General features: G+C 37.9%; 1 long non-coding RNA gene across 1 annotated transcript; it reads left to right on the top strand.

The window, feature by feature from the left end:
* The first annotated feature begins 21,704 nt into the window (after positions 1-21,704).
* Positions 21,705-53,190, top strand: LOC126930094 (uncharacterized). Its single transcript, XR_007717446.1, has 4 exons — positions 21,705-21,862; positions 26,015-26,105; positions 49,823-50,246; positions 52,924-53,190. It is a non-coding gene; the product is annotated as an uncharacterized LOC126930094 (long non-coding RNA).
* Positions 53,191-72,089: the final 18,899 nt, after the last annotated feature.

Genomic DNA, 72,089 nt, shown 5'->3' with positions numbered 1-72,089 from the left:
TCCTACCCACCCCCACCCCTCACCACCCTACCCACAGAAAGATCTATTTTGGAAAGAAACACAACATTTCTGAGTTCATTAAGTTCTAAACCACTTATATTTTACCATTTAATTCTCATAATAATGCAGTGACATGGGTTTTGTTATCCTGATTCTTCAGATAAAAGAATTGAACCTGCTTTGTGTGCAGTGACTCTGTATCACACAATTAGTAGGGGGCAGAGCCAAGATTTGGTGTCTTTTTTTTTTTTTTTTTTTGACTCTGCAATTTATTTTTCGTGATGCTATATGCACAAATAACTGTAGTGCAAAAACAAACGATATAGAAAGTCTTTTTACAAAAGCTGGCCATCATTACAATTGGGTCATCTGTCTCTGCAGATGTCATCTGGTTCCACAGCACTGTGTCGGATTGGCTGAGAGTGCTTGTAAGATTGGAATTGGATTTCCTCTGTTATCTTCTGTGCTAGAAAGGACCAGAACTGTTAAGACTAATTCCCCTCTTTACACTCTTACTGCAGAATGAACTCTTGAACCTGTGACAATGACACAAGGGGCAGTTACTTGGATTGGGATATCTGTATCTTGGGGCAGGAAACTCTGTGGCTTCTCTCCCATTGGTCCCAAGCATCTTTGAAATACGCCATCTGCTTATTGTTGGACCTGATGACTCATCACTTCCTGGTTTTCTTTTTCTACTCTTTTTTTTTTTTATTGTTGTTGTTGAGACAGAGTCTTGCTCTGTCGCCCAGGCTGGAGTGCAGTGGTGCAATCTCAGCTCACTGCAACTCCTGATTAGCTGGGATTACAGGCACCCACCACCATGCCCTGTAATTTTTGTATTTTTAGTAGAGACAGGGTTGCACCATGTTGGCCAGGCTGGTCTCGAACCCCCAACCTCAAGCGATCCGCCTACCCTGGCCTCCCAAAGTGCTGGGATTACAGGCGTGAGCCACCGCACCCGGCCCTCTGCAACTTTTTATTGTGGACTCTACTTCCTAGGGCTTCTTGCACCTCAGTAATGGGCTGGGTTTTAATTGGCTAATATCTGTAAGTCTTTGAATGTCATAGGGGGAACAAAATGCTAAGTAAATTTAACACCTTACACAAATATTAATACTTCTCTAGGGAGTTAACAATTAAATGCAAAACTCTAATACAATAACTCGTGGAAATCTTTGCTCACTTATGTTAATAAATACAAAATTTCTATAGACTGTTAGCATCAACTTTGCAAACTCAGACCTAAAAGAAATTTAATATTTGTATTTCTGGTCTTTTTGTGTATATTTGTAAATCCAAAGTTACAGTGACTGAAATGTGAAGTTCTCAGTTGTAGTAATGTCTGGGTTAAAACTTCAGCGACTTTGAAGTTACCACTTGCTTGAGAGGAGTAAACTGGGAAGACAGTTGATGTTTCTGCTATTATAAAGGTGGGGCCTTTTTCAATAAGCCCCCCACAAGGATTGCTCTGCATAGATTAATATGAAGTGATTGTAGTATTTCTTGTTTAAATAATTTGGATGTGGATTTGGAACTGTAGCTCTGAGGCAACCAAGAGAATGGAGCATCCACTACCCCCACCCACACATATACATAATCCCACTGGAATATTGAGGACGTGGGGCTCATTAACTCAGTTAAGTGTGAGTGATGTAATACAAGTAATAACACTGACTTACATTTGCTGTTGCCAAATACTTCTCCAACATAACATCCCCATTACAATCTAGTCAGTCAGGAGAGTGGAGTTTAGTTTTAAAGGGCCAAATATTATCCTAAACTATAATCTACACACCCTGCCACCTCTCATTTGACTAACTTCTGAAGTTCGGAGATACACAGTCATGAGACAGGAAAATACAATAGTGCATTACACATATCACATACTCAATAAAAGTTTGTTGAGTTAAATTAAATTGAACTAAACAGTGACTAAACTAATCCAGATTAAGACGCTCTATCCTTTAGCAGTTCCATTTTTGTTGTTGTTGATTTTGGACTCACTTCAGAGAAAAAGAACAAAGTATCCTTTTAGAAACTTGTTTTTTTAGAAGTCCATTGGTTTCTTTCAAATCAAATGTGAAGCCTAGGGGAGTCTGAAATTATCCTTCTATTGCCTACAGCTCAACAAATGACAAATCACCTGATGAAAAATTTATCAAACCACCAAAAAGAAAAAAAACCCTCTTTTTGTTATGTTTCCTCTTTCCACATCTTTTTTCCTCACTGCAACGTATCATTTCTAGTCTTTATGGAAAAGATGTTTTTCTTTTGAGAAAATGTTGGTAGTTTTGGCTCCAATCTTAAGCAGCACTTAATATTTTCAGCATGGAGCACTTAATGTTTTCTAAGAAAATTATCTTAAAGGGATCAAAATGTAGTAGCCAACATTGCTGGAATTCATGCTGTCCTGCAGGATAAGAAATGAAACTATGAGCCTCAGTTTCCCCATCTGTAAAAAGAAACATTTCGGCTAAGATCCGTTCAAGCCTTAGCATTCAACGGAGTTCATTCAAGATCATGAAACCTCAAAATGTTGATGTTCAAAGGCCGTCCCCAGGAAAAGAATCCACAGGAAATGCCACTTGGTATCCAGGGCCACTGCACTCCTGAAAGGGAATTTGTTGGGGTATTGTTTATTATTGGAAAGAAGACTGTGGGACTTGAGAAATCTCAGAAATCTTAGGTCATATCTACACACACAGTTTTTGTGTGTGTTGGTCTTTTTAAAAATTGCAGAATAGGGCCTTTTGTTAGTATGGTTTTTGTGTACTGCCGTTAGTCTACTATGTAATAGCAAATCTATGGTTTGACTGAAATACTCACTTTTCAACTGATTAGGTGACATTATGTGGACATAACCTTAGACCTGGCTAATTTAGATTTGCTTTATGCGAACAACTGAACTTTTTAGCTTATCCTTCCACTTTATCATGTAAAAATCTTAGACTGCCGGAGTTGGAATGTACCACAGAGATTTACACCAATCTCATCATTTCCTAGTTGAGGAAACTGTCAAGAAAGAGAAATAGAACTTAAGTTTTCTTTCACACTAGTTTTATACTTGATTTTGTAGATGATTCTGGCAACACGCTTTAGGTTTATGTGGATATAATAGTGGGAAATTCTTATATCCTCGAAACTGTCATTTAAAAAAAAAATAAACATCCTGGCTTTGAAAAAAAATTAAACCCACCACAGTGAGCTATTTTAGTTGAAACTTACTAACATTTAATTCTAACAATTGAGTCTATCTATCCATCTGTCTGTCCATCTATTGATCTAACTATCTAAACCACACTTTGAAGATTAAATGAGATCACATATTTAAGGCATCTAGCTGGTAAATAGTAGGCACTCAATACATGTGAGTTTCCTCTTCCCTGCAGCCACCCATGCTCGCCCTGTCATGCACAAATGAGTGTGTTTCTTCACAACCCCCAGTTGAAAACACAGAGATCTTTTAGTTCTGAGCATTATCACAAAGACAGCAGAAAATGTTTAGGAGAACGCTTCAATGGCAACAGGCAGAGAAATGCACTTGTAAATGGATCCTATTTCTCAGATATCTTGGGGCTTCATTTTATCTTTTGTTAATGTGCAGTGATTGTGGTTTGAACAAAATTTAGCATATGATTTTTGATTCATGTGAAGCACAATAGTTAAAGAGTCTTAAAATTATCGAGGTATATTATATAATTCTATTTGCTCAAACACTGACTTTTACTATGCTATAGTGATTCCTCCTTTCTTATTTCTAAAGTAGTTAAACCGTAGCCCAAACCTGTTTTCTTTTGCCAGTTAAATACTTTTTTCCTTCCTCATTATAGGGTAGATTTGTGAATTAAGGAGTTTGAAGTGGGAAAGGAGGCAAGCTGTGGCACTGGATAACATCTCCCTCTCCCTCTTCAAAGTTTAGCTCCTTCAATTTGCATACAGTAAGCAGGAAGCAAGAAGGGAAGGAAATAACTACATTATAGTGTTCTATGAGGTTGACTGTCCATACCCTCCCATCATCTTCAGTCATTTTTAAAATACTGACTGCTGACTGTGGGGTAGGAGTTACGGTAGTGGTTGTTGGTAACAGGTTCAGTTATGTACTTTCTGATACAGCTGATTACAATTGTCAGAAGCTCATTGGTGGCCATCTCTGGACTGGGCACTTTGCACTATTACCCTGAGCTTTGAATCATAACTGTAATTCTGGACAACAGAAAAGTCCCTCCTACTCAACATCTATTATATCAGCCTAGTAATTCCTGAGACAAATTTATAAGTATACCTTGTGTGTTTGTAGCGAATTGCCTGTAGGATAAAACGATGTAACTGAGAACCTTTGATGAGACTGTCACTGAGGCCCACACTGCATAAGGAGGTAAAGTACAAGGTATGGATGTTCATTAGGTTTCCTGAACAGAGCACTTCTTATAGCTCTTAAGCTTTGATTCTCAATCTCTCTCTCTCTCTTTCTCTCTCTCTCTCTCTCTCTTTTTCTCCCTCTCTCTCTCTCTCACAGACACACATACAGTCCAATACTGTTCTTTCCTGGCTTTTCCCTTCTCGGGAAATGATGCCACTGTGCATTGTGAACTGCCACAGCCACAGGCTTTCAGAGACATAGGATAACAACAAGGTCATGGAACTGAAAGATTCTTGGGACCATATTTGACAACTGGCCACTCTTTCCACGATTTTGGTTGCTTAAACTAAGTCACTTTAGTATCATAGAGAAGAAAGTCCTAACATGGGGAATAATTTATGCCATCTCTTATCTTTGAATACATATTTGCACAAGAAATTCCTCATATATGGAATAATATGTGACGTCTCTCATCTTTGAATAGGTATTTACATTTTATAGTCAAAAAAGAGAGTACCAGGCATCAAATCCAGAACAGTGCTAAGTGAGCCTGTGATGACAAAATGTTACATATAGGCTCAAAGCAGCTACTGATTAAGGAAATTTTATGTTGATTTATTTTGGTAGAGCTAAACATGAAAAGAAAGTGTGTATTTAAGCGAGTTTGAACCTAGAACTCACATTAATGTGTCCTTCTCTCTAGAATCAGATTGAATTCAATTTGAATCAGCATATATTTACTAATGCCTACTATGTGCAACACGTTGTTCTTATATCTAGGGGAAAAAGTTAATGGATTTAAAGGATCACTTTATAGACTGTCTTTTTGGATTATCTGAAAGAAATATATTTTTGTTACAACTCAGTTACAGAAAGATAAGGTTTGTATGACAGATCTATAAACCTATTTCTTCTAGCAATATTTTCCAAAGTCTCAAGGCAATAATATTTTATTCCTACCCAGCTGGAAAAATGTTAAATCACTCACTTAGCAATTGTAATAATAGACTTAATTTCACAAAGTTTGAGCTATCTTAACTTTGTCAAGGCTTGGATTCTTGATATTAGTCTTTCAAATGAAAGCAACAAATGTTTGTGTCATTTTTCTTAAAATTAGACCTCTAGATTCTGCCAATTCTTAAAAAGTGGAGTTGAAGGTGATAAAAGATGTTTGAACTGTCCAAATTTACTATACAATTTGTCTTTAAAACCTGGTCCAGAGCACACAGTTGAGATGCAGCAGATCAGTCTCAATGACTCTTCCAGTCACTTTATATCCATGGTCGTTGGATGATCTCCAGGGATGTGGAAACAGTTTGTCTTTGATGACTACCCACTATCATCTTTGTTATGCCTTTTCTGGATATGTGTCTCTGGGGTGTCTTACAGTTGTACTGCATTCTGGCTGCTAAAATCAGGTGTGATAATGCAAGCTAAATATTATCTCAGTGTTACTCTTTTTTCCCCTTTTTGTTCTTCCTCCCTTCACTTACCCCTCTACAAGCACGTCAAACATCTTATTCTTTCTTGCTGATGATTCCAGTCAGATAGAGGGAGGGACTTGGTTCAATTATCTTGAGTTTTGAATGATCACTAGCCAACCTAGTGTATTCTTCTCCCAGGAGCATGTATATTTACAAGTCAATTTTTCTTTAACCTAAGAAGTGGAAGCTCAATGGTGGGGTCTCATGCAATAGAACAAGAAAAGCTTTAAACGTAACTCTGAGGGAAGAGCTATATTTCATTGTCATTTGCCCCTTGCCATTTTTCTTACCTTCGTGAAGTGTTTCTATCTTATATGTTTTCCTAAACAACTTTAGAACGCACACACAAAGTATGCATGTATTCAAATTCTTAAATTCTTACAGAGGTCATGAATTTGTCTGGTGTCAAGAACTGTTAAGGGGCTGAAATTTTACCCTACTTGCAAGCTAAGTTAGCCTGCCACCATTTCACATATGTGAACAGAGGACACAAGACTCTTGGATAAGAGACAGAGGACAGTTTATTATCAACAGCAACAACACAGCCATCAGCTCCCTGAGCCCTAATTCCCACAGGATGAGTCAAAGAGGGCTGATGATACCCAAATATGTAATAGGTTGTGTTTCAGGAGAGGAACCTGTACATAGAACACCTGAATCTTTCATATTAAGAAGTCTATGTACACGCCCTTTGCTCTGGAAGGAAACATTGTCTTTTACACTAAGCTCATGGCTCAACCAAACAAATTCCCCTCTCCCGCCTTTTTCTTTTTTCTCCACCAAAAGTTCTATATCAAGTGGCAGGAGCATCATTACTTCTATTTCAAACTTCAGGGACCCCTTGACTCTGCAACCACAGATATATTGCATTCTGGACATGGTTGCAAAGTTTGCACTCACTGGGTGATACAGACATTAACCTTCTTTGAGGATCCGTCTTACTCAGGGGAGTCTGGTGGTCATTATCAAGAAAATGTCTTAAGGTTTTGCCCAGTTTGTTACCTTCAACAGCATCATAAGTCCAACCAGGGCAATAAAAACCCAAGTACTCATCAACACCTCATCTATGGTTTCAACTGGGAGTTTGTCCTGGAGAAATCTCCCTGAGAAAGCTAAAGTTTCCTTGTTTCGTTCAGTACTTATTACAAGAAACTCTAAGACCTTTCCTGTCATCTCCAAGTAGATTTAGAATGGGTGTGATAGGTGAGTGTGAGCCATAAGATGGGCTGACTCCTACTATTCTTCCTTAAGAAGTATTATGAAGCCTGCCCTTCATCTCCTAAGCATATCAGGTCAAAGTTTTATAGATGTACCTGGTTTCTACCTAGATGGTCAAAAATTTCCTTCCTTTTATACTCAATGTAAGTTGTGTCTCTGTAACTCTTGTCTGAAAGGGGATATAACCAGGATGAATCTTGATGCCATTTGTTCCCACTTGAAGGGCCTGATGCTGACTGGCAGAATGGAAAGGAAGTCTCCTCCACCTCAGGGAGTGCTAGCAAAACCAGGACAGCATTTGCACAGCATTTGGGCAGCTTTCTTTGAATCTACTTTCTGGTATTTAGCCTTCAACCACCTTCCAAATGCCTCCTCATTAGTAGGCAGTAGAGAGGAGAAACATTTATTGCCTGGTGCACTCTACTATGTGGACACAATATTCACCACTGATTTTTATGAACTTCCTTTAGATCCCTTTAACTGGCCTGTGAGGTCTTCATTCTTTCTCTCCCATAAAACCATGTCTCTGTCAGCATCATCTCATCCTCATCTATGAAACTGTCAAACACTGTGAATAGTCTGAGATTTTACCCTACTTGCAAGCTAACAAGTTAGGCCACTACAGTTTCATAGATGCTGGTAGAAGACACAAGACTCCTAAATCAGAGACAAAGAACAATTTATTATTTGCAGCAAGAAGTAGGCAGAGAGTCCACATTTTTGTGTCAGTTCCTTGAGGTCCAATTTGCATAGGGTGATATGAAGAGGGCCAGATGATACCTGCACACATAGTGGTTTGCGTTACAGGAGAGACATTCTGAGACATTCTGAGATTACTGGAATAGAATATTTTATAATGGTCAATAAGCATACCTGTTCTTTTATCCAGGGGGATAGGCCATTTTCAGCTTCCAAAGCTATAAGCAAACCTACTTTTTGCTCTGGAGAGAGATACAATCTCTATATTCAAAGTCTGTTTCTGATAGAAACTTCCTTGAAAACATGATCTAGAACAAAGGTCAACAATTCTTTTTCAAGATGTACAGAAATATAATAGACCCCTGGAGAATTGTTTCCCTACATCTGGGATTACAGGCAGCCCTTATTTCATGATTATAAGGGACCCATTGAAAACAATAACACAAGAAAGCCAGCCTGGGAAATATTAATGAGAGTTTTGGTTTCTTTTCTGAGAGGTGGAAAGTACATTTCAAGGAACAATGTATTTAGCAGTATATCAAATGTTATATGAAGATATATCAAATGTTATATTAAGATTACAGGTTTATAGAAGATACGCACTGAGCTTTCTTCTGCAAGTTTTCGCATGATACATTCTCATGACTTGTCACTCTTCGTAATGAGGAAGACAAGATCATAGTATTTTAGTGAATGAGCCTGGACTCAACTCATTTCATTGTATTCCTTAGATTGCAAAAAGCCATTGAACTTTATAGCAAAAGTGGATTCAGTGGATATTTTGCATTGCAACTATTGAACTGTGTCTGCAAGGCAGTGGTGCCAATCTGAAAACTTTATTTTTCTGTTTAGGAACATGATAGGATTTTATCTAACTAATAAAAAGAAGCATCACCTTTCTCTTCATCCTGAGACCTCTAATATGTACATGTTTTCATTGAAATGCATCTTCCCAATAGCTAAAATAATTGCACAAGATTTGGGTAATGGCTAAGTGTGAAACAACTGTTTGTTTGACAAATAGGTAGATTTCATGTCTACTGCAGTTACATTGATTATAGGGAATTTTCCACCACTGGGATAAACTGAGTTAGTCTTAAGTACTAATTAGCTTTGGATCGTTCATATTTTGGCACTCCTAGTTACTGTGTAAATTTGGGCAGAGTATGTAACCCCTGAACCTTAGTTTTTCACTCTATAGAATTGGGGGATAGAAAATTCTTTTATCAGCAAACTTATAAGGACTACTGGGATAAAATCAAAGTGTCTAAAAAGCTTTGTAGAATGCATGGTACGTGATAAGGTCTCAACAAAAGTCTGTCCCTTCTCTCTTATGTGATTTGACTATATATGGATAGAAAGCCCTCATTCTTTATTGTCATGTTTTTCATTGGTGCACAAACTCTTCACTAATCGAGGAACAGAAATTAATCTTCCCTGAAGGACTTTGCCTTCTTACACCAGAGAACCAACTCCTCTGCCCACTTATTTGATATACCATTGTTTATCATGACCCCTAGGATTGCAGCCATGTTGAATAATGAAGACTCACTATATAAACACAGACAAGTCCTGAGAAGTGATTCCATGTGAGAGCTTCTGACAGAGGGGAGTGTGTTAAAAAGCTAAAGAACAGATTTGCAAAGCCTAAAATCCTTAGAATCTCAGTTTCAAATCCTGGCAGGATTGAATTAGCTTTTTTTCTTTTTTCCTCTGGAGTAGTTAAACTTAGTTTCATGTGTTTTGTCTGAGTACTGCGTGTGGGAGTGGGAATCTATATCATTCAGATGGAAGCTTTCATCTGTTTCAAGCCTGTATGTATATTAAAACAGCCATGAAATTTTATATGTGCTAAAATCCTAAAAATATCAGCAGAGACCTTAAGAGAATCAGACAGTGGGTTGAAGAAAGATTTAATATTCAGTATTTCTCATTTCTATTTTTTTGTTGCATTCTTTTTATAAAAAGTTGAGTTGACAGGAGCTTGAAGAATGTACTTTGAAAGCCAAGCAATTGTCTAGTTAATGCATTCTATTAAGACGACAATTGCAAACAGTTTAAAATAAAACAAAACCACCACCTATTTTTCAACAGCAGGGTTTTAGGACCCAAGTTGTTCAAATGAGAGTCTTAAATTTTCTTTTTATTTAGCTTAAAAAAAACAGCTCCGGTAGTGTTGCCAACATAATCTTAAATTCCCTTAGTTTGAGCATACAGAGAACAAGAGGAGAAAGTACAGATGCCTCAGAGGGACAAATTGCATCAGTGGATGGGAGTCTATCCTGAAAATGGGTATTCCTGCCTCTTAAATTGAGGTCATAGTTTCTTGTTCTCAGAGTTCTGTATCATTTCTTTTTAAAATAATTTATCAAGTTCAGCATGCATGGTTTGCTAAACAGCAATGTGTCTGACCATCTCCTAAAGCAATAAAGATTGCTTTATTAAGTAGAACCGAATGCATATCCACACCAGAACAGGATTCCAGGAGGCTGGAGAGGACATTCTGGAGCCATCTTCAGACTAGTCTTGGGCTTCCAAGCCAATGTCCCAATGGGTAAGGAACTGTAGATGTGTTACTGAGTTCACTTACACCTTCACTCCATGACCCTGAGGACAACACACAGTCATTGCACTCAACCCTAGACCCCATATCTTCTCCTTCTACCCACTTCTCCACATGAAAGTCAGAGGTAGACATATGAGTGCCTTTTTTGGTAAATGTCATGGTTTTTCACTTCACTGAGTAAGCATGAAAATTTCTCTCGAAATATTTGAATCACTTCATTTATAGTCAAAAACACTTTCTCAAAATGAACATTGTAAAGCCAACCAATTTGACTACACATCTGGGTTTGAACCCAAGAGAGGCAGAAACACTATAGTTAAGCAAACTAATTTGTATTGCTATTCTTATCTGGTGGTCTCACTTTGAGGAAACCACAAATATGTCATTTGGGAAGTGTCAGCTTTAGGGGTGGGGCTGAGTTGGGGGTGTTGGTCCTTTGACAGTAATGGTTGTACAAAACACAACATAAAATTGTGAAAAAACATTTGTAGTGAACTTTTAAAAAACATATTTACTTTGTAGAGCAGTAGTTTTGAATTATGACAATTTGGAAGGAATGATGCAGTATGACATGATGCAACCAACAAATCTCTGAATTTAAGGAAAACTGACCCCCCAGTCCCACCTCTGCTATTATTCAGTTTTGTTGGGTTGGGCAAGTCACATACTAACATGGTATCAATCCCTTCTTTATAAAATAAGAAATTGGTTTAGCTCAGAGTTCCCCAAATTTATACTTCAGACCTGTGAAGTTGTCTGCAAAAGTAAAATCAATTTTGTGATAAAATAAATTGAGAAATACTGCATACTATGCTGTTCAAATGTACACTGACATTGATGTCTGTGAAATGTTCTACAGTTAAAGACATGGTTTAACTTTCTTTTCTTTTCCCTTTTTTTTTTTTTTTTGTAGGGACATGGTGTCACTTGAGTTGCTATGTTGCTTAGGCTGGTGTCAAACTCTTGAGCTCAAGCGACCTTCCCACCTCTGCCTCCAAAAGTGCTGGGATTACAGGTGTGAGCCACTATGCCTGACCTTTAGTACAGTATTTTCCAAAAAATTTTTTTCTAGTGACATATCTTAATATCTCTTAAGAATAGACTATCACAGATATCTTTTGGAAACTCTGGGTTCAATGATCTCTAAGACCCTTTCCAGTTAGCATTCAGTTATACTAGTTACTCTGTTTCTGTTATTTATTTTATTTTGTCAATAAGAGAGATTTTTTTGTTGATTTTTGGTAATTTCTCAGATGAAATCATTTAGCTGCCTGGGGATTCATTAGAATGAGTCATTGGTCCTTCTGCTTCATTTAAGGTACTTTCCAGTTTTAAAGTTTATGATGCTAAGATTCTAATTTGAGATCAGAGACAATTCTTCTTAGAAGAAAAATTAATTATATATTTTGCCTTTTAGAAAACCTTATATTGCTTCATATACTTATTAGCCTGCAAAATTTTTTTTCCAAATTCTCATTTTAAAACAATAATAGATTTATCTATAAGCAACAGAGACATTTGTACCCTCGTGGCTAGTAGTTTTAATTTTTCAGAAAAATCATGTTACTCATTACATAGTATCTGTAACTAAATGTTAAGCTATGGATTAGTATAAGTTTACACAGGCATTAAAATTTGTGATTATTCCTTAGGACATTACATAGGAGTATATGTGTTGTTGATTTTGTTATTAAAATACTTTCTTTCATTAACGATCTACATCTTCTGTTCAGAAAACTGAAAAGGAAAGAGTACATGACCACATCTTTAAATAGATGTTCAAGTTCATTATAAAGATTATTTTCTATTGAAAAATATTACAACCTCATCACCTGCAGACTATTTCTTTCATCAAAGTGGCTCAAGATGTGTTGTATTTTGATGGAAAAAAAAAAGCTTCCAATGGCTACAACATCAAAAAAGAAATACTGTGTGTTTTATTTACCGTGAAAAAGGTAGTGAAAGTTTCCCCAGTTTCTTACTCTGTAATTGGTCACTCTTTCTGCAGAGAGATATTGAGGATGGTAAAATACTCCCAGTACCCACAAGGTGGCATGGCCTTCTTATTCAATCTTGTTTCATTTATTATTTCTGCTTGATCTGCTACTATATTTTAGATTCTACTCTTTTATTAAAGTTTTGAATTTCACTTTATGGTTTTATTTTTCTTCACTTGCAGCCAATGGACAGCACTGGAATTTCTAGACAGAAATATATTTTTTAAAGAAATATTAAAGTAAAACTCCTCTACATCTTCTATTGTTTCAGTCCACTTTGGAGCTGACTTTAAATTATTTGACTGTGTATGAAGCCTTGTGATTACATACTGCCTAATAAATACTAGGTATTCAGTAAATATTTGCTGTGGAATTTCATGAGTTGTCCTACTGAAAAAAAAGTATTAAAATACTCATTTTTTCCAGAACGATTTATTGATACTTTATATCCTTCCACTTGCTAGTGAAAAAGCTCTGCCTCTTTTGTTCAGGAAGTATTGTTCTTGTATGGTATTATAAAAATATGTCATGAATTAGGGTAAAATTTCCATCCTATCTCAATTATAAAAAAGGCACGGTTAATTCAGTTCAGTCCTTTACTCAGTAAACATTTGTGAACCCTCTCTCTGTACCCAGCACTGTGCCAAGTGCTGAAGAAAACATAAGAATGAGTAGAACATAGATAAGGGAACAAGCATGTAATTGCAAGAGCATAATCATCACTCACCCATTCATTCATTCATTCAACAAATATTTATTGAGTGTTTACTGTGTATCAGGTGTTATAAGAAGGTAAATGGTAAATAAAATAGCCAAAAATCTTACACTAGAGTAGACAGACGATAATCTAGATAAATAAGATAAACACGTAAAATGAGTGAACTCTATAGTATGTTCAATAATGATGCATGCTAAGGAGAAAACATAAAGCAGAGAGAGGAGAGAAGCCTCTTGGGCCATAAGAGAGGATTAGGTTGGCCATATTTTTATTTTGGGTCATGGGAGAAGGTCTCTGTCTCTTTCTGCAAAAAGACCTGAAGAAGTTACAGAAGTGAACCGTGGTTGTCTGGAGGGAAGAACACTCTAGGCGGCAGAGACACTAAGTACGAAGGCTCCCAGTGGGACTGGGTCACTGTTTCATACTCTGTTGGGGTTGCTATAACAAAATGCCATCAAATAGGTGGCGTATAAACAACAGAAATGTGTTTCTCATAGTTCTAGAGGCTGGGAAGTCCAAGATCAAGGCAGAGTCTCTGTCTGGTGAGGGCCCCCTTTCTGTGTCACAGACTATACCTTCTCACTGTGTCCTCACATGGTAGAAGGGATGAGACCCTCTCTGGGGTCTCTTTTATAAGCCACTAATTTCACTTATGAAGGCTCTGCCCTCACGGCCTAATCACCTCCCAAGGGCCCCATCTCCAAATACCATCACTTTAGGGGTTGGAATTTTAGCATATGAGTTATGAGGTGGGTATAAACATTCAGACCACAGCGCTCATTTAATGTGTGCTACTCCAGAGTCCTACATAAAATGAGATGGGAGCAAAGGAGAGTGAGGGGCTCCTTGAGGAAAGCGAAAGAGGATTCAGCTGAGGAAGAGAAATTTAACCCACACCCAGTGGACACAGGTGCTCCTGGTGGAGCAAAGCCATAGAGGCTTGAAGGCCAAAGATGTGGCTGTGTGGGAAGTAAGAAGAAAATGAGGCTGTAAATGGGATCAAAATGTAACAGTCTTGTATGCACAACCCTATTTTATATCCACTTGAGAGGAAAAACAGTGATTTTACCAGATTAATTTTGAGGGAAAAAAATTTAGGTAAATCGTAAAATGAACAGACAATATATGTGCAGGGTAATATTAACTTATACGAATCTGTTTTCCCCTCCAAAAAAAATCTATATTCCTTCTCAGTGGGATTACAAAATGTTGACTTCAGTATGTATAAGCGGACAGATAGTAAAAGTTTTGAGCATCCTGTATTTTCTAGATACCAGTTCTGCTTTATGATAAGGCCCCCGGACGCAGTGTCTACCTTGCAATGCACTAAATTTTAGATATCTGAGATCTGTACAATGGATAGCATAAGTCTCTTTTATGAGAGATTTCACCAGAGGAAGAACTCAAGTGATTCTATCTGATGGCTTTTTCTAGGCTTTAAACCTTTAGTGGGGGTCAGATAAGGAGATGGGAAAATATCCCTTGATTGTTTTGGAGAAAACTTAATCTGACACTTTAAATGTTAACTACTTAGGGGCTAAATGAATGTATACATCTGCTGCTGCCACTGTTATGGTTCTTAGTTTTTGGGTGTTGTTTTCTTAAGGCAATACGGTGGATTTAAATTTCAGGCTCCCACTTCAGGTGTGCAAACTACCATTTATTATTCTAAAATTCAACTTCATTTCTATTTTCAGATACCAGTTCACTGGCATGTTAGGAAACTTAGTTCCCCGACTTTTATTGGGACCCTTGCTTCATTGAGATTGTGGTGCTCGATAGTTGTAATTAAGGCCAAGATATCAGTTGAGGTGGGGTCTGCTCCACACAGACAGACACAGGGGAACTGTCAACCCTCTGTCCACAGGGCACCTCCAGGCCTGTGGCCCCCCTGCTAGTTCTGTGACAACTTTGGGAGCAGGAACTTGCTGTTTCCTGGCATGCTAGGGCCAAGGGAATCCTTGCAAGGCCACGCTTTGTCCCATGCAAATGAATGCTAATTCCCTGACTGGGTTCATGTTCTCACTACTGGGATTAGCCATTATTTCTTCAGGGTCCACTTGTCTTCTTTGTTGTCCTCCCCAGAAGCCAGAAGAAAGTGTTTTGAGGTCTAGAAGGGAAATCCCTCTGCCTTTGTGTCTTCCCTACTAGCTGACCTGTAACTTAATGATCATCATTCTTCTAAGTGTTGGGCTCTTGAAAACCAAGTATATGAAGATCAGAGGATATTTTCTGGCCTCACATACACCTGTTGTGATTTTCTGTGCTAAGCAGGGAAGGGAAGAAGAGAAACACTAAAAAGAAGTAAAAAAGTATTATTTTACAAATATCCTACCCTATTCATAATTTCATACACATACAGGCTGTGTACATATATAGATGTATATATTCGTATATGTGTGTCACTGTAACTAAGGCATTTATTCACATGTATGTTCACGTGTTTTTGTGGGAAGGCAAAGTTACTGATCTCTGCTGGGCAATCTTAGGCAACTCCTTTAACATCTTACAGTGTTCATTTTCTAACATATAAGTGGTGAACACTAAGGCCTTCAACTCCTAACTGGAAGCTTGTTGTAAGGATTAAGTGAGGTAATTGTGGGGACATGGTCGATCACTAGGCATGTGATATGATTTGGCTGTGTCCCCACCCAAATCTCATCTTGAATTGTAGTTCCCGTAATCCCCATGTGTCGTGGGAGGAACATGGTGGGAGGTTATTTAATCATGGAGACAGTTACCCTCATGCTGTTTTCATGACAGTGAGTGGGATCTGATGGTTTTATAAGGGGATTTTCCCCCTTTTGCTCAGCACTTTACCTTCCTGCCATCATGTGAAGAAGGACGTGTTTGCTTCCCCTTCAGCCATGATTCTAAGTTTCCTGTGGCCTCCCCAGCCCTGTGGAACTGTGAGTCAATTAAATCTCTTTCCCTTATAAATTACCCAGTCTCAGTCAGTCCTTTAAAACAGCATGAGAATGGACTAATACAGCATGTATACACACACATACAGCTCCAAGAACACACTTCCGTTTTTAGTTCAAACACTGTTTTGAATTTCAAGTGACCCTATGTTTTCAAAAGCACTAAATTTAGTGACAAAACAAAATTAGTGAACTTCTTAGATAGAATATTAGTTTATACTCTCTTTCCTAGGATGGGTAGGACATTTCACTATCCTTGCAGATCCTCCTCTTTGTCCCAAACTGTAAATCTCTTCCATTCTGTCTGTTTCCTTCTTAACACAAGTGGCAACTTCACAAAGACATTATTTTGTCCACATCTCTGAGAATGCTGTGGCATGTTCAGAGCTGAAGTATGGGATGATGTATGGATTAGAGGAGAAGTAGAAGCCAGAGGTTTGCATCTGCCTTAGGACAGCATAGTCCTAAGTTCCAAGCCAGCTTCCATTTCTGTTCCTCAAATGATGGGACTGTGGGAGGCAAAGCCCAGGACATCTGAATGGATGACCTCGCATGGGGCAACAGGAGAGGATCTGGCTTTCCAGGCATGCCAACTGCTGCTCCCCTTCCTGGCCCTTCCCGTCTACACTGCTCTCACCCCCCAACAGGTTTGCACACATACACACACACATCAGTTGAGTCCTGTGACCCAGAACAAACAGATGAAGGTTTTCAGATTGTATTAGCCCCCACACTTACGAATATGGCACATTTTAATTCCCATCCTCTTTCTTTCTCTTTCTTTCTCTCTCTTTCTTTCTTTCTTTCTTTCTTTCTTTCTTTCTTTCTTTCTTTCTTTCTTTCTTTCTTTCTTTCTTTCTTTTTCTTTCTTTCTTTCCTTCCTTTTCTTTCTTCCTTCCTTCCTTCCTTCTTTCCTTTTCTTTCTTCTTTCTTTCTTCTTTCTTTCTTTCTTTCTTTCTTTCTTTCTTTCTTTTTCTTTCTTTCTTTCTTTTCTTCCTTTCTTTTTCTTTCTTTCTTTCTTTCTTTCTTTCTTTCTTTCTTTCTTTCTTTCTTTCTTTCTTTCTTTCTTTCTTTCTTTCTTTCTTTCTTTCTTTCTTTTTTTTTTTCCTGATTCTACTTAGCTATTTCTTCCTCACTCCATTTCTCTAAGAAAGATGAGTGTCCGGTATAGTTTGGGGTTTGTTTGGGTTCTTTGTTACATAGAAAAATAATAACTATCACTTACTGAACACTTACTATTTGCCTGGCATTATGCTGAGCACTTTACATTCATTATGTCACTTAATCCCCCCAACAAATCTATGAGGTGAGAAGTACTGTTTCTTTATTACACTCACAGACAAGCAAACTGAAATTTAGCAAGAGCTAAGTGACTTGCCCCTAGGTCACATAGTAAGTGGCAAAACTAAGATATGAACCCAGGCAGTTTGGCTCTAGAGCTTATGCCTTAAGCATGACATATGGGTAAGGAAACTGAGGTACAGAAGGATTCCAGGTACTCATTCTAAGTTCCAAAGTGAAAAAGTATTTTTGTCCTGACAGCCAATCCAGTATTCCATTCCATTGTCTTTGGTCAAGTTCCAATGCCAAGTGGAAGAAAGAGCTTCATTTGGGAGCATTGCTTGCACAAGCCCTGTCCATCAGATCTCAGAGCCCTGGTTTCTTGAGGATGAAGCAGAACCTGTTGCAAGCTTTCCCTGATCAGGTGCCTCAACTCCTTTTCTACATGTTGGCAGAGGTGGCTCCAGGACCACAAACTGAAGCATTTGGGAGGAATAACTTAAGAAATATATAAATACAAAATTAGATGTATTTATTTAGAATGAGACATGAAATCACATTGAGTGACAAATGTCAGAAAGCTAACAAGTACACAAACATCCTAAAATCTACAGGAATCATAATTTTTTAATGAGTATAACCTTGTTAATACTTTTTTCCTCGATTTTTTTCCTATTTAATTATGAATGCTTTTTTCTATAACAATAAAAAAGTCAGCCCTTTCCTTAGGATGGTTGATTGATTTTTATTTAATTGATAGTTGAAATGTACAAAACATTGGCAACTTTATACACAGACATGCTTGCTTTGGGTAGTGTTTTTGCTGTATCAACACCAGAATTCTGACAATTTCTATTTCACAAAATTTATATTCAAAAAAGAAAAAATGTGTAGTGTATTTGTAGTTGTATACACAACATTATCAAGTGTTATATACACAACATTATCAAGTATTGTATTAGTCTGTTTTCATGCTGCTGATAAAGGCATCCCTGAGACTGGGAAGAAAAAGAGGTTTAATGGACTTACAGTTCCACATGGCTGAGGAGGCCCCACAATCATGGTGGAAGACAAGGAGGGGCAAGTCACATCTTACATGGATGGCAGCAGGCAAAGAGAGAACTTGGACAGGGAAACTCCACTTTGTAAAGCCATCAGATCTTGTGAGAGTTATTCACTATCATGAGAATGGCACAGAAAAGCCCTGCCCCCATGATTCAATTACCTCCCCCCGGGTTCCTCCTACAAATCATGGGAATTCAAGATGGGATTTGGGTGGGGACACAGCCAAACCACATCAAGAATATTCCTGACAGAAGAGAACTTCTATTATGACTAAGAATTAAGGAAAACTCAATTCTTTACTTATACATTTACATGTTACAGAAGATTTATTCTCACATTAACTTGTGATTCCATCAATTTCAAACCTGGGCTGTTCTCTCTTGCCCACATACTTTCAGTGCTGGGTTTCATGGCACCTGTTCCTATCACAATAGAACCTCTGACCTGTACCTCATGGCACGACACCAGGAGAGTCAGCACAGTGGGCAGGAACTGAAACTCAACACTATACTGAAATGGCTAGCAATGTCCCAACTACACATGAATGTGACTTCAAACCACCTCAACATGTCCCACTGAAGCAAAAAAATGTGCACCTCCATCCAACCTCCCCTTGGAAGATTCAAGAAACATCCATGGCCACACCAACATCATTGGAATGGGGAAAAGTGGAACAGAAAGTTGGAGGAAAGAGGGAGAACTTACTTTTTTCTTTTTCTTTTCTTTTCTTTTTTTTTTTTTTTTTTGACAAGATGTGACTCTGTTGCCCGGGCTGGAGTGCAGTGGTGCAATCTCTGCTCACTGCAAACTCCAGGCTCAAGCAATCCTACCATTTCAGTCTCCCAAGTAGCTAGAACTGCAGGCATTCACCATCACACCCGGCTAGTTTTTGTATTTCTTTTTTTTTTTTTTTTTTTTGACAGAAGCGGGATTTTGCCGTATTGCTCAAGCTGGTCTCAAACTCCTGGCCTCCAGCGATCCTCCTGCCTTGGCCTCCCAAAGTGTTGGGATTACAGGTGTGAGCCACCATGCCCTGCCAAGATATCTTTCTAAACCAAAAATATATATGCTTAGTATCTTATTTTTTAAAAAAATACCTCATGGCACATATTTCTGGACCCACTCTCAGAGTTTTGGGTAGAAAGAAACTATGCGAGTGAAGGACCCTGGAGCTTAAACTTCATGAGCTTTGTTGGGCAAAGGAAGTCTTTCTAACCATTGTGATATTTTTTTCCTTCATGTGCAAAGGGAATGAGTATACTTCCCTTTTGGACCATATTTAAGGAGCGTTTTTCTCAGACTTGTTTGTAATAAAACCTTGACTGCTTAAGATTTATTTGTACTTGGTTCATCATTAGCTGTAGAGGCATCTTTGGCGTATCCATCTTTTTTTGGACATACGGTCATGAGAATGCAATTAAAAAAATCACAAGACCTTGAATATTCCCAATTTATCTCTGTGACACTAAGCTTTAAAGAGAGCAGAGGCAGAGTTGGAACTTGGCTAACAAATGACCACAGCTATGGTTGTAATACTAGTCAATTATGACATAAAAAATACAATGAGTCACAGTGGGACACCAACCTAACTTACTGAAAGTAAAAAAAAAAATGTTAACCAGTTGTTTTGTTTTCCCATATAAACAACTGGTTTAATTTTCACATTAGATAAATTCATAAATTTCCTCATATGTAAAATGAACAAAGTCCTGCCTCCTAAATTGGACAGAAACCATGTTTATTTTGCTTACTCTCATGTCCCCAGTTTCCAGAGTGTTAACAACTATGTGGTAGTTAATATATAAATATTTGGTGAAGGAATGGAATCAAAAGACATCAATTATTCAGCTTGAGTTATTTCTATGCCACAAACAAATACACATTGCCTATGGCTGCCATAACAAATTATCACAATTTAGTGACTTAAAGCATTATACATTTACTATCTTACAATTCTGAAGGCCAGAAGTCTGAAATGAGTTTTATGAAGCCAAAACAGAGCCATCAGCAGGGTTTATTCCTTGTGGAGGCTCCAAGGGAAAATCTATTTCCTTGACTTTTCCAGCTTTTAGAGGCTTCCTGCTTGTCTTGGCTCAGGGCCTCCTCCTCTATCTTCAAAGCACATGGTTCTAACCCCAGATTCTTTTATCCCATCTTTATTCTTACTTTTGATAGGGAGATGGGACAAGAGATCTTGCCTCCCTCTTATAATAAGGACCCTTGTGATGACACTGGGCCCACCCCGATAATCCAGACTATTCTCCCCATCTGGAAGCCTTTAGCTTAATTCCATTTGCAAAGTCTTGTTTGCTACATAAAATAAGATTTTCACAGGTTCTGGAGATGTGGATGTAGACATCTCTGGGGGATATTATTCTGTCCACACAGTGTGAGAAATCACTCCCAGAATATTTGTTTTTAGGGACAGTTACTGGAATTCATTGAATTTAGACCTTCTGATTTCTGGGCTAGTATTTTGTCATTGAGACAATACTTTTACTAAAGTCGAAGTTTTTAAGAAGCATTTTAATGTCAAGAGGGATTTACTGGACATGAAGACCACAAAGAGGTCTATATTCTCACAGAGAAGCCATATAGATTTGGGGGAAATTCACTGTCTTTTTTTGGCAATTTATAATCTGGATGAGTGGATATATCACAGATATTTGATTCTCACCACCCCTCCCCTATCAGTTTTTTCCTTATTGCCTACACAGTTCTGGGAGATACTCAATATGCTATATGAGTAAGGACTTGCTTTTCTCTGTTGCCTCTCTTCTCCTCTGTATGAGTTACACTAAAACTAACTTGGCTCAAGTGACAAGATGACGATATTTGTTTAATGGTGTTTCTCAGAGAGCAGACAACAACTGAATTACAGAGGGCATATGATAATAACTGAAAATACTTTCAAGAGAATATGAGTTGCAAATTGCCTCAATACAAATTAATAAGCAGCAGAACTCCTGTCACAGTCTAGGTGTTCAATAAATATTTGTTGAACTAATTACACATTTATAAGTGTAATTAGTGTAATATGAGGATTACTTCACCTCCATAGAGCAGCTCACTTCTGTAGATACCTTGGCCAGGATGTAACAGTGACTCTAAAGGCACAAATTCCACAGTTAAATGATGAAAAGACAAAAACAAGAAGGAAGAGGTCCTGGGATCTAACGAGGACCTTGTGGACAATGAGCATGAAGAAATTCTTTCAAGAGCTGGGGTCTCCCATTGCACACTGAAACATCATAGTGCCAGTGCCTAGGTCTGACTCAACAAAGCACCACCTCTGAGTCATCTGACCACTTCCTGGGTTTTCCCCCTTGAAGTCTTCACACCCAGGGTCTGCATGTACCCCACCCTGCAGGGGATGATCTCAACTAGGTTCATTAACTAAAGCCTTGACAGACCCTTCTGATGTAATGGTCCCTGTGAAACCCGGAGTCCCATCTCTGGAGACTGTGAGGGAAGAGGGTTTAAGCAATGACAATTAGTTGGGAATTTTCTCCTTCGTGTCATCTCTGAGAACCATCTGACCTCACAAGTAAGACTCTCTGTGATGAGAAAGGGTGGTGTGTGCCTTACAGGAAATTCGAAAATGACCTCAGGGCATTACATACATGATTAGCAAGAGGGTAAAATATAGGATTGGAATCTTGCTTCTGATTTTTAGAGTAGAAAGAAAATTGGGCTAGGGCAGGGGAAGAGACGTCACTGAGGAAGGGTATATTTGATGATACAGCCTAAGAGAAAAAGAGCTCTCCAAAGTCTTCCTCATTCTTCCACAAATATTTATTGAGTGCTTGGGATGGAGCAAGTCACTGTTCCAGCCCTTCCTCCTCCTCATCCCTGTTTTCTCCTCCTGCCAACTCTCTTTTTGTTGTTCCCAGTTTGAATATTTTTCACACTCAGAGCTGTATAAACTTCTCTTCATCACCAGATTCTTTGATCTATGAACAATAGCAGCTCTTTGAATAGCAGAATAGGAATATCTGTTTCATAATTTCACTTTTTTTACAGACTTTGAACGTCACCATGTCAGGAAAATGTAAAGTTAAAGGGTTCCCATGGTTTGACCACACCCTGACCTCCTTTTGGTTTTCTTATTCCCTTTTCATAGTGTTTTTATTTTTTACCCAATTTGGTCACACTCTTTTGAGGCTAATTATATACTGGCCTTGCAATCTTCACAAGATTTGCACATGACAAGTTCTGATTTGCTTGTTAGTCAGTGAAGGCAATCTTCAAAATGAAGCTTCATAAATAACCAAAAGGAAGATTTTATACTCAACAGTAAAGCTAATTTATACTTACAAGGATTTTTCCATGATGCATTATACAGTGTTAGGCATAATATTTTAATCTCCTACACTTTAACACACATTTCAGCCATCCTGACTTTGATTGACCTATGGCGTCTGGATGCTTCATAATGTATTGTGGAACATACAGCACTACATCATATTATGGGCTGTAATGTGTTATTATGCAATTTCTTCAGACTCTCTCTCCTCCACCTTCTTTTTTTTTCTCTCTCTTCTTTTTTTTTTTGAGACATAGTCTCACTCTGTTGCCCAGGCTGGAGTGCAGTGGCGAGATCATGGCTCATGGCAGCCTCAACCTCCTGAGCCCAAGCAATCCTCCCACCTCAGCCTCCTGAGTAGCTGGAACTACAGGCACACACCACCGCACCTGGCTACTTTTTTTTTTTTTTTATAAAGACAGGGTTTCACCACGTTACCCAGACTGAACTCCTGGAATCCACCCATCCTCAGCCTCCCAAAGTGTTGGGATTACAGGTGTGAGCCACCACACCGGGTTTCTCCTTCACTTTCTTACTCATGTGTACACACACACACATGCACGCACAAGCATCCACACACACACACAGTTAGATGCTTATATGAAGTGGTCCCCAAACTTAAATGATATTTCTCTCTCTTCCATGACATTGCCCACTAGTTATTTTCTGTTAGCTGAACAAAGGCAATTCTCTTCATTTCTGTGAGACTCTAAAGACGTGTTTACATAAGTAGCAACTCATACCAACAACCTAAATATAGAATCATTCTTCCTAGGTTTCCCTCAGTGGGTCATCATATAGTACCATCAATGATCTGACCAACAAATAACTTATTAGGAGAAAATGTGTTATCATAAACAAGGTGCACAGAGATCTGGGTTCTAGAAATTGCTCAACTGTTAATTAGCATTGTGACCTTCAGGAACTCATTTAACCTTTCAGAACCTTTTAAACCGGTCCTATCTACTTCCCGGGTTAGGAGGATACAATAGGGTAATGTCTGTGAAAGGAGCCTAAACATTAATATCCACACGAGCAACTTTTAAAGTCAACCCTATACAACTTCGCAGAGTTGTTTTAGAATAAAAAAAGATTTCTCTGTACTCAAACATATCAATTGTGAAACTATTTTAGAAGTGGGGATTGATTAACTTTGAAGACTACCAACCACATGTATTCAAAGAAACTGTATGATCACACTATATGAGGCACTACAAAATCCTAATTTGTTTGTATTCCAAGATTCCAATTCAGGCCTCTTCTGTGACACTCAAATCCCGCACCTCTATACCTAATCAGGCTCAGACACTTTACAGAATACTGACAACTCGTGACAGCTGTAAGTATAGCTATCCTTCAAAAATCCAGGTGGACAGAGACTTTGCTTTTCATAAGGATTTCCCACATACACAACCAATTAAGAGATTAAAAGGACATACCAGTTTTCAAATGTGTTATTCACCGACACAGGCAGTGTGCTGGCACTGTGTTTTGACTGCACTGACAGGAGCATATTTATAGGGAAGAATTCCACCTAGATTCTTTTCTTCAGCTCATTACAATTGATTTGTTACTGGTGTAAACCCAGGGTTATTATAATAATTAGTGCAGACATTAATGTAATGAAATAGTGTTTTCCAGCTAAAGTAATATTCAGACGCAAGCCTGGTTTTCCTCCACTGTTAACTGGAGTCCTCCAAACACTCCGAGACTGAGGCGGTTCTTGATGCTCCATATGAAGCCGAGGTTCCTCTACTTTTATTCTTTTTTTTGGTTTCACTGTTGAACCTTTCTAGGTCGCAATTACACCTGGTTTGTATAATGCAGTGCCAATGAAGTGACAAACACTATCACATAAGTCAAAGGCAGGATTTGGAGAGTGCAGGTGTTCAGAAGATTGCACACCATGCAATGTTTGACTGTGGGATTCATTATGGGTTATGGGAAGATAGCAGCGCTTGAAGGGCTCCAGTGACAGAAACACATTTGCAGCTTGCTGCCAAGCCATACCGATGTGGAGGGAATGTTTAAAAGCATCTAATAGAGACATGTTCAAGATCACCTGAGCCGCCTTTGTGGCTCTTGGGCCTGGTTTGTTAGAGCCACAGGCTCACACACCTGCCAAGAAGTGTGAACACCCCTCCAGGTCTTTGTAAAATGCATCTGTGTGTAACTTTTGATAGCTTTTACAAAATATGCAATTACTGTTCAGAGTGAGTTTCCTTCAGCTGCTTTCTAGTCAAGGGAAGTAGGTGGATTCTCAGTGGGCTGGAATTCCAAATGCCACTTGGATCCTGGGCTGTGGGCCTTTTTATATTGTCTGTGCATGTATTTCAGGCATGTTCAAGCTGAAAGGCTTAAGGTTCAAAGGGCATGTAGTCTGGAAAAAAATCACAGGTTTGTGTTAAAAATTGACCTTTGTAATAAATGTGGGAATGGTGATTTGAAGTAAATAATAAGAAATCATTAGGTTGTGGTGAAGAAAATGTGCCAATATGCTCTGACATTCATATTTCACAGTATCAATTGCCTTCTTATGTGTCAAAATCATGAATAAGATTTTTTTGGGAGGAGGGTGTTGAGTTGCAAACTCATTAACAGTAGGCTTTGGAAATGGAAGCAAATGGTGTTGAAGTGGTTGCTGCAGCCTTGGTGGTGAAGAGAATGATGAGGCTTACCACAGCTTTCTCCTGTTGCCTGAGGTCTCAGACCCTGTAACAATCTCCAGGACAGTCACCTGAGAGGGAGACCCACCTGCATCTGAGCTGGGGGACTCTGGGGTTTCATAGCTTTAGAGATTTGGGAGTTGCAAATCAAATTCTTCATACTTGGCCACAGGAGAAACGTTCAGCTTGAGAAAAGTTGGGTGGAGGCAATGGTGACCATTTTACGTTAATTTATTTTGGTCTGCGGTTAATTCTCTACTAGCTTCAGTTAGCACTGGAGTCTTTCAGCACCACGGATCCTTTCTTCTATTTCATGAACTTTCTTTTCCCCTTCACCCTTCAGGTCCAGCTCTTTGGCTTTCCTCAGAAGTCCCCTTGCGGGCCCTTCTTTCCATAGGCACTGCTCCATTGTGGCACAAGAATTATATTTGCTCTCAGGCCAGAGGCTGTGAAATTCTTTCCTAAGGTTATGGCCTTCCAGAGGAGACTCTGGCCCTCATTCTAGGAAGTCACAGCTTACGACATCCTCTCAGGGAAGTTTTTGGCAAATCACACTATCAGAGATGGTAAAGAATACTAAAAGTTCAAGTCAATGCCATGCTCTTGCTGAAGGCCTGGCCTTGTCAAGGCTTCTGGGGCAACCTGCAACCTGCTCCCTCCACCCCACCCCCATGCCTCCACAGACTCTTCCTTGCTAGCAATGCATCACGTGCCTCTGTTTTCCCAGTTGCATCCTGCTGAGTCTCTTCGGCCTCTGGGCTTCTCAGCCTGGGTCTTTGCTCGGGAGAGCCTTCACAGAACTGAAGCTGTTTCTCCAGGTATGTTTTACAATGCTATTAACAACACTGTTTTTAACAGCTGTATAGAAGCCTCGCACAAGGACTATACGATTCCATTTGTATCCAATTCAAGAATAGGCCAACTAAACTATGGCGACAGAGATCAGATCCCCTATGAGCGTCAGGATGTTTTTAAAAGAGGGCAATTTCTGGGTGATAGAAATATTTTATATGTTAGCTGGGCTGTTGGTTATACAAGTAAATACATTTTTCAAAACTCGTCTAACTGAATACTTAATATCTGTGCATCTCACTGTAAATTTAAAATAAAAATAAAATACAGCAAATATAAAAACTGTATCACGGGGGGTAAAAGAATAATGAAAGTTCCAATTACACACAGTTGGATCAAAATGTGTAGCCAGCCCAGCTCAGGAAATACCTTACTTAGACATACTATTCTTTTCTCTCCTTTCCTTCCTTCCTTCCTTCTTGTTACATTACTTCTGTGTGCTTGTATATCAAAAAACAAATGGTACAATTGAACAAAGTGATTTGCATGGGGTTTAATAAAGGGGCTATTGCATAGGATGGGGTAAGGAAATGAACAAGGTGTAGTGCACAACTGTGGGGCTTAGTCACAGTGGGGAGCCACTGCCACCCCTAGACCTGAAGGGGTAACAGTCAGAAGACTTCTGAAACCCAGAAAGGAAAGCTGTATGGAGCAGGCCTCCTCAAAAGAGCCACGGCCTTAAAGAAAGGGACACAACCAATTCCCAGCTACTTCGCTCATTTCCAGACCTTATTGTTTTCTTACGTCTCAGTACCCAGCTGGGGCCTCCTAAAGACCTACACGACCAGAAGCTAACTAGAAGGGAGCTTGAAGTCTGGCCTCCCAAGGTACAGAGCTAGGAGAGGGGTGAAAAGTGGATGTGGGGGACAAGCCAAGGATATACAGCCCCACTGGTCACTGCAGTACCCCTGGTGCTATGAATACAACAAAGGCAAAAAACCCTGTTACTTAGGAATCGTACATTCTTGATGGAGGCACTAGAAAAAAAAAACGGAGGATCAAAATATGTCATCAATATGTGGGTGCAGAGAAGAGTGTCTAAACCAGATGGAAAACTGAGACAGAGGGAGTGTTGGAGACAAGGCTGGGGAGCACTGTCATCAAAGGCTTCCTCCAAGAGGCATGGCCTGTGATCAGTCTTCAATAGGGTGCAGGTAGAGAGATGGAAGAGAGCAGAGAGCGCATATGAGAGCAGGTGGGACAGCTTGTACAAAGGCCAAGCAGTGACAGGCTGGTTCCATGTTGCAAAGACTGGACCATATGGTAAAAGGACAAGAGGGTGGAGGTGAAGCCGGAAGAGAGGACGAGGGCCAGGTCACAGACAGTAGTGATTGGGCATGAACTTCGTTCTGTGGACAATAGATAGCCACTGAGATAGTCTCAGTAGGCAAGAGACACCGCCAAGTGTCACTTTCAAAGACTGCACAGTAATGAGGCAGTGTCTGTGCTGGTTTGAGGTGAGGTGAGATTGGAGCCTGGAGATGAGTTAGGAGCTAACAGTGAGAGAGTCAGTGGGAGGCAAAGAGAGAGACACACAGAGCACTCCTCTCCTAAGCCAGGCACACCCATACCTGGCTTCCCCTTTCTGCGTTTATACAACGTGCACATTCCCTGCCCATGTGAGCTGCTCCTACTCCCGAGACACGCCAAGAAGGAATGTGTCTTTCCATCGGTGGACTCCTCAAACTAAATTTTGTTTGAGCTCCCCTCCCTGGTGTCTCTTCTCTGCTAGGGCTGGGCTGAATGCTCTTCTCCAGGCTGCCAAAGGACTCCCAGGTTCAAGCGATTCTCCAGGCTCCCAAAGGACTCCCAGGTTCAAGCGATTCTCCAGGCTCCCAAAGGACTCCCAGGTTCAAGCGATTCTCCAGGCTCCCAAAGGACTCCCAGGTTCAAGCTATTCTCCAGGCTCCCAAAGGACTCCCAGGTTCAAGCGATTCTCCAGGCTCCCAAAGGACTCCCAGGTTCAAGCTATTCTCCAGGCTCCCAAAGGACTCCCAGGTTCAAGCGATTCTCCAGGCTCCCAAAGGACTCCCAGGTTCAAGCTATTCTCCAGGCTCCCAAAGGACTCCCAGGTTCAAGCGATTCTCCAGGCTCCCAAGGACTCCCAGGTTCAAGCTATTCTCCAGGCTCCCAAAGGACTCCCAGGTTCAAGCTAGTCTCCAGGCTCCCAAAGGACTCCCAGGTTCAAGTGATTCTCCAGGCTCCCAAAGGACTCCCAGGTTCAAGCGATTCTCCTTGAGAATAAACCCCTACGTCCTAACATTTACAGCATTACAATGAAAGGAATTGCTCATGTCTCTCTTCCACCCACTGAGAAGTGAGGTTCTTGGAGGCTGGGGCCTCATCTTATGTACCCCTGTATCTGCAGATCTTGGTTCACAGTAGGTTTTTTATAAGTTCCCTGCCTTAAATTGAACTGAACTTCTGACCTTTTCTCTGCCTAAGCCCCCAGCTTTTGGAAAGATGGAGTTGGAGAGAGAAAGCATGCTCCTGACTGGCCAGATTCACTGAATCAACCCCGAGGCTCCAAAGGGTGACAGATAGTACAGTCAGATCACATCGCATCTGAATTCCCAGCCAGATGTCTGGGTTCTCTAAAATTCCCTTTACCCCAGTTATTTCTTACCTTCTGAAGATCCAATAGCAACATCAAGTGAAATGGTATTTTGGAGAAATTTGTGAACTGTAAAGAGACACATAGCATTGACTTACTGTATACCAGGTATATTAATTCATAATTAATTTCTTTTTCTTTTTTTCTTTCTTTCTTTTTTTTTTTTTTTTTGAGATGGAGCCTCACTCTGTTGCCCAGGCTAGAGTGCAGAGGCATGATCTCAGCTCACTGCAACCTTCGCCTCCCAGGTTCAAGTGATTCTCCTGTCTCAGCCTCCCGAGTAGCTGAGACTACAGGTGCCTGCCACCATGCCCAGCTAATTTTTGTATTTTTAGTAGAAACTGGGTTTCACCATGTTGACCTGGCTGGTCTCAAACTCCTGACCTCAAGTGATCCACCCGCCTCGGTCTCCCAAGGTGCTGGGATTACAGGCGTGAGCCACGGCGCCTGGCCAACACTTAATTTCTCAGATACCTGGATATAGTCAGTTTACATATGAACACAGGAAACACTGAAAAATATACCAATGAGATCAGGCAGTCTCCAATAAAGCCCGATGCATAAGGGTTCAAATCTGCTATATGTGCTCTTCTATCCTAAAATTCCTCAAGAAAAGATGAAAGAATCCAAACAGTGAGGTAATGCTGCTGGCCTGGCTATCCCAAAGGATGTAGTGGTGGAAGGATGTATCACAAGGAGACAGTTGCTAGGAGGGTAAAGGAAAATCAGAACAGTTACAATTTACTGGTATGTACTTTTGGGGCCAGATAGCTTATCTTTAATGCTCATTACGGTCAGGTAGGGTAGATGTAATTTTTATCCTCATTTTACAGATAGGTTCTCTAAAGTTAACAATTAGTTTTTTCATTCACCAGACATTTATTGGGCCGCTATTAGATACCAGACACTGTGCTAGTTCAGCACCTTTTCGAAAGCCACTCAGCAGACCTGGGTTCTGAACTCTTACCGGTCTATAGGTCGAAATATTCTGATCTTTTCACTACACAATTTTCCTTTTTCAGCCCACTCAGTTGCAGCTTTGGAGCAAGATTTCCATTGTATTAGTAAAACAGTGACTTTTTGGGACACTGTGTTAGTGCAATATTTTCAAACTTACAGGGTTCAGATAGCATCTCACCTAAAGCTCCCAGCATTTTAACACCAAGTCTGCGGAAGCGGCAGGCAGTCTAATTCAGTCTTGTGCACAGTTCTCTATGTGGGCAGCATGCATCTGTAGAAGCTTTCAGTGGGCGGGATTTAATTCCCCACACTTTTAGTTATGTTGTTACTGGGACTTTAATATGTCCTAAGTTTTGATAGAGCGATTATAAAACGCATGTTAGTTATTTCTGTGACAAATACAGGCTCCGCGGATGCCTTGAATAAACTTTTCTTTCCTTCATACTCTACTACACCCAACCCTCCCCTTCATGGCTCCCTGTGGCCTACTTCAGGGCAATTAATAAGAAAAATATCTTCCCTTCTCACACCTCTCAGATATTTTAGCTTGAATGGGACTCTTATGGCTGGTGGCCACCAGCTTCAACATCGCTCCATGCTATTTTCAAAGATTGTTGAGAAATAAGTGGGAACAAGGTCACAATGCCCACCACTGTGTGCCCAATAGTATAATGGCCATGCCAGTTGCAAGCCATACTGCAAAGACCAGTTTAAAAGCAAGCTCCCAGAGAGTGAAACACTGGGTTTGATGACATCAGAGGTAGATGCTTCTCCTTCCATGGTCTCTGTTCTCCCCTACACATTTCCCACCATCAAAGTACCTCTCTATGAGCAATGTCAAATCTTTCTTGAAGCCACAAGTGAAGAATTCAATTAATAATTAATTTTTGTGTATTTAGAAAGCTATGGGAGATTAAGGGAAAAATCTAATTATAAAAATAAGAGCTAAAATTTATTTAGTTCCTGTTGAGTATTTTTGAATACTTAGTATGAGCTAGACAGTATGCTAAGCAATTTATGTACATCTCATTTAACCCTTAGAAAAACTCCTATACCATAACAAAACTCAGCCATTCATTCATCCAGTCAGTCAGTCATTCAACAAACATGCCCTTAGCATTTACTACATGTGAGATACTATTCTAGGTCTTGGGAATACAGTTTTGAATAAGACACAGGTCTGGGCCAGGGGTGGTGGCTCATGCCTGTAATCCCAGCACTTCTGGAGGTCAAGGCGGGCAGATCACAAGGCCAGGAGTTCAAGACCAGCCTGACCACCCCATCGCTACTAAAAATACAAAAATTATCCAGGAGTGGTGGCACGTGCCTGCAGTCCCCGCTACTTGGGAGGCTGAGGCAGGAGAATCGCTTGAACCTGGGAGGTGGAGGTTACAGTGAGCTGAGATTGTGCCACTCTACTCCAGCCTGAGTGATAGAGCAAGACTCCATCTCAAAAAAAAAAAAAAAAGACATGGGTCTGATTGAGTTAAAATCTAGCCATGAAAGCAGATAGCAAACAAGAAGGTAAAGAAGATCATTTCGGGTAGTAATCAGTAGCATAAAGAAAATAAAATGGGATGGTGCAATAAAGATTGACATTAAATAGGGTAATCAGGAAAGAACTCTTTGAGGCTGTGCCAGGCCTACGTGATAGGATAAAGTCAGATGTACTTTTATCTAGGAGAAGAACACTTTTAAAAAAAATTAAAAAAAAAAAATAAGCACAGAGATCCTGAAATTGTAAATAAAATTAAGAGAAAGAGGAAGAAACCTAGTCTGACCAGACCATAGTTAGCAAATGAGAGAATATTAGATTAGGGATAAGATCATAGATTAGTGCCAGTACTTACAAGGCTTTGTAGGCTATGGAAGGAATTAGATTGTATTCTGAGGATCAGAACAGGAGAGTGGCGTGGTCTGGTTTACAATTTTAAAAGATCACCATGGAAAATGAATTGTGGGCATCCGAGATTATAAACAGAGAGATAAGTCACAGGACTATTGAACAATTCAGGAGAAAGATCATGGTGGTTTAGGATTCTGGTGGTAGACATGAAAATGATTGCATATTCAGGACAGATGCAGGAGAAGTTTTGGAGGTGGAGCTGTTAGGCATTAAGATAAATGTGGGTGAAGATGATGGGAAGAAAATGGAGGATGACTCATAGTTTTCAGCTTGAGCAGTTAGAGTGTGTCATAATTGAGAGGGGAATGAGTGGGGGAAGAGTGGGTTTTTTTGTGTGCTCTTTTTGGTGGGGATTGGGTTGAGGGAAATCCAGTTTTGTTTGACATGGATTTTTGGCATTCAATAAGGATGCCAAGTTGGACAGATGGGTCTAGCACCTGGGAGAGCAGTCAGGGCTGGACATATAAACTTGGGAGTTATTAGCATCTTAACTTTTAGGTAAAGACTTGGGACTGAATGTGATATTCTAGGAATAATGCAGAAAAGGAAGAAAAGAGAGTTCAGGCCTGAGTTCTAAGTCACTTCAAGACTTAAAAGTTAGGTAGAGAGAGAGGATCTGGCAGAGGAGGTTAAAAGGGAAGGGCAGTAAAGTAGGTAGAAAACCAGGAGAGAGTGGAGTCACCAGATGCCAAGAGATGGAAGTATTTTTAGAAGGAAAGAGTGATCTCTCATGTTAGTTGACATTGACAGGTTGAATAAGATAACAACAGAGAGTGACCATGGAATGACATGGAAGCCAAGGAAAGTGAAGCTTGAACAGACAGAAATGAGAATTGGGGAAGCAGAACTAGACAGAGGCATAGACAGATAAGAGTCACTTGTTCAGAGTTTGAACCAAATTCAAGATTTGAACCCAGGGAGTCTGATTTCAAAGCTAGACTAATAAACTTATCTCTGTGTCTGGGAAAATGATAAAGGTGACACCCAGTTATCCCTATCCTTTCTTTTATGAGTAACCAGTGTTCAGTGACATTAGAAAGCCAATGAACTGTGGATGTTCTCTGATCTAGAGAAGGGCTGTGTAACTCTGACCAGATAGGCAGTGTGGGGCAGATTGTGCCAGGAAAGGCAATATGGTAGGAGATATTTTGAGAGAGCATCTTTCAAATTACATAGTTTAATTATTTACATATGTATAGCTCTTTACATTTCATAAAGCATTATATTATACATTCTCTCATTTGATTTCCACAGCAACCCAGTAAGTTAGAAACAGTTCTAACAAAAAGGCATATACCTGAATGGCAATTCATGAGAACGGCAGGGCAAAGATTCCAGTTACATGTGAATCATTTGAGAGATCAAATAATTTTTGTTTGGTTTTCAGTCAGCATAGCTAGTTTGACCTCTGTTGTGATATGAATACTGAAAACCCTGTACTATTACACTATGCACTCCTCTATTCATCCACTCATTCATCCACCCATCCACCTATCCATCCATTCGTGAGAACTGCAATGCACACCTGGTTTTAGCCTTGTCATAAGGTCTTCACTTTCAAATCATGGTTCTAATCCTTGAGAAGTGTATGTTTGTTGAGAAGAAAAAGTAACAAAAGTACATAAAGACAGCATTGGCTGTGATCAACATACAGACGTGTATGGTGCCTTACACGCCAGGCACTTCACTCTCTTCTCTTTTCTGCATTACTGCTAAGATATCACATTCAGTCCCAAGTCTTTACCACCTATAAGCTAACATGCTAATAACTCCCAAATTTATATGCCCAGCCCTGACTGCTCTCCCAGGTGCTAGACCCATCTGTTAATCGGTTATCTGCCAGGGTTAATGCGTACTGAAATGTGCCAGTCAGAAGAAGCATGATAAAACCCAAAGAAGGAGTTGGTCAGTTTGCTCTGAATGAGGTAAAATGACTTCACTGAAGTGTTGCCAGATTGGATTGATGAATTTTAAGGTACAGGGGTAGCTGCAATGAAGGGAAGGTTGCAAAAGATTTAGAACCAATTCTTCAGGCAGAAGGAGTAACATGAGTAAGGGCATGGAGGGGTGAAACAATGTCGGTGTGTTTGTGCAACTGCAGTTAGCTTAGCATGACTGAGCACGGGCTAGAGACAGAGGGTAGGTAAAGTGATAACTGAGATTATTAGTAATAGCTAACGACAGTGCAAGAATTATTTCATTGAAATTTCAGACAAACCCAAGGAGATAAACACTACAATTTCTCCCATTTTACATATGTGAAAACTGAGGCATTAAGAATTTAAGTAATTTGCTCTAGATCACAAAGCTAGGCAGCTGAAATGAGATTTGAACCTAGGCAAACTGGTTCCAGAGTTCTATTCCTCAAGCACCACATTGAAGACCTATTTTGCAATTCTAAAGTTTGTTTTTTTCTCTACAGGAAATGGGAATCCAGTGAAATTTCATATACAGTCACTTTCATAGAATCCCATGGTTCCTTTGGTAGAATTCAGACTTTTCTGAATAGAATTCAGGCTATCTATGAGCTTGGATAGAAAAAAATTTAATATCTATATTTTTAAAATAGGGTCTTGCTATGTTGCCCTGGCTGGAGCACAGTAGCTATTCACAGGCGATCCAACTACTGATCAGCACCGGAATTATGACCTGCTCTGCTTCCGACCTGGGTCCATTCACCCCTCTTTTGCCAGCCCAGGAGGTCCCGCTAACAGGAGGTTACCATATTGATGCTGAACTTAGTGTGGACACTCAATTGGCATTGCTCACTACAGCCCAGAACTTTTGGGTTCAAGTGTTCCTCCTGCTTCAGGCTCCCAAGTAGCTGTGACTAGAGGCACGTGCCACCATGCCCAGCTACATCTTTATACAAATGTCTAAGTGTACCATAGCGTTTTCTTAAACTATGAATTTAGGTAACAAATATCAGTAGTATTCACGGTACCTGTGACTGAAATATTTTCACATCTCATCAAATTTGTTTCGGGTATCTTGAAATGACATTTACACTCTGTGCTACTCAAAATTACAATAGTTATTAGACCTGATACTAGATCTTATTATTTCATGCATTAATGAGGATGTGCATATATTATTATATCACGAATTTGTTTTTAAAATTTAGATAGCTGTATTTCAATGTAATTTTTTTTGTAATTCTCTACATGTAAAATCATTATTAGGAGAAGAGATCCACAGGCTTCTCCAGTCTGCCAAAAGAATCAAGGTACACACACATTAGATATAGTTCAAATTCGCATGCTATATAAAAATCCCCTTGATTCCATTATTTGGAGGCAACTGTGTAGAAATAGTTTGTTTCCAGTGACTGGGGAGTTCACTAATAAATAAATACCTATCATTTATTTAAAGCTCAAAATGTTAAAGATTCTTTTTTTATATTGGAAGTTATAACTGCTTTGTTAGACTTTCTCTTCTCTCCTCACTTTTAGAATTGCCCTTCCCTCTTGAGCTGCATTCCTTTTAAAAAATGTGAAAAATCTCTGTCTGGTTTCTTTGAAATCTGTTTTCCTGAAGGCCAAAGTAGCTCTCTGACTCTTCCCAGAATTCCCACCCCTCACTCTTACAAATCTCCAAAATATAGGGGTAAATATCTCATAAATTTCCTGTCCCTGATGCATCATCATCTAGCCCTTCCCTGAAATTCATAGTTAAGTCGCAGTTCCCCTTATCACTTCCTCAAACATCTGAGAGATGAAACTGTTAGTAAAGCAAGTCAAGAATTTACTAGATACATGCTTTTAGCAGAATGAAACTTTCAGCAGCTGTCTAGATAAAGCCTCAGCCCTACCCCCATCACTTCTGGATCCTGTTCTGTGTCAGTATTATTGGATGTATTCAGAAAACACTATGCATCTCCTCTCTGGCCATTTAGTGTAAAGCTGACCTCCATGACAATATCAATTCTATTTCTCTCTCCTTTTATCATCACCCAACTCATCATCGTATTTCTACACGTTGCTTCATGAATTTTCATACAGGTGCATGCTTTCCTGACAAGTTAGATCTATTTCTTTTGTAAAAGTTTATCTTTCCACTGCCATCTTCCAGTTGGCAATCATCTCCTTCTTCCCATCAAGTCACAGTGATTTCTGTTTTCTTTGGCTGCCACTGTAAATTTGCTGCAAGGAAAGGATTTCAAGTTCCTGGAGACTATCTGTGCTGCACTGGGTATAACCACAGAGTTAGAAAGGACTGCTACCAGCACCCCTCAAAGGAAACTTGGCAAAAGAAATCCACTTCCCATCACCTTGCCACAGCTGCAAATGCCATTGTCAGGCAATTTATATTGAACTTTTACAAAGTGTTTCAAGACAGAAAACTAGTGGGAGTTGGTAGAGGCAGTGCTGTTTTTACACTTCTCATTTGTTCCTTGGTGTCTGAGATATAAGTTCACTCAAAAAAGAATGTTAGGAACTAGTTTTGCTCCAAATGCCAAAAGAACAGTACTCTTAGCTATTTTCTGACTAAAGGGGACTAGAATATTATATAGAAGAAATTAATCCATACAACTTCTTTCTTTTCCCAAGGTGTTTTGTTTCCATTTATAAGTGTGGGATAAAATCTTTCAGGAAAAAGAAAAATGAAGGGTGAAAAGCAAAGTACCCAGTTCTGGATTTCCTGAACGTAAATACATACACTTTTTTCATAGTATTTTTGAAGTTGTATTTACAGAGAACAAATCTATTCATAACACATGAGCCAGTTTCTTTGGCTCATGCATTTATTTTGATAGAGATTGGGATAAAACCAGTACAACCTTTAGAAGGTAGTGACTGAAAACAGTAAGAGGCTCTATGGCTGAGAATGCCCAGATGGCCGGGTTGTTTGAGCACGGAAGATAAGTAACTATGCTGCAATGCTCACTGTTACTACTGGACAAAATCTTGCAATGGCCTATTTGAAGGGCAGTAGGAAGCCAAAGTCCAGTAATGATCGTAAAATGAATATTGAATAAGCTATTTACTCTGGTGTAGTGAAAGACATCATGTTTAAACCTGAAGATTTAGAGATCTCAGATATCTTGTTGTCTAACCTGAAAATTCAGAGGAGAACCGGTAGACCACTGAACTAGATGGCTATGAAGTGAACCAAGAGTATGAGGCTCCTAACTGCCAGTCTCTTGCTCAACCTATTGCCTTGAAGAAATTGCTGGACACATTGATTCCTCTCCTTTTCTCCTCTAGCTTCCACGACATCACCCCTTGGTTTTCCTCTTGTCATCTGACCATTGCCTCTAAATTTAAAGTTCTTCAGTCACAGGCTCCTGCTTTTTAAAATGTTCACTTCACCTAAGTTTGCACCTTTGGGTTTCTTCTCTTCTCAATTGACATTCTCCTTGGGCAAACTTTTTCCCTGCTGTTACCTCAGTTACCAAGGGAGAAGGGAAGAAGGAGCAACAAGTATCAAGTACAGCAGAATGATTCACTAAGGATAGGAAATATTCAAAAAGACTGTAAGAAGGGGAGTTATTTATGGCCAAATTTTCAGCAAAATGATGGATCAGAAGATCCAGAGATTAAAGAGAGTGGTTTGGGGGAGAAACACAGACTACTTTTAATTTACAGAAATTTGGAAGAGAGAATATGGTAGCCAACTGAAATAGATTTTTGACTTTATTTTTAGGACGGGAGATAACTTGAGCATATTTATTAGCTGAATGCAGGGTCAGTGATGAGGATGACTAAAAATGAGAGGGTAAAAGAACTGATGGAACGAAATCCCAGAGGAGTTATGGGAGACCTGGGTCAAGGGGACAGATGGAGGGGCAGGCCTTGAGCAGCCAGGCACCTCATTCTCTGAGAGTAGACAGAAGAGGGAAGGATGGGTGAATATAGATCTGTTGATATGTGGGGGCAACAGTTGGGACAATTTATGCCAGATTCTTTCCCTTTTATAAGTAAGTGGCAAGGCAAGATGTTCTGCAGAAAGTGAGAGAAACCTCACAAATACCAGCCCTCATGTTTGAAATGAAAGGAACTGATTTGAGGTGAAGAGACCATAGCTAAGAACATATCAAGAATTCACGCACAGCACCGAGGAACCAGTTGAAGCTGGAAAAACATATTTGTAGTGGTTCACACCTGCATGGTAATTTTTTCTTCAGTTATGCTTATTTGACTAGATACAGGAGAATAAAATTCACATTATTGATCCAGCATTTTCCTGAGAAGAATTTGGTACCTGGAAGGTACACTAAAAGAGACAGAAATTTAAAAGATTGTGCTAGACCATTCTCGTATTGCTTAAAGAAATAGTAGAGATTAGGTACTTCAATTAAGAAAAGAGGCTTTACTGGCTCACAGTTCTGCAAGCTACACAGCCATGGTGCCGGCATCTGCTTAGTTTCTCAGGAAGCTTTTAGTCATGGCGGAAGGCAAGGTAGGAGCAGGTAAATCACATGGCAAGAGCAGGAGCAAGAGAAGGGGGAAGATGCCACAGAATTTGAAACAACCAGATCCCTCAAGAACTCACTATTGCATTGTGAGGACAGCACCAAGCCATGAAAGATCTACCCCTATAACCCAAACACCTCCCAACAGGCCCACCTTCAACACTGGGATTCCATTTTAGCATGAGATTTGGGCAGGACAAATACCAAAACCATATCAATGATCAATCACACATCCAAGGAGTAAAGACATTAGAGGATTTGAAAAGCATTTACATCCAATGGATTACAGGCATTTAAGCACCTACTTGACAGTTTGTAAGTTTTACCAAATATTTACACTAATATAACCTTCACCACAATCAAGGTATGGAACAATTCTATTACTACAAAAAGGTGTTTTTCTTTACATTTAAACACCTATTCATTACTGATAGCCCTCTTCATTCCTTTGTGTAGATTTGTTTCCACGTGGTATTATTTTCCTTACACTTCAAAAACTATCTTCAACAATTATTTTTATTTTGTTTATTTATTTATTTTTTATTTTTGAGATGGAGTCCCACTCTGTCACCCAGGCTGGAGTGCAGTGGCGCGATCTCACTTCACTGCAACCTCCACCTCCTGGGCTTAAGCAATTCTCCTGCCTCAGGCTCCCAAGTAGCTGGGATTACAGGCACGTGCCACCATGCCCTGCTAATTTTTGTATTTTTTGTAGAGATGGGGTTTCGCTACATTGGCCAGGTTAGTCTTAAACTCCTGACCTCAGGTGATCTGCCTGCCTTGGCCTCCCAAAGTGCTGGGATTACAGGCATGAGCCTCTGTGCCTGGCTGAAGAAGCTATTTTGACACAGCTCTTTCAACATGATAAAAAACTAAATCATCAAAGTTACAGATTATGATCATTATTTTTTAAATTATCAACAAGAAGAAATAGACATCCTTTCCTCATCCTAGACCTCCTCCTCCCATAACCCCTTTCTGCTGAAGAATAAGATGCCAATGGCTTGAAAAACAGGATGGAGATCAGAGACAATGAGGACAGTGGTGTAGGACTTAAGGAATATCTGACTGACAAGTGATATTTGCAAAAAATTAGTTATTTGTCAATTTTTCTCATTTAAGAAAAGGTCATCAGTTTCTCTAAGCATTTTTTGTTAATTGAGTTATAATTAATATATGACAAAATTCACATTTTTAAAGTGTACCACTAGGTAGTTTTTAGTATTTTCACAAAGTTGTATAACCACCACCTATAGTTTCTTGATTATAGACAATTTTTATCACTCCAAAAGGAAACACCAAACCCATTAATATTCATGTCTCATTTCCCCTCCCTGTTCCAGCCCCTGGAAACTACCAATCTACTTTCGGTTTCTATGAGTTTGTCTAGTCTGGGTTTTTCAGTTAAATAGAGTCATATGACATGTGGCCTTTTGCATCTGTCTTTTTTCATTTGTCACAACGTTTTCAAGGTTAATCCATGTTATAACACATATCAGTACTTCATTCCTTTTTACGGCTGAAAAATATTCTATTGTATGGATAAACCACATTTTATTTATCCACTCAATTGATAGACATTTGGGCTGTTTTTACTTTTAAAATTATGAATAATGGTGCTATAAATCTTAATGTACAACTTTCTGTGTGGACACATTTTTATTTATCTTGAGTAGATACTTAGGAGTGAAATTGCTGAGTTATATGGTAACTATGGTTAACTTTTTTGAGAAACTGCCAAACTGTTTTCCAAAGTGGCTACATTGTTTTATATTCCCACCAGCAATGTATGAGAGTTCCAGTTTCTCCACATCCTTGTCAACACTTGTCATTGTCTGTCTCTCTGGTTATAGCCATGCTAATGGGTATGAACCTCACTGAGGTTTTCATTTACATTTCATTAATGAATAATGATGTTGAGCATCTTTTTATTTATTGGTTATTTGTACATCTTCCTTGGAGAAATGTCCATTGAAATCCTTTGTTCCTTTTTAAATTTTTTAAAATTGTTGGGTTGTGAAAGTACTTTATGTATTCTGGATATTAGTTTCTTATCAGATATATGATTTATAAATGCTTTCCCCCATTCTGTGGGTTGTTTTTTCACTTTCTTGATGGTTTACTTTGAAGCACAGAAGTTTTTAATTTTGATGAAGACTAATTTATCTTTTTTTCTCATTACCTGTGTTTTTGGTGTTATGTCTAAGAAACAATTGCCTAATCCAAGGTCATAAAGATTTATGCCTATGCTTTTTCTAAAAGTTGTATGCTTTTAGCTCTTACATTTTGGCCTTTGATTTATTTTGAGTTCATTTTTATATATGGTGTGATGTATTCTCAAACTATTTTGATAATTGCTGTATTTTGAATGGTCTTCATCTTAAACACTCTGATTTCTCTCATAAAATTATGAAGCTTATATTACTTTAGTGTCAGTTAACACATGTATTTGTCTATCTAATAATCAATATATTGTCCTCTGTCCTTAAAAATATGGAGGGCAGCAATTCTGTATTTTTTAAGCTTTCTCTTTTTCCATTTTTCTTTTAGGGCTATATGCTAGATAGTAAGTCTGACCTTGATCTGTTTCTTAGTTCAATTAGGTGAATGTTCATTTAAATTTTAAATAGCTCTCTTAGTACTCGATTGTAAGACAGATGCGATAATATTTTTAGAACTCAGCTTCAGAAGACTATTATACACATTTTATTTTCTGGATACAGAGGTTATTTGTATACCTATACAAGTCAGATAATTAAAGTCAAACCTCCTTTAATCGTGGTAGATGTGAAGGATGAATAGACAGGGTTATTAGTGTCTGATTTAGGCAGTCCTTGAAGATGCTTAAATGAGTTATTTTAAATTAGCTGTTTTACCATAGCTATACAAAAATGGCTTTGTGGACATATCTTCCTTTAGCAAAAATACTTTTTTCCAAATGTTTTAATAAAGATCTTTTTAAATGACTATTATATTAAATCAAGTGGATGGATATACTGTACTATACATTTTTTTTGTTTCAAAATCCTATCCTTTAAGTGGATTCTAAATGGATTTATCTTATCCTGTACAAGTATACCTAACATTTGGGTTAGCTCTAGCCAAGCTTATTGACTAGAGCTATGAAAGTGTTAGTTTTCTCTTTCTCTTGTGACCAATTTGTAATGCTCCTTATAATAAGTAACTATTATATACCCAAAGGATATTCAGTTATGTTCAAAGAACCATTTATAAAATTTATTTCTCTAAATGTAAGTTTCTATATTGTTTCATTTAAGTCATTTATATTCTTACTTTCCAGAGTGAATTAACCAAATGAAAAAATTCTATTAAAATTGGCCTTTTAGCCTAAAAGAACAAAAAATGACTTGTGTACTTGGCAAAGGGACCTAGAGATATTGTTTATCTGGACAAGGCAGCAACCAGTGAATATAAAATCACGATTTTTTAAAAAAAATTGCCTCAACATACGATTGCGTATTCTCACACACTTTCTGATGGGCTCTTCTGTGGCACTGGCCTTCCCACTGGTCTTTGGTCCATAATGCAAATCATAGGTGTTGGGACAGGTTGCTGTGTGAATCTATTCCCATAGAAAGAAAGCAATGCAGCTGCCTAATACAAGGGGAAAAAAAGGGGCAAAGAAATACTTAAGCTCTCAACTTAAAATATGCAAGACATGTGCTTATTTGCTTTGTCAATATTAGAGAATTTCTTGTTACAGGATATTAGCTGAGGTTGAGAGGTCTTAAAAGCCGCAAGTAAGATATTAAAAACAGTAAACAGTTAAGAATCATTAAGAGTCCTTTTCCCTATTTTTTGAGGCATATGCTAATCATCAATGGAATCAGGTATTTCCTCTCATGGAGTACTATTCCACAGTTAAGTAAAAGATAGGGTTTCCTTTGAAGTATCTGATCGCTGCTTGTTGTAGGGGAACTGACAAGGAAGGGCATTCATTACGTTTTTTTTTTTAACCATATAGGAACTTGATTTAATAGTTTATAAGGATGACATTTATTTTAAGCCTTTGTATTGAATATAATATTTCCCTAGGACTGTATTTTCATTTACTGTTAGTATATTACCCATTATTTTATTTAATCATGCAACTCACTTACTTAATTCAAATGTTTGCATTCTCTCAATAAGTTTGCTCAATAAGAATTAATTGAGTAGTAACCAGCACCAGGCACTGGGATCCATAATACTCTCTGGGAGAAAGACCAGTGGATTATTTTTGGGCTTAATATGCTAATGGGATGGGGGTACAATGAGCCACTGTGTTCAAAACAGAATTGTGTGTTGCTTTTTGAGGCAGGGAGGATACTGCATTTATCTTTGTATCTCCAGCTGTATTTTAGGCACCCACATACATTTTTTTTAATTGAATTGAGTAGAATCATAGAGTGTTTGTTTTGGAAATGCATATGAAAGATCATCTAGTCTAGTGTCTAGTCTAAGAGGTTCATAGAGGTGCCCAGAGATTGCCAAAAGGCAGGATGAGAAGGCAGATTTCTGCGAGTCCCCAACTTATATTTTAATTAGTATAGCCTCCGTTTTATTTACTAGGCACCTGTATAACATTTTGGTTTTTATTAAGATGTATCTGCTCCTAAAGAAATTTGGAAAACCACTGATAATTCAATTGCCTCATTTTACATTAAAATTCCTGTCATTTTACAAATAAGGCAAATCTATTTTTCAGCAAACTATATCAGTTACACATTATTTAATCTTTCAAACAACAGATATAGTTCAGATCATGTCCTCTGCCCTTAATTCCTTTTTTTTTTTTTTTTTTTTTTGGTAGCTGTTTAAAAAAGAATGGGGGAGTGTGACAGCCTAAAAATAATTTTCTCAAGAAATGATGAAGCAATAGAGTACAAAAGCCTTTGAAGATCTCTAGCAAGCTATGTCAGTGTCTGTAATGTGAAACTGCTTGAGGTCTCTTCAATGCTGTGTGCCCTCACACTGTGAATGAATTCATTAAAACAATGCAGAATTCATCTGGGGCGAGAAAATAAGGAAACTAATTTTTAAATGACTAAGGAGTGAGGATAAGATTCTCTCTTAATTTCCTTGGCCTAATGGAGAACACATACATATGCTATCAGCCCATCTCTATCATTAAAAATAAGTTAGAAATGAGAACATGCACAATCATATCAAGGCTTGTCAATTTAAAAAATCAACCCAAGAAAGATGTTTTGGAGATTACTGAGACTCTCAGCTCCCATCCAAAGGTGAAAGGAGATTCAGAGGGCAAAGCATCAGTTAATGTTGAGATCTTTATTATAAAACAAAGCAAAATTGCCTCCTCCAGGTAACTTGCTGTCGATACCTGCAGAAAGAGTACTTCCAGATGACTGATCTGATCATGTGTCACACACTTAACCCTGGGTAGTCCTGGCTTAAGTCAACAAGACTGATCGAAAACTTTGAGGGCCATGAAATGACGACACTGTCATGAAAGGTGTGTCTCTTTCCAAGCAGAAAATGACAGAAAGCACTAAAAATAAGCATTTTTTCCTACAACTGAGATTGTGGAATTTTTTTAACTTCCGAGAATGGAATGCAACTCTCTGGTGGACTTTTGTCTTCTATTTTCAAAAGTGTTTCGTACAGCTGAAAATTTCAAAGGCACGGTTGAGACTAAATGTTATTTACAAATTCCAGAAGTCTATGAACTTCCTTTTCTTCACAAAATGGTCACATCGACCCCAGCTGAATATTTTGAGTTTATGTGTCTATCAAAAATGTGGTGAACTAAATGCCTACGAAGTCAGCTGAGGCCACGTGATTATTGAAAAACACAATGCAAAAAGTGAAGAAATGAAGGTAGTCCTCATGATACCTTGTGCAGTGGCAGGCCTACCACACCATTTTAGAGTTTAAATGCCAACATGATGAAGCAGCTAAAAGCAAAGGTCATTAGTCTTCCATGGATATGAGGAAAATGACTATAAAAGTAGCAAGGGAGGAGTAGACAGGCAGTGAGCAAAAGCACAGCAAGTTGCAAAAGTAGAGCTAGAGAGTTGTTAAGGCAAGATGGGGAGAAGTTGAGAGCGTGGAGAATGCATGGCCAAGGACAGAGAAGTAGAGTCATGAAATAAGGGATCAGTATGTAGAAGACACCAAACATTTACTGAGATGGAATTGAGTAACATTAGTAATAGGTAATAGGAGACAGAGATGAGTTGGTATAGACCCTTTCTTTCCTTTTTTCTGCATTCCATCACAGTAAAAAGTAAAATGATATTATTAAATTGGTTTTCTAATGAAAAAGAAATGACCACCCATGACAGCTCTGTTTGCTGAATGTCTAAAATGCATGCTATGCGTGTCTTGGTAACAAAGTATGTTTCGTCCTTATCCCTTAAATATGTTATAATTCTGGTTGTACTTATTACATAAATTCCGTAAGGGACAATTCACCTTTGGTTGCAGAGACGTAATCTTTGTATTTCTTATTACAATTTATCTGAGTTTTATTTTGTGACCTTTTCTCACATGACCATTTTGAAAAATAGAGTTTTGATTTTTTGTCAATGTGAAATACTTGGTGTACTCTAAAAAGACATATAGGCTTATAACAAAGCTTAAACAAAACCAAGCAAAATGTTACTACCATGCTCTTTCAAACTCTGCTTTCTACAAAGGCAGCCACTTCCAACAGAGAGTTTATCTCCCTGTTTCCAGATACTGTGACTGTTTGATAGTGCACTTCTGTTACACCCACACACACACATTTCCTAGAATGGTAATGGGCAGTTTTTCTAATATGAGCTGTAGACTTTAAGCGTGTTCTGTTGAACAACTAGAACGCTTTTCTCATTTCTGCAAGAGTGTCCATGATATGTGGTACTGGCTCAAGCAAATCCAAAAATCAGCTTTAGCAGAATATAAAGCTCACAAACCTGGACCTAGACTCAGTCTCCAGCTTTTCTGGGAGAGATTTTACATACTTCTTGCTAATTTGGATGGCGTTATTGTTATTCAGAGTTCATTCTTCTAATTTGAGTCACATCTGTGACTGCTTAGCTGAATTGGGAGCCTCAGCATTAAGCTCTATCTTCATTTGCTCAGGGGACACATGGTGTGTGTAGGAGCCATCATGCTTTGTTTTTACAAATCAAACTCTTAATTAATTACTGAACATACTGCAATTCACTAATCAAGCTGTATTTTTTTCAGACATTTCTGACTGGTAAATATCTAGTCATCTGGCTTTGCAATATATCCTTTTGTCCTTGCTTTAGACAAAAATGGTGGGAGTCATTGGAAATGTTGCTTTGTATATGTGATTTGTTCATTGTCATGCATGAGCTCAGAAGAAAACAATTTCTCATTTAGCTTTGTATTCCTCTAGGCAACAATGAGAGACAGTGTTTTTGAGTCAGAAGAAGTATCAAATGCAAAATTGTAAAGACTTGGGTTCAAATTCTGGCTTTGTCATTTCTAATTGATTGAACTTTAAAGTTTCCTATTTGTAAAATGTGTTTTGAAAATTAAATGAGAAAAACCACATAAAGCACCCACTACTGTGCTTGACATCTAGCCAGGAGTGAAGTTGCTAATCATTCATTCCTTCACTCCAACAAATACTTATGGAGCACCAACAATTTCCTAGGCCCTTGGGCATGGAGGAAATAATGGCGGGCCAGGTAGACATAGCATCTCATCACATGAGGCTTACACTCTGGAGGGGAGGGATCCTAATAAACCAGAAATAAATAAATAAGCTAAATATTTGCATGTATATTATAATCTCTTTCTATTTTGTTTTCCGGATCATCGTGTCCATAGCTCAGTTTTGCCTGTAGATGGAAAGATGCGCAGTATATTATACCCTCTTCTGTGTCAATATCACTACTGTGTATATTAGGAAACATATATCTATTGAATAAATAAACGAACAAATGTAAGAAAATCTCTAGCCTGTCTATATATTTAGAATGGTTTATTGCTTTATAGGAATATTTTATTAAGCATATGATTTACAAAATTTGAAAACTTCTTGAGATTTAGAGGCAGTGTAGTGCAAAGGTTAAGAACAATGAGTGCCCTACACCCAGACGTCCTGAGTTCAAATTGAAGTAAAACTGGTTACTAGCAGTATGACTTACCGTCTCTGTGCCTCAGTTCCCCCACAAGTAAATATGAATAACGAATGCCTGTGTAACATAGTTCTCATGCAGATCGAAGCAGATATTTCATGCAGAGTACTTGGAACAATGTCTGGTTCATGGCAAGCACTTAATATATAAATGTTATTTTTCTTTAACTGAGAACTATTTTTCAAATAGGGGTCTATAACCAAATGGGAGTTCTTGGGAATATACTGAGGAATCTTCTATTCTGTGTACAAATTTTATGTGTTATGTTTTCATTTTGATGAAAAATTTTTAAATATTAAAATTAGCTTATTTTGGAATATCTACTAAACAATTTCAGTTCTACTTGCACTTACAGCTGCTTTAGGTGATCGCCTGACATGACCATGTTTAACTTTAGTTTCTCAATCTGAGATTCCATATATTCTTGGGAGTTTACAATTTTTCAAGACTGAAAACTATTATTTTAGAACATTCAGCATATATGCGTTGTAGGTCATAATAGAAATGTTCATGATGCAAAATTATCTGTTATTCACCACATATTTACTGTGTTTATCATTAGTGCTGTCTCCCAATTCTTTTGAACTCTCTGTCTTCAGGTCACATGGTAGGATGTCACTTCTTAGCCTTGTTTGAGTTTAGATGGTAAGGGGTGTCAGGGGGCTGGCCAATGAGTGGTGAGCAAAATGGACATGTTATTTCTGTACTAAAGTGTTTAAATGCTGATGTAAGACCTTCTAGAACCCATGTTTTAAGTTTTAGCTGTTCATTGGCTGCAACCTTGAGCCTCCTGGCCAAGTTAAGTTGGGTATGCGGCATTCGCGTGAGAAATAATCCCTCTGCTGACTCAACCTATCACGGTTTACATGTTGTTTTTCACTATTACACCCTGACTGGTGTCAACCTTTATTTCACCTACTGTGTTCAAAATATGTTGATTTGTTGTGTAAATCAGAAGTAATCCAGTTTCCGAGTGCAGCCTTCTCCTCTCAGTATATGCCCGGCCACATAATATTTTGAAGACTAAGCTAATGTGAGCCTTCTATTGTCTGGAACTACCACTAGTAATTCCATCAGGTTCATGTTATTCTCTCTGATAAATGAGAAGAATAATAAAACACCTACAATCTCTACACTTCTCACCAGATGGTAAGCAAACAATAAGAATTTATGCCTTCATTCCTACAAGAGAAATGGAGAACTGACCCAGAAAAAAATAAATATTACTTGGCAAGATGTTCAAACTCCACCCAACACTCGATATGCTTAATCCCAACTTGGATCTCTATAGAGTTGCCCAGTAGTGGTTCCCGGAGACAGCTTGAGGCAGATAGATGTAGAGGGCAGTGGTTACTGTTAACAGTGGTTCCTTGATGAACCATTTCCTGGTCATGATTCTCAGCAAAGTCTCGGCAGTAATCCTTTAGAAATCATACTGCCTTTCTTACTCTCCGTCAGTCACAAGACCCAGCTGAGCCCACTGGAGGCAATTTGACAGTCTTTGTGAGCAAATTGTATTTTGCTAGTTTAATGGAAAAAGCAAATTGTATTCTTGCTTTTATTGCCATGCAATCTAATAATATCTCTGTTCTGCCCTAAAATGAAATGTGGGCCCAATGTCCGACAGGTTCTTTCTCATCCCCAAGCTCACTGTCCAAATCTTTCTGAGATATTATTCCAGGGGACTGGAGTTTATATCCCAACATTTTCTCATGGCTGGACCTGGACTCAAAGAAAGAGGCCTGATCTCAACCAGAAAATCTACTTCATAAACCACCCATCCCACATGTTAGTCTGGATTCGGTGCTTGGAAAAATTACCCCCAAGACACAAAAAGACATCCCAGCTCACATCTAAAGCTCTAAAGCAGGAAATACTGAAGTGAGATACTTTGTCTTTTAGCCACGTTTAGACCTTATGCAACATTAATGAGTACATTGGAGAAATTTTTTCTCTGGAGGCACCAGAAAAGAAATTAATAAGTGCTTAATATAAGCAATTAAGCCACCATACTGCACAAAAGAGGGAAGAAATAAGGCCAGAAAGTTTTATGGGGACATGACCACGAAGGATTTTTAAGACACGTTAGAAAGTTTGGCTTTATCATGAGGACAATGAAGTCATTAAAAGATTGGGTAACATGGTGAGATTTGCATTTTACATGATCATTCTGCTTATAGTGCAAGATGGTGGGGTCAAGACTTGGTGTAAAGATAGAAGTAAGAAAGCTGCTTTAGACATTCAGGTGAGAGAGTGGAGGCTTTGACTGGATCGGGTGGGAGATTTAGTACTGAGGTACCAACTTGGGAGTCAATATAGAGGTAAGCGTTTTGCAGCCACATAAGGGATTGAGAGGCCACAGGCAATGTATGGAAAAAACATGCTCAAGGATAGACCCAAGGGGAACATCAGTCTTCAAAGGCCTGAGCGAAAAAAGAGCTGGCAAAGGAAACTGAGGAGTATCAGGAAATAGGTATACCAGGAAAGTGTAGTATCATGAAGCCTAGAGGCGACATTATTTTTAAAAGTAGTGCTGTTGCAGGGCACTGTGGCTCACGCCTGCAATTCCAGCACTTGAGAGGCTGAGGCAGTTGGATAACGAGGTCAGGAGATGGAGATAATCCTGGCTTACACGATGAAACCCTGTCTCTACTAAAAATACAAAAAATTAGCTGGGCGTGGTAGCGTGTGCCTGTAGTCCTAGCTACTCGGGAGGCTGAGGCAGGATAATCGCTTGAACCCAGGAGGCGGAGGTTGCAGTGAGCCAAGATTGTGACACTGCACTCCAGTCTGGGCAATAGAGTATAACTCCATCTCAATTAAAAAAAGAAAAAAAAAGTAGTGCAAAACAAAAGTAGTGTTGTTAAGAGTTACATATATTAGGAACCAAAATCTTTTTGTTTTCATTCAACAATTTTAAAATTTTTTAATTTAATTTTTTCCTTACATATAATTTTCTTTAGTATTCTTTAACTGAATTTTTATTTTTTATAATGTCAATTTTTATTATAGATATGGTTTGAATGTTTTGTCTCCTCCATATGTCATGTTGAGATGTAATCTCCAGTGTTCGAGGTGGGGCCTAGTAGTAGGTATGGGGCCATGGCAGCAGATCCCTCATGAACGGCTTGGTGCCCTCCCCACAGTAATGAATGGTAATGAACCCATGTGAGATCTGGTTGTTTAAAAGTGTGTGGCACCTCCTCCTCTTCCTTGCTCTCTCTTTTGCCATGTGATATGCTGGCACCCCCTTCACTTTTTGACCATGATTGTAAGCTTCCGGAGGCCCTCACCAGAAGCAGATGCCAACGTCATGCTTCCTGTACAGCCCATAAGCCAAATAAACCTCTTGCCGTAAATTACCCAGCCTCAATATTCCCTTATAGCAATACAAAATGGACTGATACAAGGAGGTACACATGCAGGTTTGTTACATGGGTATATTGCATGATGCTGAGGTTTGGGGCACAAATGATCCTGTCACCTAGGTAGCAAGCATTGCACCCAGTAGGTAGTTTTTCTGCCCTCCCCGTACTTCCTCCAAGTAGTTCCCAGAGTCTATTGTTTCTATCCTTATGTCCATGTGTACCCAGTGCTTGGCTTCTGCTTATGAATGAGAATAAGCAGTATTTGGTAATCGAAACCTTTCTATTGACTTTAATAACCAGGAGATTCCCGTTGGAGCAAACAGTGTAAATGGACCAAACAGTGTCAATGGACCACAGTAGGAAAAACTATACTGTGGTAAATCGATGAGTACAAGAAAAGTGAAGAAGTGAAGAGAACAAATATAAGTAGCTCTTTCAAGAAACTGGGCTTTGAAATGAAGGAGAGAAAGGAGAAAAGCTGGAAAGAGACATAGGCTCAAGGAAAGTTTCTTTGGTTTTACTGATAGTTCTAAGGAGAAAGGGAGAAGATCTGGAGAAATGGAAAGAAGGACTTGCTCCAAGAAACACGCAGGAATGGAATTCAGTGTATAGGTGGAGAGATTAACTTTACATTTTAAGAGCAATACTTCTCCCATTGCACCTGGAGGGAAGCAGAGAGGATGGCTCTGGCTACAGCTACGTTTCCAAGTTTCGTCACAGTCAGGTAAGGGAGTTCTTATCTCCTGGCTATTTTCCTTTTGGAGTAGGAGGTGACAGCATCTTTTGAGACTGAGGTTGAGGTTGGCAGTTTGAGGAGAGTGGAGATTCTTTGAAATGACTGCTGTAAAGAATTGGAGAGAAAGGTGAAGATGGAAACACAAAAGTCTTCCTTCCAATCTGGGGAAGATTGTATCTTGCTCACAAATGAGACGTTAAATGAGATGACATATGGTATGTCATACATGGTTGGTGCAAAATAACTCAGTAAATAGTAATTATTATTATCATCAACATCCTTTTTTTTTTTCCTTCTCCTATTTTGTACCATAACACTAATTCTAGCTTTTATCTATGGCTCCACCTCTTTCCTTCAGTTCGATCTGTTTGGTGTCTCTTAGTTTCTTTCCAGCCTCCCTCTGCAGTTTGGTGGTTTTACATAATACCTTCTTGATACTGTCCAAACTAATATGGCCTGGCTCCCAGGGTATCTCCTGATTCTCCCAGAAGGACAGTTTCTTGTCTCTTTCTGGAGTTCATCTTCAGACCCCAAACAATACTGAGTTCAGGAGACTCTGTGAGCTTTCTGTAGCTCCCCAAAGCTTATTTGCAAGTTTAATATAATAATGACCCCGGGTTCCAATAACACAATTCCATGAAAATAAGTAGGTTAGAGGATCATATTTCATTGTTTATAATATGATAAAGCTGAAAGTATGACTTGAGGTTCTTGCATGCAAAAGGAGGTGGCTATTGTGTCTTTTATATCTGCAATTGCCAACCCACATATCATAGGTCAATGAATCCTAAAAAAAAAAAAAAACCTCACTTTTGTAATAAAACAAAACTGATACCCACAATGTTGCTTCTTCCACTGTTTGAGCTGCTATCAAAGACACTTTGGCCCATTTATTCAGTGCTTTCTCCTCTCCTGGAGCTCTCAGCTTCAACTTCAGCTTAGGACCTTCTCTCCACGCTGCATGTCTGGAGTCTTGCAGGGGTCTTGGCTCTGACAATCTGTCTACATTTCATAGTCGGAGAACATGGGACAGCCATCCTGACTTTTCCCAATTCTTCATCCTCGTTTATTATCCTAGGCAGGCTTTTCCCACCTCCTACTCTCTGGACCCAGCCATGTCCTGCTCTTCTCACCCGTTGCCACTTCCAGGTGAATAACATGAAACTGAATGTTTTATAAGTGGGTGAAAGAGTAAAAGGCTCACAATAGATGATTACTGAACACTATGGAGAAATTAAGCCTCCTTTTTCATAAATGATAAGCCCTTCTTATGTCTGGTGATCCAAAACTGTATTTCGTGAGGCTGACCGTGCATATATCAAATCCTAAAACTCTCACAACTCATACCCCGACTGCATTTTCAGGGGTATGTAGTATATATTTCAATCTTATTATTAAGGCAATGGAGCTTCATCAGTGCTCACTACATAAGAAATCATATGAAAGTCTATTATAACTTTAAAAGTACACAAGGAATGTGGCTTCTGATGACTGGCAGAGGAGGCATGTAGACATACCAGAAGCATCATCGGCTCTCTATCCCAGTGAAGTTTGTTTGAAAGAAACTGAGGATGCAGGTACAAAATGGCTGAGTGATTTTTTTTCTGACCAACAGAGCTGCTCGTTAGCAACTTGAAAGGATGCCTAGATCCAAAATAGTATTAAACAAGTGTTTCTTCAATATGAGATCATTATGTTTCTCTTCTAAATCCAAATACTAATTGCAACCTTGCTGTGAGCATACAATATTAAGGCCATCATAGCCATGGCAACAGAATGCAACATGAAGTGGAATCCTATCATCTACACAGCGTTGTTAGTGGTTTGGGTGGCAGACGAGCACTCTCTTACAACATTGTTAATGTCCAATTCCAAAGAGGGGATTGCATTGCATACCTTTAGGCAATTTTGCCACACAGGTTCTGTTATCTTTGAACATTTTGTGTATCTCTATAATTAATTTCAATACAGGATGGCTTGTGAATCCATAGACAAAAATACAAGCACAAATTAAAATTTCAACAGGCACTTTACAATGGTCATTTACATTTCAAAATTAAACCCATAATAAAAACTTTTGTGTACTTATAATTGGACTGATTTTTAACACCCAATGATAAACATCTATGTAAATAGCCTCCCAAAGATTTTACACTTAAGAAAAAAAGCACTTTAAATGAGCTGCTTAAAGTCACCTTCTCTGCTTTGCATGATAATTGTAATGCAAAATAATAAACAGCACAGGGCACAGAGTACAACACTTTTAGGATGATAGGGTGCCATTTATATGAAGATAATTAGGCATTTAAAACCTACCAATACCAATTTAAAAACCTACCAATTAAAAAAAAAAAAAGTGTGCTTACAGTAAACTCATTGAAATAAATTTCCATTCGCCTTTGCTGTGCTTTCATTGCAAATATGTCCACAGCTTGTACAGACCCAAGGACTCTGTTTTTGTGTGTAGGAAGTGAGGTGCAGATTAAGAGTTCGTAACCCAACCTATCTTTCTCTAAAAAGAAAAAGTATTTTGTGGAAATTTGCTGTAAACATACAAACCATATGCCATTGTTAAAAAGAAAAGAAACAGTTGTGTTGGCGGAAAGACTTGTTACTATTAGGAAGATTGAGGCGTGAACAGAACTCCATGCTCATTTTCTTCTAGATTTTGTTGGAAAGAGCAAAAGAGACAATGGGATCTGCCATCAACATTCAGAGGCGAATGCATTGGGCTTTGCTTTCAGAGGTATTGAAACAAAATTCATCTTCTCAGGAATTTACCTGAAAATGGACCATGAAATTCATGCAAAAGCAAGAAATAAAGAGGCCTTGCAGTTTTCCCAGATATGTAAAACACACCATGTCATTTAGAGTGCAAGAAATGGGTAACACTCGAGCAGTAAATTTTTAGCAGATAGATCAGCTGATTTTTTTCAAACCATTATTAGTATTACCTTTATTCATTAATTCACTTGTTCATTTATCAAACATTTATTAGTCTCCTACTTTGTGTTAGACAGTATACTAGATGCTGGCAATTCAAATATGAATTCAGCTCAAAGAGATGAAACATACATGTAAACATACAAGTAATTTTGGTAAAATAGGGAAAACTTATGAATGAGTTCTATACAAAGTGCAATGGAAGCAGAAAGAACAAAATTACTTAATTTCCTGTTAGAAAAGATTTCATGACAACAGGTAACATTTGAAGTAAGTGTTGAAGGGTAATCAGGTGTTGGATGGAGGATGAAGAAAAGAGAAAATTAGGTAGAGAAGTCTGGAACGGACTTTAGAAGCTGTAGAAATCAAAGCAAGGGGCTTTGGTACTTGCAGGTACATAGGCCTAGATCACAAGATGTTTGTCTACAGTATATTCAGTGCTTCCCTATTTACCATTCTACTAAATGGTAGAATTTATTTCTTCAGCCTGATCTACAAAGCATTTCATACAAGTTTAAGGGGAATATTGTTGACTTAAATAATTGTAAAGCCCAGGAAATTATTATAGGCAGAGCTGAATTTAAGTGTTCAGAGAATCTTTCTCTGTCTCTAGAATTTGCTTTCCTTAATATTGGCTCCATCCTTAGCGCTACACCCTATAAGCCTAGCAAACCTAGCAGAAATTTGGATTTGTATAAGGAAGGATTTTTTCCAAAGGAAAAACTGGGTTGTTGTTCCTGAATTTTTCACCAACTTCTCAGGACCATTTATTGAATAATCTGAGTTATTTTATGTATACAAAAAAAACTGGAACAGCCAGTATTCTTCACTATATATTTAGTTAAATGCATGAGTTAATTCATTCAGTAAACCTCTATTTGATGCTTACTATATGTCAGGCATTGTTTCGGTGATCTGTGTATATATCTTTGACCTATTTTTATTTTTAAAATCTTTGCAATTTGTTTTATTGTCTGTTGAATCAATGTTTTCAAAAATGTAGACTACACAGTTCTGAAGATACTGAGGCTATTTTAGACCCAGAAATAAAAGATGTGGAATCAAGCAGTATGAATGTTATTTCCCTTTCAGTTCTCTTTCCATCTTTCTAATTATGTCAGCAGAAAGTCTGTCTGGTTCCTGTTTGTCTCTATTACCCTTTTTACAAAAAAGAATGAGATTCTGTTTCAGAAATTTTGATAGGCTAGTAGATAGACAGAATTTAATGACAACGTTTTATTTGAAAAATTTTATAACTTTTATATAATTTTAACATGATTAAGCTACTAAAAGTTTTTAATATAAATAATTTTATTTTAATTTATATAATTATATCCTACTAAAGACAAAAAGTGCTGGCTTTCTAGTTATGCTGTTTCTTCTTATGTAAAGTTATTATGTAATATATAGAACCTGTTTTAAAGAAAGATTTGAAGTAATTAATTTTGTTGGTGATATGTGAATAGAGTAAAAATTGTGAGGACAATATGCAAACAACTGAAATGTGCAATATCCCATAATAAGGAATGACTCTTCTGCCATTCTAAAATTTCTAAAGGGAGCAACTCTTCTTTCTCACTACTAACTACCATATCAGATACTGGTTTAAGAGTTACTGTTTTCATCACTTGGGGAAGTGTCCTTCGAATTTCTTTATAGAAATATAACTTTCTCCTTGTATAATGCAACTTAATTTTAGGCTTTACTATATGTTTAAAGTGTTGTGTTTGTGCAGAATACTGGCCAGAACCCCAGGACAATCAGGGAGGAGAAAGAAATAAAGCGTATTCAAATAGGAAGACAGGACATCAAATTGTCTCTGTTTGCAGATGACATGGTTGTATATTTAGAAAAACCCATCATCTTGGCACAAAATCTCCTTAAGCTGATAAACAAGTTCCACAAAGTCTCAGGATACAAAATCAATGTGCAAAAATCACAAGCATTCCTATACACCAATAACAGACAAACAGAGAGCCAAATCATGAGTGAACTCCCATTCACAATTGCTACGAAGAGAATAAAATACTTAGGAATACAACTGACAAGGGATGTAAAGGACCTTTTCAAGGAGAACTACAAACCACTGCTCAAGGAAATAAGAGAGGACACAAACAAATGGAAAAACATTCCATGCTTATGGATAGGAAGAATCAATATTGTGAAAATGGCCATACTGCCCAAAGTAATTTATAGATTCAATGCTATCCCCATCAAGCTACCATTGAGCATTAGGAGAAATACCTTCTTTCTTCACAGAATTAGAAAAACTACTTTACATTTCATATGGAACCAAAAAAGAGCCCATATAGCCAAGACAATCCTAAGCAAAAAGAACAAAGCCGGAGACATCACGCTACCTGATTTCAAACTATACTACAAGGCTACGATAACCAAAACAGCATGGTACTGGTGCTAAAACAGAGATATAGACCAATGGAACAGAACAGAGGCCTCAGAAACAACGCCACACATCTACCACCTTTGACAAACCTGACAAAAGCAAGCAATGGGGAAAGGATTCCCTATTTAATAAATGGTGTTGGGAAAACTGGCTAGCCATATGCAGAAAACTGAATCTGGACCCCTTCCTTACACCTTATACAAAAATTATCTCTAGATGGATTAAAGACTTAAATGACTTAAATGTAAGACTTAAAACCGAAGAAAACCTAGACAATACCATTCAGGGCATATGCATGGGCAAAGACTTCATGACTAAAACACCAAAAGCAATGGCAACAAAAGCCAAAATTGACAAATGGGATCTAATTAAACTAAAGAGCTTCTGCACAGCAAGAGAAACTATCATCAGACTGAACAGGCAACCTACAGAATGGCAGAAAAGTTTTGCAATCTACCTATCTGACAAAGGGCTAATATCCAGAATCTGTAAGGAACTTAAACAAATTTACAAGAAAAAAGCAAACAACCCTATCAAAAAGTGGGCAAAGGATATGAACAGACACTTCTCAAAAGAAGACATTTATGTGGCCAACAAACATGAAAAAAAGCTCATCATCACTTGTCATCAGAGAAATGCAAATCAAAACCACAATGAGATACCATCTCGTGCCAGTTAGAATGGTGATCATTAAAAAGTCAGGAAACAACAGATACTGGAGAGGATGTGGAGAAATAGGAATGCTTTTACACTATTGGTGGGAGCGTAAATTAGTTCAACTATCGTGGAAGACAGTGTGGCGATTCCTCAAGGATCTACAACCAGAAATAACATTTGACCCAGCAATCCCATTACTGGGTATATACCCAAAGGATTATAAATCATTCTACTATAAAGACACATGCACACGTATGTTTATTGCAGCACTACTCACAATAGCAAAGACTTGGAACCAACCAAATGCCTATCAATGATAGATTGGATAAAGAAAATGTGGCACATATACACTATGGAATACTATGCAGCCATAAAAAAGGATGACTTCATATCCTTTGCAGGGACATGGACAAAGCTGGAAACCATCATTCTCAGCATACTAACACAGGAACAGAAAACCAAACACGGCATGTTCTTACTCATAAGTGGGAGTTGAACAATGAGAACATATAGACACAGGGAGGGCAACATCACACACTGGGGCCTGTTGAGGGGTGGGGGGCTAGGGGAAGGATAGCATTAGGAGAAATATCTAATGTAGATGATGGGCTGACGGGTGCAGCAAACCACCATGGCACATGTACACCTACGTAAGAAACCTGCAGGTTCTCTCCATGTATCCCAGAACTTAAAGTATAATTTTAAAAAAATATGTTTAAGGCAAAATATATAAAATACTGGCCAGAACCAAGACTCTGATAGAATTTAAATTGGTGGTAATAATCGTTGTTTTCAATATAGCACATTTGTTTGCATTCAGCTGTCTTCTTCTTGACCACCCCAAGCTAGACTTTATATATGGCAAAGCCAAACTTACCTGATAAATATTTGTGAAATAAAATTGTTGCCAGATGGCCACTCTGAAAGATTGTATAGCAAGAAGGTAAAGTTATTCAATTGCAAAAGATCAGAATTTTGAAAACTAGACTAGAATTTGTACATTATCTAATGCGCTTATATTCTATAGATAACCAAGAGTCCGTTTTCTAACGGAATACTAAATAACTTTGAATAATATCGTACGGTTGACTGATTTTAAAGATTCGTTTGCATAAATTATGAATGTGTATTCATATTAAGGCAGGGCAAATTTCTTATTCTTCATTATATTTAAGTTAATATATATAAGGTTCGATCAGAATTTGTTTCCTAATTTTTATTTTTCTGTTCAGTTATTAATAGTGGAATAAAGCAAGGCATTTTGTCCTTGTTATACTAGCTTAAGATATTTGTAGGCTATTTGCTTACAGATAATATGAGTTTATCAGAAGCTCATGGGCTTGAATAATAAAAAAAAAATTGAAGTTTGGAAGAATAAATGTAGGAAACAGAAGAAACAGGAAAAGTTATTGGGTTCCCTCAAAATGAGAGAGAGATGGAAAACAGCTTCAAAGACTGTATCAGAATCAAATAAATGGCTAGAAAGTAATTGGGAAGCTTGTATAATGTAAAGAAATAGAAAAATATAGAAAGTCATCATAAACAGGAAAGTGACCTTTTTTTTTTTTCACTTTTAAATGCAAAAACATGTAGGCCTTTAAATGACTGTAAGGAAATCACTGTCAGGCATGAAGATGAGAGAAATTCACTTTTCCTTCATTGTGCATGCTTTTTTCCTTCATTGTCATATGCTTTGCTTTGTCCCCTTTTGTTATCTGCAAACTACATGCATATCAAGTGAAAAATAATATATCAGAAATATGGAGAAATAAATCTTTACATACCAAAAAAAAAGGAACTATTTCTACTCTCCAAAATATTTGCATATTAACAGTGCTGTAAATATTAAATTAGCAGAAATAATAAATTAAATTGATTCTATCATGATTTGCTTAAATTATTTTGCATATCTTCATAATTATATCTCAAAAGAAGAAAATAAAGGATAAGTTATAAGTGGAAGTTTTATTGCAATGTTAATAATCGTTGATATTTAATTGAGATCGCAACTTTAATCTTATCTTTTTCCCACCAATAGCTCATGTTTCTTCTTATTATCTTGTTTTCAGTACAGAATTATCACCCACTGGTTTTCAATTACAGAGATGCCTGTATTGATTCTACTCTTGATTTTAGCTCGCAACTGAAAAATTACTCATTTAAGCCTACAAAGCTGTATTCTGTAGCTAGTTTAAGCTCTTTTAAAAAATTATGTCGACTCAAAATACAGAAAGATAAAACTCATAAACAGTACTGTTCAGTTATATGAAGCTATTGGGAAACAGACTTTAAATTATTTTAACTCAATTCACTATTAAAATGTAAGAAGACAAATAGTAATCAAAAATGTCATCACCATATGGAGGGAAACTTGATGTCAGTCACAGCATTTATAAAGAACAGGTGGCGCTTAAGCAATCAAAAACCCCTTATGGAATTATACAAATGTAACCTAAATTCCATAGATCTGTGGTAAAGTGATGTACATAAATTAGACAAAAGATCTTTTATTAACACATACATTCTAAATTGTTTGACTATAATTTCCAAAGTTTCAGAAGGAATGAAAATATTCTCCCATACATCACATTGTTTACTTCTACATTTTCTAAAGAAATAATTGCATTCTTTGTTTCTTGTCAAAGATTGTGCACATTATTTATTTTAAGAGGGAGCTCTGTCTCTGAAACTACTATAGGTGTTCTAATACACTTCACCTCATGGGGATGGCAGTGGGAGTGAGGGGAGGGGCAGATACTGGGGGTGCCTGGTCTTGACGACCGTCAGCCAGTCCATTAGTGTCTGACCGGTCCCAGCTCCACAAAGGGGCCTCACTATTCAGCCACAGCACCTGCTGTCCAGAGAAGCTGTTTGGAATCCTCTCAGTCTGAGAGCAGTGCTGGTTCTCCATAGTGTGCAAATCTTAAACCAGAGCCAAATTTTCTGAACTCAAATTGTACACAATTCGGAGGAAGCCATTTGGGGGATAAAGAAAGCTGGTTGGAGCAAGTGAAAGTATTGAAGCAAAACCCTAACTTCAAAATGTTTTCAGGAAGAGCAGATGAATATTTTGACCTGTGCTTTTGCAATACTTTTTAAATTCTCACAATAAAAATATCTTTATACTTTGATATTTCCAAATAATGTTAATAGTTATACCCATTGATCGTTGGAATAGAACTCTCATTTTGAAAACACATTCTGGGCTTGTATTTCATTTGAGGTCTTCCATGCGACTTGAGGAGAGCAATTAGTGGCTGCAGATTTTCCGCTGATAATAGGTGAGCCTTATAATTACCTCGGAAAGGAAATTCCCCTTTCTGAGTTCTTCCATATTAATCTAATTTCTGGAATTCACTGAGTAGTGTGAAATCCCAGATGGCGGACTAGAGTGCTACTGACTCAGTTTGTTTCACATTTTTATTCAAAATTCACATAAATGTCAACTTTCCGCTGATTTTTTTTTTAACAGGAGAAGAAAATTCAAGGTTAAATTTTTGAAGAAAATAATTGAGTTCCTCTCAACTGCACAGATCTACTAAGCAGAAATCAGTCATTAAGATCAGAACTAAGCTGTTTCCATCATTTTATGTATTTTACTGCTTTCATGTTCACTTTCTTTTTAGAATATGTTAAAAAATGCACTAGTTGCTTTTGAACTACCTAATATCTTGATACTTTCTCTGTGCTTAAATTATGATATACCTAATCATTCATTACAAGGCAGCTGGTAGCAGTAAAAGTTGCAGATTCAAATTTACTTGTCACATACGAAACTACCTTAATCTTAAGGCATAATTAAACTAATATTAACATTTCCATATACTGACTCTTACAGCACTTATTATGTGCTTCCCTTAGAGCACTTGCCACTTTCTACCTGGCCCAGTATACATATGCATACCTCCCCTGAACTTCTGTAAGAAGGAATGGGAACTCGCTTATGTATCTATCACTGATCCTGTGTCTCACAACACCTGGCATGAAATAAAATCAATACATATCCGCAGAATGAATAAAACAAAAGATAAATGAATGCATGTTATATTAGCTTCCTGATATTTCCTTTAGGGTGCTATTTTAAACATGTTTCAAATCAGATCACAACTATTCCCCCAATAATGAATGGATTCGTTATACGGCTTCTGATTTGGGGATAAGATTGGATATCAGTATTTATGCTGACAAATCTTACGTCAGAAATATTTTCATTCATATTTTTAGATTTATTTAGGTGGATTCAGAGTTAGTGTCATTTTTGGTCTAAAAAATGAGTATACCACCTTCTACCTAGTATAGCCTGAGTATGTGAGGAGGTAAGGGGCTATTTCTAAATTATATTAAGCATCTTTAAATACCACTTCGAGTGAAGGGAAGAATTGCTTTCCTTTTTTTTTTTTTTCTTTCAGAATATTCTAGGGCACACTGTGAGTTGCTAAAATATAAGTAAATAAATAACATACAAACATAGATATACACACATACCCATGCACACACACAGACAGGGAACACAGAAGATAGGAATATGCATTTTACTGTTGAGCATATAATAGCAAAAATAGTAATAATGGTTGTTAATATTTATTTAGAACTGCCAATTGTTGACAATGCACTGTGCTAAGTGCTTTATATGCAATTTCCAACTTAATTCCAACAATCATCCTATGCTATAGGTACTACTGTTAGCCCCTTTTTTCAGAGAAAAACACTGAAGTTTATGGAAATTCAATAACATGACCAAGGTGACGGGTGATAAGTCGCAGGATAAGGATTCAGACTTAAGTATATCTCACCCTATGCCTTTATTCTTCATTTTGCTCTGTGGTCCCTGTGTTTGTGTGTGAAGTTGCTGGTCATTAGCATGACCAGTGGGGGTCCTATATCCAATCAAAGATACCCATGTTTGTTTCCTATGTTAAATCTTTACCTCCTTCTTCACCCATAAACATAGGGCAGTCAATGCAATCCAATTGCCAGTGAAATTTCAAATAAAATTTCTTCTCTGGAAATGTGCACTGAGGTTAGAGATTTGAGTGTCACCCCCTCATCTAGACGGTGTAGAGCTGGTACCCTCTTGTAAGCAGAAAGAATTTGAATCCATCTGTGAAGTAACCTCTTTCTGGTAATCAGGGGATCTTCCCCCACTGGGTTCAAAGGGCTTCCCTCTTCTTTGTTGTGCAATTTCTAAAGCATTGTGCAATACATAAAGAAAAGACCAAGAACATATCATTGCCTTGGAAACTGCTATGGAATTTGACAGACTGTAGGTTGTTCAGAGCAAATGTTCTGTTGCTGCACGGAGTCCATGCAGTAGCAATGACTGGCAAAGTGGCTGAATGCTCATCTGCTAATCTTGATGTCAACTTAACTTGTCATCCCTGCCCTAAGGATAGGGCGGGAAGTTTGTCTTGTTTGGCTTTCTTTAAATAAGGACATTTGAATTATTTCATTCCCAACTGTCAATGATGAAATACAAAGACAAAGGCTATAGACAAAACAGCAGCTTTCTGGGGGTAGCTATCCATAGCTGATGGAGATGAGAGCATTTGCAACCTATATTTTTATTAAATGAATTCTAACAGCATAATCTTGGGAAGCTATACTGCTCCTTTTAAAAATAATTGCAACTCTTATGCCACATTTATAACAGCAAAAGGTAAAGAAAAACCTTCTGGCTACAGAGAATACTTCTTACTGTGGTCCTTTCTAATGAAATGTAAAAACAAATAAAACTCAGTAAAAAATAGGAGGAAAAACATTAAGTAAGAAATGAAGGTAAGGAGTCAGTCCTTGGGAGCTGTTTTCCAAGAACCAAATGTGACTCTGGCTAGTTGTAACATTTTATTTATTTGTTTGTTGGTGGAAACACTGAGAATAAAAATAAAAGTGATCCTTTTGTGATCCTGTTTGGCCGTGACAGATTCCTTCAGCATTGCCATAGTAACTGAGAGAAGTGCATTTATGAATAGACTTAGATTTCTAAGGCTTGAGTTTCCTGCCAAGAAGAGAACACAGGGTGGGGAAAACAGGGGAAAGTCAAGGCAAAGGAAAAGAAAACAGATTAAGGTGCTGATTTCCAAATTCTCTCATGTGGAGGTGCAGGAATAAAATGGTCCGAGACAGTCTCACCTTCTTGGGCCTCCTAAGATTTTTAGACATTAAAATTCGTCCCTTTTCAGCAACTTTAGTCAATTTCTTCAGTTCATTTCAATACCAAGAAGGGGAAAACAGCCCTCTGGATCATCAACATTTATACATAGGACGAAGGAGAAAGCCCTCTGATATGGCTAGATAAGGGCATAGAGCAGAGTTAGCAAAGGTGAATGTAAACTGTGCAAGGCAAGTAACAGTCACACTACAGTCAAATGACCTCCAGTAAAGAAAAATCACTCAGCCACCTTGTCCTACTTTTCTTTTTGCTGAGTGTCTTGAGAAACGTTTCTCTAAATAATAATAATAGAAAGAACAACGAAAGAGAGGTGATAAATGGTGACCCACACAGTTCTGTCAGAGAACACAGAGATGCACCATGGTGAGCAGATGCATAAGATGGGCAACTACCGCTCGATCCCAGCTAGTTTCTGGCAAGAAGGAACATGAGCTCACTGTTGCCTGATCTTCCTATTTTTCAAGAGAAGCTGAAAGTCAGGGTTTTTACATGAAATCTTTTGATGTTTTAGGTATGCTCAAAGATTTTAAAACAACACAGGTCAAACCTAAAAATGGCTGGGCGCAGTGGCTCACGCCTGTAATCCCAACACTTTGGAAGCCGAGGCAGGTGAATCACTTGAGGTCAGGAGTTCGAGACCAGTCTGGCCAACATGGTGAAACCCAGTCTCCGCTAAAGACACTAAAATTAGCCAGGCGCGGTGGTGGGCACCTATAATCCCAGCTACTCGGGAGGCTGAGGCAGGAGAATCACTTGAACCCGGGGGCAGAAGTTGCAGTGAGTTGAGATCATACCACTGCACTCCAGCCCGGATGACAGAGTGAAACTCTGTCTCAAAAAAACAAAACAAAAACATAAAACAAACAAACAAAACCTAAAAATTACTTTTAGGTCATAGATCACCAGTTCCTGACTTCCAGAGTATGAGGCTAAACTCATTCTTATATCTCTGGAGCAAGAGCCAATAGTAACAAGGAAGTGACCAGAGATGAGAGACTCTAGAGATGAAGATGGGCAGCAGAGGGGAGGTAGTACGAAACCTGAAAGAACTAGGATCACCAGTCTCCAGGGCTTGAGGTAGAAAACAGATGCTTTGGGTTTCATATTTTAATATTCCATAAATACTTATTGAGTGCCTGTTCTATGTCAGAAAATATGCCAAATAAACTTTCCTAGGCCACTTGGTTCTCTAATTTTTTGGTTTTGTGATATAATTTTCTTAACAAATGACAAAAAATATCGGATTATACATATTTACATGTATAGGATTATATGTAGTACAAACATAACATTTAAAGAACAGTAATAAAATGAACACCCATCTACCTCCCACTTTAACAGACAGACTATTATGTGGACTTTTGGCTTGTTGTATGTTCTTTCCAAATTGCTTCCTTCTTTCATGCCCAGATGCTGTGATTTGAATGTGTCTTCTCCAAAATTCAGGTATTAAAACTTAATGGTCAATGTGATAGTATGAAGAGGTGGGGCCTTTAAGAGGTGTTTAGGTCATGAAGGCTCCTCCCATCATGAATGGGATTAAGGCTCTTACAAAAGAGGCTTCACACAGCCTTGAGCTCACGTGCCCTCCTTCCTTCCTCCATGTAAGGACACAGCATTGCTTCCCTTTGGAGGATGTAGTGACCAGGTACCATCTTGGAAGCAGAAAGCAGCCCTCACTGGATGACTGAACCTGCTTGAGCCTTGATCTTGGACTTCCCAGACTTTAGAACACTGGGAAATACATTTTTGTTTTGCGTAAGTTACCTAGTCTCAGGTATTCTGCTTTAGCAGCACAAAATGGACTGACTATAATCACTATTTTCTATTTTGTATATATAGCTTCCTTGTTTTATTTTTTTTAGTTTTTATAGTTTAGTTGTTTTCATTTGTTTATACATGATTAATTCTACCATAGTTGTATATATGTACAAACTAGAATATATACATACTTATTATAAATAATGTATTCATATTTCAGGTTGAGAATCCCTTGACCAGAAATGTTTAAATTTTTTTTTAACTTTGGAGTATTTGCACATACATAATGAAATATCCTAGGTATAGGACTCAAGTCTAAACACGAAAGTCATTTATGTTTTTTATACATCTTATACACATAGCTTGAAAATAATTTTATTCAATAGTCTAATTTTGTGCACCTGTCACATGTAATCAGGTATGAAATTTTCTACTTACAGTTCATGTTTTGGATTTTGGAGTTCAGATTTTTGAATGAGAGATGCTCAATGTGTTCATAGTATAGTATTCTATGTATATGGTATATTTGTTAACATCGCTTTTTATAGCTGTTTAGTTTTTTCCATATTTGAATTCTATACAAAGGGAATTACACTCTATAAATTTTTCTAACTTGCTGTTTTTTTGGTTCAACAGTATTTTTAAGTTCATCCATATTGATATTTATAAATATACTTAACATATTCTCATTGCTATGTACTTATTTATTCCATTGTATTATGGAATGTGTATATCCATTCTACTGTTAAATATTATTTGGGGAGTTTCTGGTTTTTTTGCTGTCTTGAACCATGCTGTTATCCACATTTTTATCCATGCTTCCTGGATTAATGAGGATTCTTTAGAGAAACAGAATCAGTAGGCTACATATTCATCTGACATATACCAAGAGGCTATATATATCTATTATAAAGAATTGGCTCATATAATTATGGAGGCAGAGAAGCCACCAGATTACAGCCAGTAAACTGGAGACCCATGAGAACCAATGTGTAGTTCCAGTGAATAAAAGTCAGTATTTTAGTTCGAGTCCAAAGGTTATGAGACCTATGTCTCAGCTCAAAGCAGTCAAGCAGGAGGAGTTCCCTTCTACTCAAGGGAGGGTCACACCTGTAACCAGCACTTTGGGAGGCTGAGGAGGGTGGATCACAAGGTCAGGAGTTTGAGTCCAGCCTGACCAACAGCAATGTACATTTCTACTAGCAATCTATGAGAGTTGCCCTTGCTCCACATGCTTGGCAACATTTTTGTCAGAATTTTTGACAATGTAATGATTATGAAGTAGAGCCTTATTTTGGTTTGAATATGTATGTCTCTGATTAATAGTGAAGTTGGATGTCATTATATGTTTATGGCTCAGGCATGTTTACTTTCCTGTGAAATTCTTCAGCTTATTGACAACTTTTCAAAGACTGCACATCTTTTTTCTGATTGAGTTATAAGAGTTCTTTACATAATCTGGAAACTAACCATTTGTCAGTTGCGTGTGTTGCAAATATCATTTCCTGGTCCACAGTTTATCTTTCCACTTTCTTTATGGTGTCTTTTGATGAATATAAATTCTGATTCTTAATATTTGCATTTATATTCATTTTTTATATTCATCAATCTTTTATAGGTTTTGATTTTCCCATCTTATTAAGAATTCCTTCTCAATCTTGAGATATTTTCCCTAATTTTCTTCTAAACATTTAAAAATGTTTCCTGTTTGGTGAGAGCAGTGGCTCATGCCTGTAATCCCAGAACTTTGGGAGGCCACGGCAGGCAGATTGTTTGAGCCCTGGGAGTTGGAGTCTAGCCTGGTCAAGATGGCGAAACCCCATCTCAACAAAAAAATATAAAAATCAGCTGGATGTGGTGATGCATGCCTGTGATCCCAGCTACTCTACTCGGGAGACTGAGGTGGGAAAATTGCTTGGGCGCAGGAGGTGGAAGTTGCAGTGAGCCAAGATTGCCCTGCTGCACCCAGCCTGGACAATAGAGTGAGAGAGAGATCCTGTCTAAAAAAAAAAAAAAAAAAAAAAAAAAAAAAAAAAAAGAAAAGAAAAGAAAAAAGAAATTCCCCTTTCATGAAAGATCTTAAATCACTGGACTTCATTTTTGCACATAATATAAGATAGGAATAATTTTGTTTTCCTATACGGATATCCAGTTCTTTCCATATATTTTTTAGTTCATTCTTTCCTCACATGGTCCTTTCAACAGTCCAGCTCTGTCATGTGCAAATTTCCATTTATATGTAAGTGTGTTCCTCTGTTTTGTTTGGCTATCCTTTTGCTGATAATATGCTTTCTTCATGCTACAGATTTACAATAACTTTTGATTTCTTATTGGTGCAGAAAGTCATTTCAAAAGTGTTTTGGCTATCCTTGGCCCTTTGCTTTTACATATAAATGTTAGAATCAGTTAAATCAATGTTTATAAAAAACAGGATGTTTGGAATACTATTGAACCCATATAACAATATTAAAATACTAAATCTGGCTGGGCATGGTGGCTCACACCTGTGATCCCAGCACTCTGGGTGGCAGAGGTGGGAGCATTACTTGAGGCTAGGAGTTTGAGACCAACCTGGGCAATGCAGTGAGAACCCCATCTCTACAAAAATTTTAAAAATTAGCCAGGTATGGTGGTACACACCTGTAGCCCCAGCTACTTGGGAAGCTGAAGTGGGAGGACTGCTTGAGCGCAGGAGTTAGAGATTATAGTAAGTGATGATGATGCCACTGAACTCCAGCCTGTGTGAATAATAAATAAATAACATAAAAGAAAAGAAAATATTAAATCTCCCTATTAAAGGGAGATTTCATGTATCTCTGCATTTATTTAGATCTTCTTTAATGTCTTTAAATAAAATGTAAGTTTTATCTACTTAAAATTCTTAGACATTTTACTTAGATTTATTACTTGATTACTTATAATTTTCTTACTATTTTAAGTAGTCTCTTATATTGTTACATTTTCTAGGTATTTTTGCATAATTATAGCAAAGTAGTTGACTTCTATATGTCAGTTTTATTTCTGGCAAATTTGCCAAGTTCTCTTATTAGTTCTAATAAATTATCCAGAAGTATTTTAGGCCTTCCATGCGGACAATCAGATCATATGTGAATAATAGTTATTTTCCTTGACAATTTGTTTTTTTTTCTTGTCTTATTAGCTAGTCAGGGACTCTGGTATGTTATTCGCCAGAAGATATTCTTAAACATCTTTTCTAAAAATCAACTTTTGTCTTGTATTCTCTCCATTGTGTTTTTAAAAACTATTTTATTGATTTCTGCTCCTATATTATTTCCTTCATTTTGCTTTCCTTGGGCATATTCTGTTTTTGTTTTTCTACTTTCTTGGTAGGATGCTTAGCTTATTTGTCATAGTGTTGCTCTTTTTGGATCTACACATCAAAGACCATACACTTCTCTTTACTGCTTTTGTTACCTTTTACATTTTGATAAGTGGGTCTTTATTTGTGTTTCATTTTGATTTCTTCAATTTAAGCATACCTTAAATTTTTTATTATTACATCGTGTACCCATTGGTTGATTAGAAGTATGTGTGTACTTTTTTTCAAATTATGCCTTAGTTTTGTAATGTTCTGCATCACAAACAATCTCACTTCTGGGGTAGCCATCACTGTTATGATCAGACCTGAAAGTAGTGGCAGCAAAATCTTTAGAGAAACAAAAGAGGAATGGAAATGCAAGTGGATGGAGTAAAATATAATTATTTTAAAATGTGTCTTTACATATTTTGTTTCTTTAATAAGCAGGTTCTTTGTTATGTTGAATCTATGAAAAAGATCAGTCCCTAGTTACTCAATATTTTTGCACTTCTTTACTCTTTTAGTTTTTTCTTACTTATCCTGAGACTTGGACTATCTTTCTGAAGATAAGATAATTTTACTACTACCCAAGTGAGGGATTTAGAATAAATTTCTTCATTTAATGTGTAATATTCAGTCTTTCTGAGAAAATAGCCTAAGTCAGGAGATCTTTTATATGCTCTCATTACTCATCTAGCAACTAACCTCCATCATTGCCATATACCCCATCTTGCCCCTAATTATTACATAGATGATCTAAGGCCAATGAATGAAGCATTCATTTATGTACTAAATCTCATCCCCTCTAGTCTACCTACGTATATTGCTTCAGCAATTCTCTGCAGCTCTGTTACTTCATCAATGCTTTCCTAGTTATTAGATTATTCCCAACAGCCTACGAATGTGCAATAATGTGTATAATCGTTAAAAATGAAAACCTCTGGGTCCCACATAGCTCTCCAGCTACAACTCTAGTTCTCCCTCTTTTTCAGAAAATGTACGTAAAGGAGTTGTTTGTAGGCCCTGACTCCAATCCTCCTGCCCATTCTCTACCCACTAGCCAACTTTTGTATTTCGGAAAATTTGTCAGCACGTACAAACGTAAACAGAATAGTTTCCACTTTCAGTAATGGCCAAGTAGTTCTTATCAGACAAATGACAGCTATACATTCTGAACAAAATATGAAAAACAACTACCTGAAAACTCTGAAGAGTGAAACGAGTCATGCAGATATTGAATGGGAGTTGATATATGTAAGAAAAGTGTGACATGAGGGAAGCTGTCTAATTTTTACAGCTTTTAACCTGCAAGTTGGCACCACATAGGGTAGCTAAAGCCCAGACAGAAACCTGGCTGTCTTACTGGCACAAAAAATTAGAGAACAGAGATCAGGATAACTTGTAAGGGAGGCAGGATGTAAGAGAAAGAAGAGAGCCACAGACAGGAATCTCAAATCTGCATATAAACTTTGTCCAAATCTCTGGATGAACTACACATGCATGGACTGGGCACCAAACAAACCCAACTAAGACTAAAAGAATTGAACCGATATTTCACTGTTTGAAGTTTCTGTTCAGCCGAGTTAACTATCTGCCAAAGCAAAGCAAAGCAAAACAAACAAACCAAAAAACCAGTACACTTTGGAGGAACATTACAGAATCTAGAGTCTCTTGATGTATTATTCACGATGTCCAGGATTAAAGAGAAAGGGGAAAATGTGACTCATATCAAGAGAAAAAAATCAATGGAGACCAACCCTGAAAAGACTTAGATGTGGGAGAAGCAGCTATTATAATAAAGCTCAAGGATAGAAATGAAAATATGCTCATAATTAATGAAAACATAGAAAACCTCAGTAGGGAAAAATAAACCATTAAAAAGAACCTAATAGAAATTTAAGAACTGATAAATAGAAGAGTAAAATAAACCTATATTACTGATCACCCAACTTTTACAATTATGAACTTATTGCCGAATGATGTTGTTTCATCTTTATCTCCACCCAATTTCATTCGTATCACCACAATGTAATTTTGAAGCAAAAGCTCACACACCACAGCATTGCATATATAAACATTTCAGATGTTTTACTCAAAGATAAGGACCCTTTTCAAAAATCAGTCCACAATACCATAAAAACCCTAAAGCAATATATCAATACTTTCTTAATGTCTAGTATCTGGTCAGTGTTCAAATTTCCAATTATATGTCATTGGAAATATATACGTACATACACTGTGATGAAATCACCTAATGATGCATTTCTCAGCACATGTCTCTTTTTGTTAAATTAAAGCCAAGTGTCACTTAATAACAGAGATATGTGCTGAGAAATGCATCACTGGGTGGTTTCGTCACGGTGTGAGCATCATAGAGTGGACTTACACGAACGTAAATGGTACAGCCCACTGCACACCTAGGTGATATGGTAGAGCCTTACTCCCAGGCTACAAACCTGTACAGCATGATCCTGTACTGAATACAGTAGGCAATTATAATTGGCATGGTAACTGTGTATTCAAACATATCTAAACTTAGAATAGGTACTGTAAAAATATAATACAGAAGATTTAAAATGGCACACCTGTATAAGGCACTTACCATGAATGACGCTTGTAGCTTGCAGGACTGGAAGTTGCTCTCAGTGAGTCAGCGAGTGAGTGCAGAGTGAATGTGAAGGTCCAGCACGTTACTGTACACTACTGTAGATTTTATAATTGCTGTGACTTTGTTTACATTAATTTTATTAATTCTTTTCTTCAGTAGTAAATTAACAGCTTGCTGTAACTTTTTTACTTGCTAAACTTCTAAATTTTTTAAACTATTTGACTTTTTTATAATAACACTTAGCTTAAAACACACATTGTACAGCTGTTCAAAAATATTTTTTATATCCTTATTCTATATGCTTTTTTCTGTTTTTAATTTTTAATATATTTTTGTTTACTTTTCAAACTTAAAAAAAAAAAACCAGACACAAAAGTACACATTAGCCTAGTCCTATACAGGGTCAGGATCATCAATATCACTCTACATCTTGTCCCACCGAGAGATCTTCAGGAGGAATCACGTGTGTGGAGCTGTCACTTCCTATGATAATTCCTTCTTCTGCAATAACTCCTGAAATATTTGCCTGAGGCTGTTTTCAATTAGCTTCTTTTGATAAGGAGAAAGAGTACACACTAAACTAATGATAAAAAGTATACTACAGTAAATATGTAACCCAGTAACCTCATCACTTATTATCATTATCAAGTGTTATGTACTGTACATAATTGGATGTGCTACCCTATTATACAACTAACAGTGCAGTAGGTTTGTTTACACCAGCATCACCACAAACATGTGAGTAATGCATTGTACTATCTTACAACAGCTACGACATCACTGCGTGATAAGAATTTTTCATCTCCATTATAATCTATGAGACCACCATCATATATATGGTCCATGATTGACTGAAAAGTCACTATGCAGTACCTGACTATATTTATCAATTTGGCTATTTGAATAAGAGAACTATATTCAGTAAGGTTCGTGCATTGCAATTGGTTCATGTGTCTCTTGTCATCTATAGGCTCCCCCTTTATCTTTTTTTTCTTCAATATATCTACAAAAGAAATCAGATCTTTTGTTCTGCATTTTCTAAGAATCTGGGTATTTCCAATTGTATCCTTATGGTATCATTAATCGTGTTCTTTCTTCTGTATCTGTCATACATTGGCCCTTGTATTTAGAAGATTAATCAGATTCAAGTTTATACATTTTAAGATTTTTGATAAAAATATTTCATGGATAGTGATAATATTCTTCCATCGGCAGGCACATAATGTCTGATGGCTTCCTCTTTGTGACATTAGGAGTCATTAATGCTCAATGTCCAGATCTTTTAGCTTGTTACAGTTCTCAAAACAGCAGTATTATTATTCCTTCATTTCCAGCTAGTGAGTTTTAGAAAGTGTAAACTTCCCAACATATATATTTCGGTACAATTTGGATAGGAAATACCAGAAACAGCTGGATGTTCTTTTATTTACCTGTTTCCTTCTAATGTATGTCAGAAGTAGCATTTATTCTAGGATGAGATTTGCCCTATTTCTAAAGTTTGGACATTTTGGGATCTGTACTGAATGACTAGCCTGTTCTCCACTTTGGTTGGTCAAAACTCGAATGTCTCCTAGATGTGTTCAGACTGCCAGCTCTCCAGGACTTGTGCATTTCCTTACCTCTCAGAATTGCCAGTGTGTGGTGTTCCCCGCCCTGTGTCCAAGTGTTCTTACTCTTCAATTCCCACCTATGAGTGAGAACATACGGTGTTTGGTTTTCTGTCCTTGCAATAGTTTGCTCAGAATGATGGTTTCCAGCTTCATCCATGTCCCTACAAAGGACATGAACTCATCCTTTTTTATGGCTGCATAGTATTCTCCAATGAAACAGAACACAGCCCTCAGAAATAATACGACACGTCTGCAACCATCTGATCTTTGACAAACCTGAAACTGGATCCATCAGGTTTTTACACAATCTCTATACCAGAACTTTTATTATGAAGACCACCAATGTCCTTCTGTTTTCTA

This window comes from Macaca thibetana, chromosome 11 (assembly GCF_024542745.1).
Source record: "Macaca thibetana thibetana isolate TM-01 chromosome 11, ASM2454274v1, whole genome shotgun sequence".
Taxonomy (NCBI): domain Eukaryota; kingdom Metazoa; phylum Chordata; class Mammalia; order Primates; family Cercopithecidae; genus Macaca; species Macaca thibetana.
Note: the sequence above shows the minus strand (reverse complement) of the source record. Positions and strands in the feature narration are given on the sequence as shown.